This window comes from Lagopus leucura, unplaced genomic scaffold, assembly GCF_019238085.1.
Source record: "Lagopus leucura isolate 7727_CA_CO unplaced genomic scaffold, USGS_WTPT01 Super-Scaffold_797, whole genome shotgun sequence".
Taxonomy (NCBI): domain Eukaryota; kingdom Metazoa; phylum Chordata; class Aves; order Galliformes; family Phasianidae; genus Lagopus; species Lagopus leucura.
The window spans coordinates 4856979-4908807 of NW_024962259.1; the positions used below are offsets into that span (position 1 = coordinate 4856979).

General features: G+C 42.5%; 1 protein-coding gene across 6 annotated transcripts; it reads left to right on the forward strand.

Annotated features, from left to right (window-relative positions):
* The first annotated feature begins 4760 nt into the window (after window positions 1–4760).
* Window positions 4761–49882, forward strand: TMEM94 (transmembrane protein 94). Of its 6 annotated transcripts, none has more exons than XM_042865304.1 (32): window positions 4852–4955; window positions 11547–11673; window positions 21051–21170; window positions 21850–21977; window positions 22558–22694; window positions 23354–23550; window positions 24573–24724; window positions 25363–25465; window positions 25759–25845; window positions 26384–26500; window positions 30244–30300; window positions 32117–32221; window positions 32759–32923; window positions 33220–33429; window positions 33592–33907; window positions 34645–34818; window positions 37334–37436; window positions 38469–38686; window positions 39891–40072; window positions 40260–40398; window positions 41032–41147; window positions 42011–42110; window positions 43777–43885; window positions 44438–44627; window positions 45130–45207; window positions 45613–45698; window positions 46257–46338; window positions 46644–46798; window positions 47125–47219; window positions 48078–48171; window positions 48429–48599; window positions 49367–49882. In XM_042865304.1, exons 2-32 carry the CDS (start codon window positions 11650–11652, stop codon window positions 49437–49439), a joined length of 4083 nt encoding a protein of 1360 aa, XP_042721238.1. In that variant the 5' UTR covers window positions 4852–4955; window positions 11547–11649; the 3' UTR covers window positions 49440–49882. The 6 variants fall into 6 exon arrangements, with proteins under 6 accessions (XP_042721235.1, XP_042721238.1, XP_042721239.1 ...); XM_042865305.1 differs by having other exon boundaries at window positions 48524–48599; XM_042865301.1 differs by lacking the exons at window positions 4852–4955; window positions 49367–49882 and adding an exon at window positions 4761–4802 and having other exon boundaries at window positions 48429–49356.
* The last annotated feature ends 1947 nt before the right edge of the window (window positions 49883–51829 follow it).

Below are 51829 nucleotides of genomic sequence, written 5' to 3' on the forward strand. Positions count from 1 at the left end.
ACAAAGAGGACTCCACTGTTAGAGCTCTCCAAAGAGCATCAATGTCCTTTCTGCAGTCTTGAAATTTGTTCCCAGCCTCATTCTCCTCATAGAGAGCTGCTATCAAGAGCTACAGTATAGTAAACAATGGCCAATAACTATGAATGTTAGTAACTGTCTTCAGTATTTTTTTTTTTGGTTAAAAACTGCTTCGGGCACAGAAAATTAAACACATTGCTAATATGTACCTTTCTTCCTCCAACACATTTCCTGACTTCAAAAAACTGCAGTGTTTTGTTAGTTTTTGAAAGCAATACTCTGGCTAGCTCAGCTCACCTTCAGATGGCTAAAGCTTCATATCACAATTCTGCATTATATCACTGCAGTTCACATAGCATGCTTTGTATGACTGTAGTTGTATAAAAACAACCTGATGTATGAACCCAGACAGAAGGCTTTCTCCTATTGAAAACAATCCAAGTAATTTGCTAACTAGAATGCAGAATAGCCTTACACAACTCAAGAAGGCCCTGATCAGTTTTCCAGCAAGCTGAAAACATAATACCAAAATACTGTTCTGGCAACTGTGGGAGAATTGATTTCCTATACATCTCAGAGGAACAGGGTGCAGCTAATAGAGGAATGCTAGGAATGTAAGTACAGCAAGGAGAGAATGCTGGGAGGGGGATCTGTTGCAAGAGCAACACCACCTCACACCAATCCATGGTGGCCTCAGTTATGAAAAATCAAGCCTGGGAAAATGACCACAAAATCCTCAACTACTCCATTTACTAGATGATAAGGTGTCCCAGAGCTGAAGTTGCTTAAACAAGTGTGCCTCACATGATAAAACAAATGACCTACTCTAGAAAGACCAAATACATTGAAAGAGCCTAGCATCTAGGCTATAGTCTGAAATCTGTACACAAAATAGATTTGCAGATACTACTTACAGATAGAAGTATTAAAATGATTACCAAACAAGCTTGGTCCATTGGTGGATCTACCGCATTTAACTAGTATTACCACAGTTCCTTAAAAACCTTAGGAACTAGGTTTCTGGTCTACTCCCCCCTTCCCCCCCTCCCCCCCCTCCACTCCCCCACACACACACCTGTATCTGCAACACTGAGAGGCAGTGCTAACAAGAGAATCTGATCACAAAAGAATTTGATCTGTCCAAGTGTTTTTTCTGCGACTTTTTCTTGAGAGCAGATAAGTGAATGGAGTGGACAACTAACTAGTTTGCTACATACAAAAGACTTAGTTTCATTGCAGTTGGCAGCTGTTAGCTGTAGATGCAACAAATATAAATATCCATCTTCTACAGATAAGTTCACTAGAAATCATACCACAAACTGATGCCACACTGTTCAACAGCACTGGGAACAGAATTGATGGCTCTTGACTTGTGAGCCTTCTTGTAACTATCAACTACTCCTCCCTGTTTAGAAACCATCCTAATGTTCTGCTCTGACTTTCTCACATACACTGACATTACTGCAACTGTTTCTGTGAATCTAAGTGCAATAGATAAGTGTCACTACTGGAGATGCAGACAGGACAGCTGGTCTGCCTGAACGCTTCACAGTTTTACTCATTACAGATCTGAAGAGTACTTGTGAAGCAGCTTAATCCCCAACAAGACAAACATGGACTGCTTGAACTTTAACTGAACAGAAAGAAAAATTAGCTTAGGCTCAGAACTAGCTAAAATAGAACTGGGCCAAAACAATTGCTCATGAGTCTTACAATAAAGCTCAGAGAACAAGGAAAAATATAATAAAAGCAGATTTTCTTCTACACCATGCATCACTACAGTCACATACAGAAGACAGAGCAAGACTTATAAAAATTACTATGGAGGAAACGCCACTATACCTGAGAACAGTGATAGCCACTGCAGGCATTAAGAAATTCAAGTTGGCTGGGATCACCTGGAGCTGCTTAAGCTCTGACAGAAGTCTGTAAAAGGGAAAAAAACAGATCCAGCTACAGTGTGCTATCTCCCTCAGCAAAAAAAAAAAAAAAAAAAAAAAAGCTTCTGCTTTCTTCCTGCTCCCAATTTAGTCACCTATCATTTTCAAGACAACTGACAATTCCAAGCTAATTACTTTTCAGTCAGAAGAAAAACAAAGATGTTCATTAATAAAAGGGTGAATCCTGTTCTTTAGAGGAATAACCCACTTTTTTGTTAAAAAACATTGAGTACATTGAGTACATTGTACAGCTTCCCTACATATTAAACACAAGCTGGAAAGCAACATCATTTGGCTAAAATGAAATACTGTCTTCCCTTGAGCTTTTGAAGAGGTGTTGGTCAACTACTGCTTTTAAATATTTAAGACTCAAACAGGTTTTGTATCAATTTCCTCTTTTTAATTCCTTATAGCTATACAAGTACTAGAAATACAGTTAAATCCTAGCATCTGGCACCAAAGGTGCTGCGGGGAGGGACAGGGAAAAGGAAGTCATACAGCAATTGCTTCTTCTAAACAATACCAAGAAATTCACTGATTTAATTTTTATTTTGCACAACCATTCAGAAATGCTGCTCATCACATTGTTTAAAGTTATATGCAACTTCAACACCTTTTAAAGAGCTTAATTTAGAGAAAGCATAGAGTTTTTTCCCCTCCACATACAGTACCTGTTTCGAAGTGCTCCTACTCAAATTCTCACATCTGCTCTACACAAAACAGCACACTGATGAGGACTGACTGAAAGGCAAATACAGGGAGGCTAAGTAGCTCCCTTGGATTTGCCAGAGGCTGCAATTCATTCAGAAGCACAAGATTACTGCATGAGACGTCTCTGTCCATATGTTGTGGCCCCAAGAGGAGACATCATATCCCTGCGCTGAAGACACAAGGATTTGCAGAGCGCACACAAGGGTTTGCATTAACTATTTCATTTCTTTAAATTCAATTCCTACCGAAACAATATTGAGGCCTTTGCATAGTGAAACAGTTCCACAATTGCAAGAGGCACAAGGATGTGGAACAAAGCACCCAAAGAATAGTTTTAATATTCATTTTGAAGCAAGTGTGGAAAATAATCCTAATTTGCAGGCAAAACTGACCCATCTGAACTTTCCATCCTGGAATACTACAATACCATAAAGATCCAGAAATAATCTTGGATACCTTTAGAACATTCATTCACAATTCTGTAACACAAAATGAGAGGATGATTACTTAATGTAAGATGAACAGAGCATTCTCCTACAGAAAAAAAGTCTTTAAGCCAAATATCTCAGATTTGAAAAAAATAGTATCAGGTTATTTTATCTTAAGTATTCAACAGCATTTTGCTGTTCAGTTTTCCCTTTACTATCAAGTACTAGAAATCATGAGAGCTTGTTCAATGGATCACCTTTTCTATTTCTGCATCTCCTAGCAACACTGTCTAATTCAAGGGTATTTCTACTCCTCCAAGCATCCTTGTAATACTGTGTTTTGATAATGTTTTTCACTTAAATTCAACATGCTCTACAAAGACGAGGTTTTTAAATCACTCTGAGATGAACAGTTAGATCAAGTTTACCAAGGAGCAAATAAAACACAGATTAAGTATCCCATCTATTAGCATCCACAACTGCAGGGGAAGTTCTATTCAGAACACAACAGTGAGAAAAAGCAGCATTTATTAGTGGCCTGCTTGAGACCTGCAGGGAACCTGTGTCTAGAACCAAGTAATCCAGAATCTGTTCAAGATTCTTTACTCTAACCTTTTCTTTAAAGCATTTTACTAATTAAGTACATTTTATTGTGGTGGTGGAGAAACAACTTGAAGAGGAACAAGATGCTCACACAGCACTAAGCCCAACTCATGATCTCATGTTACTACAACTCCAGTAAATCACTTATCCCCTTCCCCATACTGTGTCTAAACTACAGTAGAAAATCCCCTAGACCTGCCACTATTCCCTTTTAAGGAACTGTAAAGGCTTACAGTGTCACTCATGTGTACTGGAGTTCCATTTTTCTTTTCTGGTTCTAGGAGACTGTTCTGAGTAACCAGAAGCTCAGGAAAGCCCAGAGTTCCACAGTCATCTTCTTACTAAGCCTTATAAGGTATTTAAAAGAGCTGCAAACAATACTGTATAACTCCTAAAATCAAATGTACATTCAGTTCAGATTATGTCAAAGGTGCAGAGAGCACACTCTTAAATCCCACTTTCTCACCCAAAACGTAATTGCAGGCAAAACAGCGCAGAGCTCTTTGTTTGTGCTTTTACACAGTAACGTACACAATTCCACTAGAGTGCGGCATCTGCACTTCAGCACGCCAATGAACATCACTTCTGTAGAGAAATCTCATATGGGAGCGGCACATCACAACCTGGATATACGAGCGCCGAATTACAGGAAGGGAATAAAGACAGAACATAAACCTTTCCAGTTTAGCTGCTCCACCATGCATTCAGAAGACAGAACCCAAACTCCGCAGGCAAAGGCAGAGTGAGCCGTCTCTGCCTCACACCAGATTTCCTTTCCGGATTGAGCAACGGTTCAGATTTCTCCTCAGATTACCGGCTCCACGCGCCCGTGCGCTCGCTGCCTCACAGCTCCTTCCTCACTTCCATTCGGTCGGTCGCCCTACGACAAAAGCAGCTTCCGCAGTGGGAGATCAGCACCCTCCCTCCGACACTCACGGGGCAGACGGGCTGTTGTCCCGCTGAGGGAGCCCGGCGCTCGGGGCTCAGCCGCCGCGCCTCAGGGTGACCCGCCGCCAGAGCGTCCTCTTGGCTTCGCGCGCCACTCTGATCTCACCAATCAACGAACGGCGTACGGCCGACCGCGCGGGATCCCACCAATCAGGTACCCGCTTCTTGAGGCAGCCTCGAAACGCCACCGCGGGTCCCCAGCGCCGTGGCGGCCCGCTTTGCCAGTGACCCTGATGGCGGCCCCGGCGGCGCTGGGGGAGGCGAGGAGGGCGAGCGGCTTCCCCGCTGAGGCGGCCCGGTGCGGCTGGTGAGTACAGGCCGAGAGGCGGCGGCTGGGCTCCGTCCCGCCGTGGAGCGAGTTCGGGAGGGCCCGCGCTCCCGCAGCTGGGATTCCCCCTTAGCCCCGGCCCTGTCGGGAGGCCTGAGGAAAGCTCTCCCCAAAGCTCGGGCCGGAGGCTCCCGCGCAGCGCCGTTCCCCTCAGAGGAGCGTTACCTAGCGGCTTATGAAGGAGATGGGAGAGAAAGAAACAAATCGCAGAAAGCTCCGACACGCGGTAGTTCTAAGGCATACCCGGCTGTGCGCTCCTCTCGCAGGTGGGGCTGCAGCCGGGCCCACCCGCACGGAAGGAAGCGCTTCAGTGCCCACCCTCACCTCGGGGCGGCCAGCCGCTGCTCTGCGTCGGGGCTCACGTCTGATAATCGGCTCGTACTTGATAACTAACTGAGTCTTATCAGCACCTAAAGTTACCAGACCGGCAGTGCACGGACCCAGCATTATCCATCTATTCTCCTGAAGCAGCTCCAAGTAGTACAGCTTCCCACACACATACTTTCAAAAAAAGATGAAGCCCATGGCAAAATTGCTTGAAATCCTATTATTTCTTACAGTAATTGTAGAAATGAAGTTCAGAGTGGACAGCACAGTATGCACAAGAAGATGCAATAACATTTACGTTCCAGGTTCCTTAAAAACAAGTTACAGTGTAAACAAACTATTAGCAGCTACTGTACTATGTTAAAGTATACATCTTGTTCAAATGGAGCAGAATTTAAATAACCTGGAAAGCATAGGAGTCACATTTTAAGAAATCTGTATAATACAGACGTACATGCTGCTGGCTTTATACAGGCATCTTGTGCTCTTTCGGTTAGTACTTTTCCTCTGTCATCTTCTATTCAAGCACATCAACACATATTTTTAACTCGAAAACTTTGAATAAGTGTATTGCCAGCACTTTATCTGATGAGAAGATTAAAATATTAGCAGCTTTAGCCTAGGTCCCAGGAACAAATATTGGCAACACAAGCAGAACCTAGAAAACTAAACTTTTCCATTTAGTCTTCATATTACATCTTTATCTGTTGAAATTTGTATTTCTTGGATGTCACCCCTGTTTCAGATACATTCTTGTCAGACTAGCTGCTAGAAGACACAGCAAACACTGCTAAGATCAAACTGCTCAAACAAGAGCCACCCTAGAAGTGAGCGCTTATATACCCCCGTGACTGGGGGAAGCTTGCCGTGAGCCATGGGGGATTGGCCAGAAGACAAGTCCTTTGGTAGGGTTGTCCAAAAACAGAGGCCTGCCTAGGGTGTGAGCATCACCGTCCTACCTGTAGAACAGAGTTTGGTTTGTCACATTTGGATTTTTAACACCTGTAATTATATATGGGACCACTTGTACCTCATGGAGCACTTGGGATCTCTGTCCAGAATACTCGTAAGTGAACAGTGGAAAAAAATTTGCTAGTGAGCCACACACAACTTTTCTGTTCTCTAGTCACAGTAGAACAAGTTAGCTTACTACCATGATTCTAGACACAGTTATTCATCATAAGATTTTAGTGGAACTCATGAAAATAGTAAAATACAAAAGTCTATTGAACTGAACAGTGCATTTTCCACTTAAGAGTAGTATTTTGTTTGAATGAACGTATGCAAGTGATCACCCTAACAGCCTTCAGATGCTGTGCTTATTTTGGGGGAATTCTCAGAAAACATTCTTACCACTATGCTGTTTGTTAATGTTCTACTTTCAAAGAAACAGCATTTCTTCCAACAGCTTTTTAGCAACACCAGATAAAGTATTCACAGGTAGGCCAATAGTCATATACAGAAAGAAGAATGGAACTCACCCAGCTGGTGAATGAGCTCTCTAGCTATGCAGCATTCCTTCCCAGAAAATAGACTGGTCTAAAAGATACCTTCCCTTCAGTGGCTGGCCCCTGGGTCCAACCCTTCTGGTCACATGGGAAGCACAGGTACACATTGCCTGCACTCCCTAGGCCAGCTACACGCCTTCACCAGGTGCTCAATCTCCAGTTCAGTTTGTGACTTGTAACAATTTGCCTACAGTTAAATGTCTCCAAATGACAAACACTGGTGTAAGAACTTTTTTTACTTAGATTTACTGTGAGCAGTTATACAGTCTTATTTATAAAGTGAAATTAAGAGAAAAAGCTATGCTTTTCTCTGTGAGTCAGTGTACATCAGCAAAAAGTTTGCTTAAAGAGCCTATAGATACAACATGGTCTTTTTAATTTTATTTTGGGCTGCTGTGTCTTTGCAGTTTTCAGTCGTTTAAGTGTTTGTTTGATTGAGGTTGTTATAAAATACTGCTTACTGTAATAACCATTGTCACGATGAATGACAGCTATCAGTTTTGCAGTGAATTCTTCATATGTTTGCTGTAAAATGTTTTAGTTGCCATTTAAGATACCATACCACAAAGCAGGTGACATCATCACTCTGCAGAAGCTGGAGAGGCCCTCACAACTTTTTTTTTGGTTGCATTTTTCAATTTCAGTCCTTTAATTGTAAATACTCTTTGTATAATCAATGAATATACAGATGTTAATTATGAAATAAACAAGAGAGTTTGGCTAAGCAGGTTACTATTCCAAGAAGAGAACAGATAGAGAGCTTACCCTTATCCTGGGCTCACTGTAAAACTCCAAAGGAGAGATCTACAGGAAGAGATCCTTTCCTACCGGCAGTCAGCTCTTAAATGAGTGTAGGAGAGTGCAGCCAGGCTCCACCCTTTCCAGCAGCACAGGTGAATTGCCTTCACCTGTGCTCCCATGGCTGACTTAGTGCTTGCCTCAGGCAGTCAGTCAGAGGTTCAGGCCGTGATTCAGCAGTTCCCATACGCTCTTCTTTAAAATCTATTCTTCCCAAGAAAGAAAAACGAAGATAATTAAACTCTTTCAGATATATTGTTCCTCAGCTTGGGGTGGCATCAACTACTGTGGGTAGAGCAAGGTAGACTAAACTACTTTGATCGTTCTTTTGATCAGATCTGTTAATTGCTTATCAAGTCACCAGAGAAAAAAGGAAAAAAGGTGTTCTTTCAGTTGTGTAGCATTTTGTTTTACCCATCTTATCTTTCAAGTAAATTGGTACTCTCACTGAGGATATTTACTTGAGATAAAGACTGGTGTGCCAAAGCTATGCCTTCCTTCCCTACTCCTTCCTTGTAGCTCAGCTCTTGCTTTAAGACACCAACGTTCTTTGGAACAAGTCTAATGCACAGGTTCTTTGCTGAAGAAATAGGAAAGGAGTCTGAGATCTTTTTTCCTTTTGAAAGTTCTCAGCAAGTACTATCTCTCCAAAAGCATACTTTCAGTTGGAAGACAAATTTTAAAGTGAATTTCAAGTTTAACCTTGCTCCTGAGTCAAGGTAGAATAGATCTCTCTCTACTTCCTGTCACCTAGCAAGGGGAGTGAAGCCTGTGTGAAATGCACTTCTGATTCTTCACAGCCATGTACAAATGAGACGTTTGGCCACTACTGAGTTGATAATACTTAGCACATATACAACACCAATTTAGAGGATTCACCTTACAAATACTCATACGCTTACTTCACAGTTTCTCTCTGATGCAGATATGTATATCCGTATCAGTAATATGAGGTTATTGAGGCAAAGATTGTTTAGCTGGTCCAAATTTTTACAAGTTTTTTTTTTTTTTGCAAGCCAATACTGAAGCTAAGAAGTGTTGCTGCCAGCTCCCTTCTGTGTTCTCAGTGGGTCTCACATCAGTTGACACTATCACTTTATGCATCTCTGAGAACCCATATGCCAGCAAATGTGCCAGTGTTGCAAATTAGCAGACAGACATCAGCTCCTCATGAGTAGGAAGTCCGTATGTTTCTGCTGATAGCAAAACAATGGGCTCTATCTAAGCCATGTTTTCCTAAGGCAGCTGCTTTTTTGATTATTATAGGTTCCCTCTTGTTTCTGTTCTTGATGATGGATTGGAATTCTGTTATTGAGGAATTCATTTTTGATAGTTTCACTGAATATGAAGATGTATTCAGTTTCCCCACCATATTTTATAGTCTGTTCTAGAGAATCAGTGATTGAATGCTGTGGGGAAAATTAAGTCGATTTGCTTTTCTCCCTAAAGACTCCTCGAATGTGCTTTTTTTTCCAAGTGTCTGTAGGGGAGAGTTAGAGTGAATGAATGCACATCTCTGCACAGCTGTACACTGTACATTGCCTGCAGAATGCATAAACTGCTTCAGCTCCTTATTGTGTGAAGCCATTTTCTGGGTGTTTGCAAGACCTCTGTGATGCGTATGAGGTTTTAGTTGCTATGGCATTTGCAAACAACCTTGGAGAATATTTATTCTGGTCAAGTACGTTTTTGAAAGAAAGCTTGCAAGTCACAGTTTACATGGCTTCAATACCAATTCTAGTGTAGAAATTTAGGAAGGATATTTCTCACTATGGTTTGTCTTCTCCTTTAGCATCACTTGACCTGAAGCTAATTTTGGAGAAGCCCTGAGCACATGTGATGATGAAGCATGCATTGCTCGGATTGCTTTTACAAGCTCTTAGTATATCGCTCATTTTAACAGGTTTTGATTTTATCTAGATAAGAATTATCTTTCTAACTAGTCTGTCCTTTTTAGCACTTGTGCTTTGTATGCTGCTTCCTAGCACTGAAGGACTTCAGGGTGGTATTCGTAAGCATGCAAATGATATGCCTTGAACTTTAAGGAATGGCGTGCTTTGCATTCAAGATCACGTTTCAGTTTAGTGCTTAAATCAGAATGTCATTTGCTGTAGTGCAGCAAATCCTGCCTCCTGCCCAACTGTCTCCCTGCATGGCCCCTACTGCTGCTAGCGATACAGCACCAAGAACAAACAGCTGAAGATGGTTTTACTTGCTCTGCTGTTGTGCCTGTGGCTTCCCAGTTGCCTGGTCATGTCACTGATAATTATGATTCTGAAGTGCAGATCCAGAGAGAAAGACAGGCATGTAATTTTTTGTTTGAATGTGTAAGGACAAGGCACACAAACCCCTTGGTAGATCTAATGAATCTTCTGTTGGGGATGGGGTAAAAAAAAAGAATCCTGGATTTATTTCTTAGCCCTCTCATTGTTAGTGGCCATCTTCTCCATCTTAAAATCATCTCATCTTGCCTTGCCTTATATAGAAATGATGCTCAAGTTAAAAATGGGATACTGATGCTCTAAGCTGCTGCGTACAAACATGCAGAGTTGCGTTTTCCTCCTTCCAACTCCCAGCACTCTTTGTCAGCTTTGCTCCTGTAACTTTATCTGATCCTCTCTTTGCAGTTGCTGATTGGCCTGACTGGGATACAGTGTGCCTGAAAATAGCTCTGTTCCCTTGATGTGTGCATATTGACAAGAGTCACAGAACAGAGTAGAGCAGAGTCCAGACTTGTGGCAGATGGCAGATAGAAAACTGCACTTGCAGACATTAGTTTCTGTACTGTAAGCAGTTCTTTGATAAGCAGAATACTAAATACTTGCTGCTTCTCAGAATGCAGGGGCAGTACTTGCCTGCAAGAGAGGATATTTATATCTAACTTCAGCATGGCAGTAGTGGCCTTCTGAGTAAGCTTTGGATGCCTTTTATTTTCCTTGAAATTATGTAGCACCACGGTATTCAGAAAGTATTGTAGAATCATATCATAGAATCATAGGATGGATGGGTTGAAGGGACCCTTAAGATCATCTAGTTCCAATCCCTTTTGCTATGGGAGCAGGGGCACCTCGTGCTAGATGAGGTTGCTCAAAGCCCCATCCAGCCTGGAAGATTTTTTGAACGCTTCCAGGCAGGGAGCATCCACAACATCTCTGGGCAATCTCTGGTGAGACATTCTGTTCCAGTGTCTCACCACCATCACAGTAAAGTTTCTTTCTAATATGTGGTCTAAATCTATACTCTTCCAGTTCAAAACTATTTCCAATTTTCGTGTTGTACGTGCCATTACAAAAAGTCCCTCCTGAGATTTTCTGTAGGCCCCCTTCAGGTACTGGAATGCTGCTATAAATTCTCCCCATGGAGAGGCGTGCTATGGGAGATCAAGGAGCATATTGTCTAGAAAAAGTTGGGAGCTCCAGAGCTGCTTCCTTCAGCTAGAGTCAATTCTGCTTTAATTCTGCTGGAGTTCCCGTGTGCTACAATAAAAATGGTCTAGTTACTAGCAGCATAACTCTATCAAAGATTGGGAATGCTTTTCTGCAAATAGAAGAATCATTACTGCAGGCTTCATTAGAGCTTAGCTGGATAAAGCTCCCAGTTGATAAGAAAAGCAAGACAAATAGCTATGGGTAGCAGCTTGCTCCAACACCTGGCAGAATCCAGAGTCTGGTCAGCTTTTTCTGGGGACTTGCCTGACAGTCTGTCAGGGTTTCAGCAATGCTCTCACCCTGAGGCACAGAGAACTTAATTCATCTCCTGTTTCCAGTTAAATGGGATCAATTCTGAGTAAAGAGGGAGATGCTGTACTGTCAAAAGCACTTTTCCAATCCCCAGTTCTCCTTTTAAAAAATCATTTGAATTATGTGACTTCCATTACTTTCTTGTCCTAAAGGCAGTGATATTGGGAAATTAACTGCTTCCCCTTCTATTTCCACAGATGGTGATGTGGTAAATATAACCAAGCTCATCTCTACCTAGGAGACATTCTTCCCTGAAAAGCAATCCTCTCTTACTGGACATGCTTACAGAATTGCGTAGCCATGGACCTCAAAGAGAAGTGTCAGGTAGGTGTCCTGATAAGAATCATGCCTAACCTAAACGTTGAGTCTTTCATTATTTTCAGCCAAGACTGACCACTTGGTGTTGTTGTGTGACAATATAATCCATGGTTAATACAAAAATTGAGACTTCTGTCACCTTGACACTCATCGAGATGTACTCACTTGCCTCAGTAGGAAAGGTCTGCTGCGAGGTTGTCCAGCAATGGCAGAGTGCTGTTCCGTAAGAATCACCTCCATTGTTATATCCCATTGATCAACATTCAGTGTGGTGAGATCTAGGTATCTTCAAGTGGTGAACAGATCTGTGAGTAGGGCTTTCAAGATACAGTGTTGTGATTTTTTCATGCACTCACAAGTCAGCTGTGGATTTTAATGGCTTTTCAGTTTTGTTTTAGGAAATGTCAGTTAACCCAGGTAATGCATTTGGGAAATTCAGTTCTGTTTGATGGATTTACACATGGCTTGGCCTGGCAGAGGCCAGAAATTGTTTCCCCACAGAACTACTTAAATATGTTGAGTTGCTAGGGTGCGAATACTCACTTTTCAATCAGTACCCTTTACAGAGAGTCTCAGTGAAGGTGAGAGACTGAATAGCTTACAGAAACAACTCTAATGCCTAGAACAAGTCCTCTTTAGGCTGAGACTGAAGCACCATGGTGGAACAACATAGATGAAGTATATCATAGAATCGGGAAATCATAGAATGGCTTGGGTTGGGAAGGACCTCAAGGATCATCCAGTTCCAAACCCCCTGCCAGAGGCGGGGTTGCCAGCTGCTGGATCAAGCAGTAGATCAGGTTGCCTAGGCCCCATCCAGCCCGGCCTTGAGCACCTCCAGGGATGGGGCACCCACAATATCTCTGGGCAACCTGTTCCAGCACCTCACCACCTTCTCAGTGAAAAACTTTCTCCTCTAAATCTCCCCTCCTTTATTTGAAAACCATTTCCACTTGCCCTATCGCTACACATGTGAAAAGTTGATATCACTCCTGTTTATAATCTCCCTTTAGATATTGGAAGGCCATAAAGATGTCTTTCTGCACCCTTCTCTTCTCCAGACTGAACAAGCCCAGCTTGCTCAGCCTGTCTTCACAGGAGAGGTGCTCCAGCGCTCTGATCATACTCATGGCTCTCCACTGGACCCTTTCTAAAAGCTCCACATCTTTCCTGTGTTGGGGGTCCCAGATCTGGACCCAGTACTCCAGATGGTGCCTCACAGGGGCAGAGAGTAAGGGGGACGATCACCTCCCTTGTCCTGGCCACTGCTCTTCTGATGCAGACCAGGATACAGCTACTCTCAAGTTCTTCTCCCTATCTGTATGTGTATCTGGGGTTGTCCTGACTTGAGTGCAACACCTTCACTTGGCTTTGTTGAACCTCATTAAGTTTACACAGCCCCACCTTTTGAGTTTGGATGGCATCCCTTCCTCCTGTTATATCAACTGCAAAACTCAACTTGGTGTTGTCCACAGACTTGCCAGGAGTGTACTTGATCCCATCACCTGTGTCATTGATAAACATGTTAGAGAGTACCAGACCCAAGACAGACCCCTCAGGGTCACCACTCATCAGCACCCTTTGCCTGGACATGAAGTCATTTACCACAATCCTCTGTCTTTGACCACCCAGCCAATTCCTTTTCCACCAAATAGTTCTGCCTTTAAGTCCATACCTCTCCAATTTAGAGATAAGGATGTGGTATGGGACCATGTCAGAGGCCTTGCTCTGTTACTGACAAGTTGCTTTATTCACATTCATTTAAGTCTCCAGAAGATGCAGAGCCACAAGAAGCACTAAGTTGGAAAGGGGCTGATACATGTATGGTATGTGAGGATTTGCCCAGTATTGTAGTTAGTGTTCCTTTTTTTCTCCCTTACTTTTTTTAGTTTGTGACAAACTGAGTAGGTGAATATAGTGAAAAGAGTATGTAAGAAAAAAATGTACCATTAGGACATTTTGTTCTTTTCTGCAATTAAAAATTGTTGTCTAGGAAACAAAGTACTCCACAGAACTATGAAGAATATCTTTTTCCTTTTTTCTCCTCCTGCTCTGTAGTGAATTGACATTAAATATGGTGGCTGCTTCCTTTCAAGATTTGAGAGCTTTGTGAGATGACATACCAAAGTATAACTCAGTGCCAACATGAAGATGATAACTCATTCTTTCAGGAATTGTCTTAGATCAACGTTGCATCTATTATCAATATGGAGACCTACAATCACTGTATTTCTGGCTTTAAGCAAAGAATATAAAGTGTGTCTATTTAGGCATCTGATTCTCAAGTGAGGAGAGGAAGTAAAGATTTTGGCTAGGACTGGTAGGCAAGTCCTGACACCTGCATGTGGTGTTCAGAGCTGCACAATATGCTGAGACTGGAAGTCTTTGCAGTAAATGCCTGTTCCATTTTATACAGATTGGCTATAATCCTTGGCAAGCTATTGACATGGTTCCAGTTCTTCACCCTTTTCTATGTGGAAGGAAATCATTGATGTAATGATTGCCTTGCAAAACTGGGTAGCTTGGAGAGAATCAGGACAGTACTGAAGCAGGAGCTATATAAAAACCCACTTAGAAAGATGTTTACTTCCAACAACAAAAAGGAAGCAATTCCTGCAAAATATGAGAATGAGAGAAAGTTCATTCCTTCCTTGCCTCCAAAGGCCTTTTCATTACCTGTCATTGCACTCAGCCCTTCCCTGTCTGCACTATTTCTTCACCTCTCTGTGGCACTGAACAGCTGGCAGTAAGCGGTGAGCCCCAGACATGATTATGGCTATGAAGAATCTCTGTGCACCTTTTGGTTTAGATAGGGTGGTGCAGGATGTGTGAATGCTATTGGGGCATTTGCTGTTTTCTCTATGTCTTAGTTTCAGTTGGGACTCTGGAGAATACAATTCCATCCTGGCTGAAACTAAGACACACTATCAACAGGAAAAGAGGGCAGGAACACCTCAGACTGGACCTGTAGCCATCCTATTTATTTTTAAGTTGAGCTTGAATTCAAAGCTATGGAGTCCCCTGGATGATTCTCCTAGAGTTACATAGGGAAATCAGCATTCCTGGGGCTCTCTGTCTCTTACCTGTTTTTTGTCCCTTGGCTGCTTAGGTGTTCCTTCTTCTATAGTATATTTTACAGCACTTTCTCCCATCTGATTTGCCATCTGTTTTTCTAGAGAGCCCTGTCTGTCGGCATCAGCCCTTACTATGCGTGCATATGCATCTCTACAGACAGGGAATTCTAGGGATCTGAGGGATTCTAGCTGAATCAACTCTGATGAAGGACCATTCTTTCAGATGTCTGGGGCTATGGGCAAACTTCCTTCTGTCTCTGTCTTTTTCCCTTTCTCTCCTCCATCCCCCACCCCCATCCACCGCCTCCTTGCTTGATCTGCAGCGTGACTGAAACAGGCTGAATTAATCAGCAGACTGGTGCTTCACTCTGCTGCTTCTGTCTCATTCTCTGCAGTGCTGGGCTGCGCACAGTCTTTCTCTCTCTCCTTCTCTGCTCTCATTTTTGGAGAGCAGCAGCAGTGCAAGTTGCTGTATAAGTGGCTCAGGAGTGTAGGCCAGATGCTCTTTAAGCAGGCTGATTTCTGGATCACCCACCAAGGCAAATGCTGCAAAGTAAGTTTCTCTCAATGTTTAAATTCAAAATGGCTTTCCCTCTCTCCTTCCCTAGCCTGCATCTTGCCTGATGTGAAAAGCTGATGTGAATAAGCTCTGCATGAAATGCTTGGAGGTTTTGAGGAAAGACGTTATAGCAGGACATGAAGCAGTGAAGATTTTTAGCAAGGGAATGGCTTTGTTGTTGGAGGGGTTGGTAAGAGAAGCCTTGTTTTAAATCACAGGTTTAATTGTAGGACCAATGGGAGGGGGCAGAGATGAATTTAGCACCTGCTTTGCTACTCCTCTACCTTTTGACTTAAATTTGTCTGTTTCTTCTGTGTGCTTTGATCTGTGGCTGTTGAACATCAGTATTCCTTTTAAACATGTTTTGTGGTGCATCTGCCAGGCTATATAGTACTTTTAGTCCTCAGAGTCTTCAGATAAAAAGTGGTGGTGGGAAAGAAACTAATGGGAAGACGAAATAATTGCTGAAGTTCTGTGAATTTCTGAACATTTGAATTTCTGAACTTGTCTGAGAGAGGAGATTAACATCCTCTGGAATAAGCTCTGCATTGGCGTAAAGCACCATAGTGTGCATCAAAAACAGAATAAATAAATACGGAGCCGTAACTGATCTCTGAGCTTCAAGGCACTGCATAAACTCTGCCTCATCCTGACAGCAGCCTGGTGGAGCAAGGAACTGTGGCTGGGAATGTGCTGCTGCAAACAGGACCAAAGGAACGGACAAGCAAAGGTGCAATTCAAAACAGTTGTACTGCTAAGCTGCTACTATCTGAGGGAGAAAGAAAGCACTGAGCTTTGCATTACCCATGTAGAAAGGTTGATTGTGCCTGTTGGCATCTTACTCTGTGCTTCACAGAGGGCATAAAATTTGAATGTCATTGTGTGCTATGAAATGGACTCTGTTCCAAGCAAAATGTAGCCAATTAGTGCTGCACTGGCCACATATCAGAGATTGTTGCTTCTGCTGCTCTGTTTCTTTGCAGTGTAAGTCTACAGGTGATGAGCAGCAGAGAGCTTTTAAAGCAGCTTCCCCAGGGAAGCCCCCCAGGCACTCAGTTACCATGCTGTGGGGCCTCATTTGTCCTGGGGTGGGGGGTTCTGGGCTGCCTTTCATACTGATGCTGCAGATAGAGGAAGGAGACAGTTGTTGACTGTTCTCTGTCCATTAATCTGGGCACTGCTTTGCAGAAGACTTAGCTTTTTTCATTTTATTTGAGACCACCAACAGTTAAGCTGTGGCTGCCAGGTTCTTATCAGGTGACAAGTTTTAATAGCTGTGTTCATTTGTGCCTTCTGGTACCTTTCCCTGTATGTCCAGTCCTAAAGACAGTAGTTCCCATAGAGCTACGATGTGCTTAGTGGAGCTGCCTGAATTATGCAAATATCAACATGCATTTCTTCTTTTCTGTGCTTTCCAGTAGTGTTCAATAGAGTTGGTGAATATTATAGTTTCACGTACATACGGCTGGTAGGGAGTTAATAGTCCCATTGTAGAGACAAGAAACTAAAGCACAGAAGAGCTTTAGATTTTCCTCGTCATGCAGAAATCTATGGCAGAAGCAGAATCCAGCTGTTGCTGACAGCCCAGATTCTCAGTGAAGAGATTGTCCTTCATTATTACGTCTGGAGTGGAAATAGGTAAGGGTAGAAGCTTTATATGTTTTGGGTCACTTGGCAAGCGCGCTTGTGGAATCAGGATAGATCTCTTTTTAAAAGTAACTGGGTGAACACCAACAAAGACAAAACACGTAACTGAGACCAAGGATGTAGGTAACAACGGGGAAACCTTTGCCTAGAGTGGCTATCTCCTAGCTTTGCTGGTACATCTGTCATGCTACAGATATCTATATCTGCATATATATATAATAACCATTATTATAGATATTATTATAGATAGCCTGAGCACTAACTCAGCAGCCGCACTTAGACAGAGCTGTAGCACACTGAAGTATGACTTACTTTAGAACAAAAATAAATCACTCTCTAGCACTATCTTGCTGTAAGAAATGTTGCCTGAAGAAATGGTGTGCTTTTGTGTATATGGTCTGCCATCCCCTTTGATTGGACAAAAAAAAGTGCACCGTGGGTGTACGGGAACTGCTGAGTCATGGCCTGAACCTCTGATTGTTCACCTGAGGCGAGCCACGAATCAGCCACAGAAGCACAGGTGAAGGCAATTCACCTGTGCTGCCGGAAGAGGTGGAGCCTGGCTGCACCCCTCCTAGACCTATTGAAGAGCTGGCTACTAGTGGGGAAGGATCTCTTCCGGAGATTGCCTCTTCTGGTGTTTTGTGGGTGAGCTCAGCATAAGGGTAAGCCTTCCATTTATTCTCTCTTGTTATCTTAATCTACTTCGTCTCTTTTGTTTATTTTGTGATTGTAACATCTTAATATCCATTGATTATACACTGCATTGTATTGTGCCTTGTTATAAGCAAGAATCTGACTTTATGTTATGCAAATGTATCTGGTGAAGTTGTTTCTTTTCATGTGTTTTTGAAGCTGTGAATAACACTTGTATTTCATGAGGTGTAATCAATGAATTAGATTAATAGCGTGAAAAATATAACTGTTAAATTAAAAAATGTGTTCTTGTTTCTGCTAGAGCAATGCAAAATAGCTCTCAGAAAAAGGAAGAAGATTCTCTTGCACAGTTTCCTGCCTCCAACTGTTGAAATCTGAGAAGCAGTTGAGTCAAAGTGTTGAAAAAGGGGACTTAGTGTATGCATCCTGGAGAGAGGGAAAGAATCTGACAGCTTCCTAGTAGGAGCTTTCCATACCACTCTGAATCAGAGAGGTGGAATTGCAATCTATGAAAACTGAACCCTCTAGCAAATCTTCTGATTCCTATTCACTTATTTTTTTTTAACAGCCTTTTTAAAGGCAATTATGTTGAAATGCACTGTAATCTTGTTGAGAAGCTTTATTCTGCAAGAACCAAATCCACAGAGGACAAAATGTATCTACCGCTGTGTAAGGTTGAATAAGTGTACATGCCTATAGAGGTAGTGGAAAGAGTGAGTTTTATAATGCAGAACGTATATTTGTGCTCCAGTATTTTTTAACAAATGTTTGGCACATATTCAACATCACATATTATATAAATACTGATACAGTTAATAAATATGCTACTGTGGATGTGTGATGGCTGCATGAAAATAAGAGGAATTCAGGATACTAATGCAGGAAGCAGACATGACTAGGTGGCGATGCTCAGGAATAACTTGTCATTGTAAGAGAAAATGCAGATAATAAACAGCATTTTCCTATACGCAACCTGAAAGCATGAGGAAGAGAAAGGAAACCTTTTTGCTCTGAGGCAGGCAAGGCTGTTGAAACAAACTCCTGGATTTGGTATTTGGCAACTGATATCCCTATGTCAAACTACGGAGGGAGAAAGCAACACTAAGTCTATTGATACTGCTCCACTTCTAGTTCTGAGCTGCTTCTGGTTTCTTCCCTGGAGAGCCAAACCTACGGTTTTCTGAGTTAGCACAGGCAGCTCACTAACAATATTACAGTGTTTGTTTACCTGGCTCTATTTGCTTACTTTATCATAAACTCCATGTTTTAAGTGTCAAGATGGGTGTTTAAAAATCTTTATTCTTCCTCCTCATCATCCCTTCCAGACTTTGTTCTTTCTTACCTACTGCATCTTCTTTCCTTGACCGATCCTACGGCAAAACCATAACACCTGTGTTAAGACTGGAGCAGGTGTGCAAATGTTTCAGGAAACTTCTTGGTTCCCTCTGAATTTGCTCCCTTCTCTTAATTGCTCCCTACTATGATGTGACGCTTTCTAGGAGTACATCCCTGTATTAAATGTTGTCATTAAGCACAGGTTTCCTCACATTTCTTCTGTACTGGTTGGGATCAACTCAGTGGTGTTTAAGCAGCTCTTGCTTTTTGGTTAAAGTCCCCCTATTGCTGCATTTCAGTTTCCACCTTATTTATCTGACTTCTTTCTCACTGTTGGAAAGAAAGGGTAAATGTTTTTCTGAGTGCTTTGCTGTGCCCCAGTCAGCTAGCAGTCAGGAGAGAGAGAACGTGGTTGATGCTTACTCTGTGTTGCTCTCAGGCACTCCTGCTTGCAGCACCCCCATGGTGCCATGGTGTGCCTGTTGCCAGTTTGCTGCCTGCCATCTTCTCCCTCGGGAGTCTTTAGGCGAATTCTATGTTTAGTCCTGTGCTGCTGATACCTGAGCTGCTTCCAAGAACAATACAGAACTGCTTCCTCAATTCCTAAAAGTGACACGGAGAATGAAAACTAAGCAGGTTTATTTTTATTTCTAAAAAATTGCAGCTAAAGCAGCACTACTAGACTGCGTGGCCAGAATTTGCTGTTTCAAATTGTACCTGATAAGTTGGGGGGGGGAAGGGAGAGGTGAATGGCTGGATATTATTTTAAAGAGCAGCTATCAGCCATTTCTTGACACTGCTGTTACAGTTTTTGATTGAGTCATCAGAGCAAATGGATTCAAAGTGCAAGGTTAATTTCTAGTAGAAGTTCATCAACAAAAACACTTATTCATGGAACACGAAGAAAAGTGCAAACCAGAGTTGAGATGCATTTGCAGAACTGGATGTCTGTGCATATAGCTGAACAGCAGAGAGCTGGGAAGAGCTTGTGACTGCAGTAGCGGGAAAAGCCGCAGATCCCACCTGAACTGTATTTGCTAGAATATGTGTCACGCTAGTGGGAGCTGAGGGAAGCTTCCTGCCTGCTTTGTGTTTAGTAGGTCTGTACTCTGTAAACAGCATGATACACCTGAGCACTGCTAATGTGGAGGATATTCTGTTCACTGTCACGTTAAGGGTATTTCTATTAAAGCATGAAATGCAAACGAGAAATTCTATTGTGCGGTACCATGGTATTCGCAGCAGCCATCTGCCTGCTTTTCCTTGATTAACTTTCAGTGATCTGGTAGTCCCAGTACCTCTCAGCAGTCTCGGATTTGAAAGGAAGGTAAATGCTTGTGTTCTTATCCTGGAAACTCAAGCATTTGCCCTACTTTCGTGATAATCAGAAACTTATGGCAGTGCTGCCCAAATAGCTCTCCCTTGGGTTGCGTCCTTTCAGGCTCTTGCCTCTTTACTGAATAATGAAGGAGTAGTAGTTTGGACTGCATATGCTCCCTTCAAGCCAGAATGCCTCACCTGTATGTTCTCACAATTCAGCACTAAAGACTCCAGTGCTTTCTCTTGTAAAAGGATTTGTTGATGCTGGAATAATCTCTTCCTGAACCTTTGAGTGGCCTAGCACTTAAATCTGGGAGATTTTGTAGCCACTGAAGCAGAGTACAGAACTAAAATTTGTAATTAGCAGTTGTAGAAACTGGACCCCTCTTTTTTAGCACTGCAGGTATTCTACTGCTTAGTTGTTAGTTATGTTAGCAAAATCTATCCCATATCAATAAAATTTCAGTGTAACCATCTGCGTTCTGTTGTCTCTATAAGCTGATACTAGTTCAGGTGTCTGTAACCTCAGAACTGAGCAGTCTTTCTTAGTATTGTCCCCAGTCACTGCTAAGAAGAACATTGTTTTGCAGAAATGGCTTGGTGTATGACTATATAGGTACTATAATTTCAGCCAGCAGTCACTAGAAGAGAGATGATTTCAGAGAAATGAATAATCAAACTGGTTGTGATGAGTGTGAGGCATTCACAGTAGGGTGCTCAGTTAGCCACCAGAAACAAGCTGAAAAGGAAAATAGGAAAGTACTAAACAGTTTGTTTTTCTGGCACTTCAGGATGAGATGACCTCAGGTTTGGGCCTTACCACAAAGAAAGCTCTTATGATCTTGAGAGACCAGTTGACAACACTGCTGGAGGGACATCAGAAGGAACGGAAAAAAGTGACTTCATGGAAGGTAAGACACCAAGCAGCATTAGGTTTTGCTCATTTTCCCCTTTTCAAAGCAAAGTGGAGGATTAACTGAAAGTTGGCTGCATTTCCTCTTTGCAGCAGCAGCAGTCAAAGTTTCCAGGTTTAGAGCTGCCAAAGTCTTTGGGAACAAAGCGAGGAATTACCTAGGGGTACATTTCTCAGCACTTCTCTTGTGGCTGCTGGTGTTCTTCAGGAGCTTAGCTTCAACTACTAAGGATCTAACATCTTCTAGAGCCACTAATGGCAGTGTGTGCGGGAGAGCCATATTAAGTGGAGAGAAAGAGAAGTGGAACTCAACGGTCTTCCCTTGTCCTCCGTGTTTATCTGGTACATGCATTGAATACAAAGTCCTAGTGTTTATTCATGCTACTTAAAGATATTTCTTTCTAGATAGTGACAGTGGAGTAGCCTGGCACAGAAGTCTCTTCATTCTTCGGAGCAGGACTAAAGATAGCAATGCACACCCAGACTCCCCAGCTGAACAATCTTTAGTGCTGTAGCATTTGCATAGCTGATCTAGGATGCTCTGTTTAATTCTAAAGGGATTTACAAAGTTGTGTTCACCTTGGAGTGTCTGTTAATGCTGCCTTTATCTTTCCTCTACTTTTTTTAATATCTAGCTTTGTATTTTATAAATGCTTTCTGCTGCTTTCCTTTTGTAGGAGGCATGGAGAAGCAGTTTTTTGTACCATGGTAACCGTTGCTCCTGTTTCCACTGGCCTGGTGCATCTCTGATGCTTCTGGCAGTGGTGTTGCTGCTCTGTTGCTCTGGGAGCCAGCCACAGGGAAAGTAAGCAAAAAATCATTTACTGGTTGACTGAAGCAAACGATAATTTTGCATCCTCTTGATTCTGTGTATGGCTGACGTATCATCATTGTCCCTCATTCTGTGTAATCGTGAACATGTTCTGGTAATCCTGTCCCTCTCCCTTCCACAAAACTTCAACTAACTTAATTCTACTTCTAATCTACCCATAGAGCATCTTGTGGAGAGAATGAGATTTTCTTTCTACAGTTTTCCTAGAACTTAAAAAATCCTGAGATGTTAGAATTGTTCAGGAGAATTTTGAAACTAGAGAAGTTAGTGACTCATAAAAGAAACTACTTTATGGTTACAAGAACCGTAACATGCTTGACTGTATTTGTAAGGGTGTTTTTTAATTGAGACAGGTCTTTTCAAACTTCCCTGGTTCTTGAAGCGGTGTGGTTGTGGCTTCTCTGCTTTTCTTTTTTAAACATGAGTCTTTGGGATGTAGGAATAAACAATTGAACAGATGTGCATTTATCTCTGTGGGTGGCTGGCAGCATATTCTGCTCACTTACTCAAAACTCAACTGCCTTCTGCTTTCTTCTGTTTTTGCTGTGCGAAGCCAAGGTGCTGAAATAGTTAATGCATTGGCACTCTTCCTCCTTCTCCTCTTGGATCTCTTCATGATTGGACGTCAGGAGAGGCTGAAGTGTAAAGAGGTGGAGAGAAGACTTCAGATGATCATTGATAAGATAAATGGTGAGGCCTCAATCATCTGTCTGTCATTTGGATTTGTATTTCCACCACATTGGATTTTTCTCCAAAACTTGATCATGTATTATTAATTGAGCTTACTAGCCTTGCCCTATGTTACACAGAAACAGGAGTGATAGCTGTGTCCTGTGTCATGCCTGTCCTGTGGAATCATTATTTTGAGCTGTGTTGTGGCCATGCACTTCCATCTGGTATGTTACCAGATAGGTGTGTGTTGTGTCTGTGCTTTGGAGTAATTCAAATCCCAAATTTCTTACAAAAGTATCTGCCTTGCTGCAGATGATGAAAGAAGAAAATGTGAGATTGTGCTACAACATAGAACAGAAGGAAATAAATTGCTGTACATAAGCGTCTTCTCAGTGGGGACTTTTGAACTCAAGGTGGCAGTTCATTTCAGTGTGACACCTTTAAGACATTCCCTAGCTTTTTCACTGTATGAGTATGTATTTAATGTTACCATGTGACAGTGTTTAATTGATTATAGAGGGTGGAGGGGGGGAAGGGAAAGCTAACAAGGTTAAAGTTCATGGGCATGGACCAATCTTCGCACTGGAGGGCCTATAGCCACTATGAAATGTAAATTGATGTATGATTGGCCTCTTCCAAATTTTATCACGTAATTCCTTCACATCGTGTGCTTTCAGATACACTTAGCAAAGAGGTGAAATGGCCAGACTCCATGTACCCTGATCTCCACATGCCTTATGCCCCATCCTGGTCCCTTCATTGGGCATACAGGGATGGTCAACTTGTGAACCTGCCTGTAAGCCTGTTAGTAGAAGGAGATGTCATTGCTTTGAGGCCAGGACAGGAATCGTTTGCTTCTCTGAGAGGAATTAAGGTAACTTGCTTGTCTTAGTTCCCTGGCCTTTTCTTATTAATACTCGAAATCTCAAAGTATGAATTATGGGAATATTTGATTCTTCTGACCTTTGAAATACTTTGAAACTCCAGTTCAAAGAAAGTGCTTTGTTAGACAGCTCTATCTTCCTTAAAAACACCCAAACCCAACAGACTGGAGACACTAATGTGATACTGAAGCACCATATCTCCATTCATCCATTTTCCAGGTCAAGGGTTAAGTGTAATATGCTGCTGATTTAAGTATAATAAATCTCTCCAGTAGGATGATATGATATACAATCCCTCTACTTTGTCCTGTTTTTTATGTGGAGCAGTGAGTTTGTCTGTTTTGACCTTCTTGCTACTGATTTAGTATGAAAGAAAGTAACATAAACTACCTGGAATAGAAGTACATTAGCAAATCAATTGCAAAATCTATGCAGAGTTTGCTGCTTAAAGAAGCTTAGCAACAGTTTAAAGCTTGACGTTTACTTACCTTTGTTGTTAATTTTGACTTTTACTCCAAATGCTTTTAAACTAAGACAGCAAAGACTTGGGTTAGATATTAGGAGGAAGTTTTCACTCAGAGGGTGGTGATGCATTGGAACAGGTTGCCCAAGGAGGTTGTGGATGCCTCATCCCTGGAGGCATTCAAAGCCGTGCTAGATGTGGCTTTGGGCAGCCTGGTCCGATGGTTGGCAACCCTGCGCATAGCAGGAGGGTTCAAACTAGATGGTTTTTGAGGTCCCAGGCCACTCCATGATTTTATGAAATGCTAAAATTCATGAATAACCAGGTGTGTTTTGTTACTTCTGAAGGCCCACGAGCATTTAATTTTGCTTCAAGTTTGAAGCAGCAGTTTAACTAATGAATTTTTGAGAGCTGACAGAGAACTGTGACAAGTGTGTATTATCACTTGTGGTGGGAGAAATGCTGCTGGACTCAACCTCCAGTCCACGGAAACAGGATTCCACTGAGGCCCCAGATGAGCAGCCTTTGGCTCACTGACTTCTTTTCTAGGATGATGAGCACATAGTTCTGGAGCCAGGAGATCTATTTCCACCTTTCTCACCTCCACCCTCCCCAAGAGGAGAAGTGAAAAAGGGACCTCAGAACCCTCAGCTGTATCGTCTGTTCCGTGTCTTGAAGACTCCAATAATTGATAATGTCAGGTGAGTTAAATACTGTGCTCAACGGTTTCACAGCTTATCTTGATCCTTGCTGATGCCTTGTATCAGGAAAAAAGAGAAATTTTACCAGTCCAGCCCAGGAATTTCCTAATATGCTTTGCTGTGTCATCTGTATTACCTAGGAATGCCTTGCTGTAAGATTGTTACTGTTTGTCTTCACTTGTCCTTGTTAGCTGATAGACTGATATTTAAAAACATGCATGCTAACATATGCATTACTGCTCATTACTTTCAAAGTCAATTTCAACAATGCAGGGAGGTCATAGATTTCATGCATTTGATAGCAGAGATTTTTGACCCCGTTGAGATTATTTTAAATCTCAGAGATTGAGACTGAGGATGTAGATTAATTGATAAATCTCTGGCCAGTGGCATCTTCTGTAACTCAGAGGCCAGGATCTTGAGATAATTATAAAATCACTGCATCCATTCCTACTTGAAAGCAAGCCACATTTTGGGGGGAAAAAAAAAAAAGATTCTCCATCTTAAACCTGTCGAGTCTTGGTTTCTCTTTCAAAGGCTCTCCTTGTTAGCAAAGGCTGAACACAGTTTCTATCTGAGAAAAGTGCAGGGCTAGGATCTTGTTTCCTAAAATTGCAAGCTGTTTTCTGTTTTTTCAGGTGGTGTCTGGAAATGGCGTTGTCACGTCCTGTGACAGCCCTGGATAATGAGAGATTCACTGTACAGTCTGTGATGTTGAAATATGCTGTCCCTATTGTACTGGTAGGTCTCATTTCAAGCCTTTGGTATTGAATATAGCTGTGTTTTGTCAATAAAGGTGAAGAATTTGCAGCCGTCAACAGGAAATTGTGGCCCAGCTCTAACTCATGCAGCTGACGTGTATCTTCAGGAGTGCAGAGGAGCAGAACTACTGAGCTGCCCATCTATGAGAGTGAAGAACAGCAGACCAAGTGTATCCTCCAGATTTTTTTCTCAGGGCTGAGAATGTTATGAGGAAGCAAAAACTTCCTTACAAGTACCAGTAATTTGCTGATGGTGTCAACTCTGAATTGCAGGCTGGCTTCCTAATCACCAATGCTGTGCGCTTCATTTTCAAAGCTCCTGGAATTGCTTCTTGGCAGCATACTCTTCTTCAGCTACAGGTAAAGAATGTGCTGAGCTCCACTACCTCTTTCTACCCCAAAGCACCGCTGTGGCAATTCCCTCCATCAGCAACTTGCTTCATTCCATGACAACATCCTGTGTACGCACTGCCCTGTGCACATCAGACCCAAGAGCTCTCAATGGTGAAGAACAATAACACTACCCTGTCTGTTCCTTCTGTGTTGTTCTTTGTTTTCTCTTTCTTTCTCACCGTGTATCTATATCTGTAAATACACATATGTATGTTGTATGTTTTTCTTTTAAACTTTAAGAGCTTATGCCAAATTCAGCAAAAAGAAAAAACAGCTACAAGTTGATGCAATTTATTCATAGCCTTCTTCATTACAAACTCTTAAGGGTATGTGTGTCTCCCCTTCTGTGCCTCTCCCTATACTGTGTTGCTTTCAGTGCAAGCTGTCTGTGTACTTCCTGCTGTTGCCTTTTACCAGTCCACTCTGGTGGAAAAGAGGTTGTATAACAGGTTTAACTTCTTGTTGTCTCTGTGCTTACTTGTGATTGGAGGTTTTATTTTTTCAGGTGAATGGAGTCCTGCCCATCCTTCCATTGCTTTTTCCTGTCCTGTGGATTCTTGCTACAGCCTTTGGAGAAGCCAGAGTCTTGGCCCAGATGAGTAAGGCCTCATCCACCTCGCTGGTAGGTATCTGTCCACATCAAACCATTGAAGAGAAAGGAGCAGTAGATGAGAAGGGCTCTGTGAAGCAAGGACAGTGCATTTGGCACATAATCAAAAAAAACCTGTTGGATCTTTGAGTGTCCTGGCTAGATCATTTTCCTGCAGCACCATGTGACTTTTTCTTGCACAGATGTTTCAGTTTTTCAGCTGGCCTACAAATGCATTCTATATCCCAAGGGTGATAGGAAGATTCAGTGATACCCTAAATCTCTTCAAGGCATGCGCTTTCTATCAGCTAAATGTATACTGTCAGAGGAGTCAACATGGAGATAAATGCCACACAGTGTCCATAACTAGAGAAATTAAGCCATGGAGAAGGAATGTGATACATAAGATCCTTTGTTATAACCTGTGGGCTGAGCAGCCCTTTCTTGAGGCTCTGGGGCTTGGCTTGCAGACTTAGCCTTGCCAGTGGGTCAGAAAGTAAGGCAAATTTCTGGTGACTGTTCTGGTTTGGCAAATGGAAATTTGGTAGTCTGATGGATATGTGATTTTGAACTGGATATGCTGATGGGTGTCTCTTATTTTCTCCCAGTGGCAACATTGGTGAGGTGCACTGTGCTGTTTGTTGTCTCTGCTGATTTCTGCTAAGCCTGTGCTTGAACGAAGTTACTCTCTCCTTCATGTTCTTCCTTGGCCTCCGTGGTGCTGGTTCTGTTTTCTGTTCTCTGCCCTATAGGTTGTACACGACTAAACTGGGAGGATAAACTCATGCTTCCCCCTCCAATGGCACAATTGCACCTTTACCATCCCTTTTCAGTGTTTCCTCCTTTCTACATTTTCCATCCATTCTCAGCATCACTTTGTTACTATCCTTAGAACCATCTCTTGCCCTACGCATCAGAACTCCTTAGCTTCCATACTTCCTCATTCTCAACATATCCATTTGCCTTGTTACTCACATTTGCACCTGTGTTGAGTTCTTTTGTATCTTCTTGTACAGGCATTCTCATTCTGTCCAACCAGCTCTTTCTGTGACATCTCAAACTCAATCCTCCATCTTTGTTGCTGCAGAAAAACCATTGTAGTGTGCCTTAGTCATTCTCACTCGTCACTAGGGAAGTGTACTTTTGGCATCTCTATTTCACTCTTTCATTCTCTATATTCTGTTTAAAGTGTAAGACCTTCTTCAGTCATTTGGCGTGTGTGACGCTTCTCTCCATCTTCTGCACCCTCCCATTACATTCAAGCTCTTTGATTTCCTTTTTTTTTTTTTTTTTTTTTAAGGTCATAGGCAACTCTTATGACCAGTCAGTCGTAACTGCGTGGCAGATACCACTGGCTGCCCCAAAGGAGCCCCTGCCTCAAGTTTCATTACTATGGTTGCGTTATAGCAGCATTCCTTTTAGTAGGGGATTTGATGTTGGTTTGAAAATATTCCTGCTGCTTTTGACAGGTTGTTTCAGTAATGATTTAGTGTTAAAAATTGACATTCATATGTTAGCGTTTTTGTAGAATCTGATTTCCAGCACTTGAAACTTAACCTCCTTTGTCTCATAGATTTAAGAACAAATCAATAAAGTTTCTGTTCTGTGGTAACTGCTCACAATCTCTTTTACCATCTCTTTGATTAACACCATCTCTTTTTAAACACCTAAACTTCTTAAACACCTTGAGTCACTGCAAGCATATCTGACAATTCTCTAATATTTGTTTTGGCTTTCCTCTTAGCTTTTTCCAGTGCTTCAGGATCACTGTAGAATTATGAATCTCCACAACCCATAAATATTCCAGTAACAGTTTGTGCTTGAGCTAAACTTGAGAATAATTTGAGCTTTATGTTCCCTTGTTAGTACAACAAAAGATCACAGTAGATTTTTTTAGCCGTTGCCTTAAATGGCCAGCTGTTTTTCAACAAATAATTTGCAGAGTTACTGCTTTCTAAGCTGCAGTCTCTTTTTTTTTTTTTTTTTTTTTTTTAGCCCAAATTTCATATTTTCTGCTAGGAATGCAGATTTATTTTTGAAGTGTTGCTGTGCATATTTTTGCTCATTTTCTGAGCAGTCCATACTGTTTTGTAGAAACAATTTGATCTCTTTAATATCTGAGCCTTCCCCAGTCTTTGTATAGTGTACAATCTCTGTCAGTAATGACCTTGTGTTTTATTTCAGGGTGTTAACAGAACACCTAGAATTTGTCCCTGCTTGAGATAGTAACACATCCTACTGCGAACGATTGTTTGGTTATCAGAAAAATGAATTTCTAATCTATTTAGATATGGGCCTTCTTACTCTGGAATTACTCTACCTTTTGTTTGAAAACTAATAAAGCCTTTTTCATCAAGTCAAAGTTCCAAGTGTACTACATCAACAGCATTACTTTTATCAGTCCAGTTTGTTATTCTATCCAAAAATATCATATACTTGTGTTGTTTGGTGCTGATTGTATTATTCTACTTCCATTCTTTTAATATGTGGATTGTATTATTCTACTTCCATTCTTTTAATATGTGTTTTATATCAGTTGCTCCATTATGCTGTTTGAAATCACAGTCAGTCTGGGCTCTTGTGGTAACTTGATGTGTTCTCCTTATCCTCATTAGGCATTGTCACCACATTAGCTTTCATCCACTGCATTAGGTCTTAAATCCATGCTTCAAACCTAGAAAAGGTAAAAAGTCAGCAGTAGCAGTCACAAATTTGTCTATTTTAAAAACAAATTTAGTTTCAGTTGCTGGTGTTAAAATGGAAAATACTTCATAGTCATCATACGATATGAACATATCACTGAATAATGAGTAATGGTATTTAACATGTCTGGCTTGCTTGCAATGTCATCTGCAATTCCACTGTTTTCATCAAACGATGGATTAGTGAACTTGTTCTTAGGTTTTTTTTTTATTTCTGTTTTCACTCCTTCTCAAAACCAGACATTATTATTTTTACTGTGGGATTGTTGCTTGTTAAATTTAAATAAAATATTGCTAACTGTTCCTAGTTATCCTTCATAATTTTCAATTTAAATTATTTCTAACTGATCTGTGTTGGCTTTTTACAGATGTTTAAAGCTGATTTCTTCTTAAGTGACAGATACATGCATTATTATTTGGATTATTGTTTTTTTAATATATACAAATTTAATTGCCATGTTCATTTATGCTTATCAATCTACTTCAATTTAAACTTTTTTTTTTCAAAATTACATCTTCTGTTTAATTCCTTTAAGCTGGATGCACAATTTTTCAGTTAGTAAAATTTGCAGTGGAATTCCAAGAGCCTCATGGTAGCACTCTACAAAAAATAATTTCTTTTTGTTTCCTATCCAAAACCTATTCACATCATCTCATTCCGTCAGCAAGTACCTGCTTTTGCAGTCACTCTCATCTAGTTCCTTTCTTTTAACCGATCTGTGTAGTTAAGAAAAGGTCAGTCAATACTGACTTTGTCTTACAGTGACTGTCCAGGAAGATGTTCTGCTGGGTCTAATTGCTGTTATTTTCTCTGTAGACTTTTGGATAACAACTGTGTCTTCTGTGATATACCAGCGCCAAGCACTTTGTGCTTCACAAGTAGATAATGCCGCTGCCGTAGGCCATTAAAAACATAATTGCTTTGGAGAATTATTGATCTGTCTTGGTATAGGAGTCCTCGTAGGGCAGGACTTTTGCTTTCTTCTCTCTAAAGGCATAGTACTTAGGGATGCATCTTCTTCAGGACACATTTCTGAGCATAATTATAGTAACTGGTCTCTTCTCTTGCTGCAGCTTGCTAAGTTTTCAGAGGACACTCTCAGCAGCTACACAGAGATGGTATCTTCTCAGGTACTCTTATTATGAATTGTTTTCTTACATCTTTCATCTTCACGATATCCTTTCCCTTCCTTTCTGATCCCCTGCTTGTTCCCAGAGCCGTTTTTGCTTGTGCCTGTTGTCTGTTCTCACACTTTTGCTGCTTTAATTTGCTGTGCATGCAGGTTGCATGTCTTTCCCCTACACCTGCCCATGTAGACACTGCTCTACTGACCACAAATTGAGGCACCTTTCATACTGAGTACAGCTGTGCTTTTCTGAATATTGCAGATGATTTGAAATCAACTTTTTCTGTACTGGAGAAAGTGCCTCTTTAAAGATCTATTCTAGGAGTAGAATAACTTTTTATGGTGTGTGTCAGAAAGAAGTATTTTACTTATACCAGGAACACTTAGTTCTCCAAGCCAAAACTAAAGAACAGTGAGAACAGGGGTCAGCGTCAAGACCAAATGTGAAAAGGGGAGCGTAGGATGTTCATGCAAGAAGTCTGATCTTGTTTCAGAGGCTTGCTAATGAGCTTAAGCACATTACTAATCCTTCAAAATCTGGGGCAAATAAACATTTGAAAGAGATGTTTTCTGGGGGAGGAACTGCATCTGGTTACTCTGTAAATTGCATCACCCAGATTAAACAGGTAGGTGGAGGAAAGACACTTCACTATTCTAGCATTCAGATTCCCATTTCCATAAGGAAGCAGATGAACTCCAAAAGCAATTAAAAGTCCTGCATATCGTAAGAATCAATTTATGTCCCCTCGCTCCTAGCCGCATAGAGGAGTGCACATTGAGACACATGCTTTCTTTGTTGAATATTTTGTTGTCCTTCTCTGCCAGTTCATCATTTTAGCTGAGCTATTTTTCAGGTATTGAAACGGGATTGACTTGAGCTCACCTTCCCATTGTAAGAGACCTACTTCTTTTCTTTTGTACCCATGTAAAAACTTTGCCTGCAAGAAACTGGTTTAAATGAGTGTTTTGTTGTTGTTTTTTTTTTTTTTTTTTTTTCCCCTCGTGTTGGCTCTTGCATTCAGCCTCATGACTGTACTTACCCTTAGGATCTAAGGAACTGGATCTAAGGATCTCTGAAGGAAATGTTCTGCAGTGACAGCATTCCAGAGCAACAGCTAAAAAGCAAAAAAAAAAAAAAAAAAAAAAAAAAAATTGTAAGGCAAACCTGGTTTTGCTGGCTTTGGGTATACACAGAGAAAAGTCTAGTGTTTGAATTGATTCCTACCATCCAGGTCCTCTCTGAAATGTTTTTATGTGAAAGATACAGGGTGCCAAGTGCCACCATGACATTTGAATTTTGCAAATTCTCTCCGTCCTTCCGTTTATTACTGCGTTGATATGCTTCATTTATAATGATGCAGTCAGTAGTCAGCGCACCTCAACTTCATTTCCAACTTTGTCACTTTCCCAGTGACTTTACCCAGTTTGCAGTATGATTATCTTAAAGCGTAAGGCAGGGCCTCACATTCCTTACTCCAAGGGGATGAGAGGAAAAAAATACCAAGAGGTACCAGCTAAATTAGTCCAAAGAAATCCCTTTAGAATTTCTTCCTATGTTTTTGGATAAGCAAAGGTAGTTTCAGTGAATTCTCAATTCAGCAATCAAAATTTCTGTTGGTATCCTTTATGAGAAAGGAATGCCTTCCCTTGAGAACAACAGCATATTTCAGTTAACAGGTTCGCACGAAGACTGATGTTTATCTTGTAGTGTGTTACTGTGCTGAACCAGAAAGCAGGTAATGTCATAATTTTTCCTTCTCTCCCCTTGTCTTCTCTGACTGAGTCTTGAATTAGATGATGTTCTGTGCTTCCCTTGGCAGGAAATGATACGCTGTATCTGGAGCCACTTCTTATGTGTTTTAAAAGGCAAATCTCCAACACTGAGCTTCACCTCCAGCTTGCTCCATAGTCTGGGATCTGTCACTGTGAGTACTGTTGGGCTGTTAGGAGGGCTGTTAGGAGAGGCCTTCAGTAGATGCTTCATTTGCAACGATCGTGTAGTCCTTGCCTGAGCACAGACTATTAGTAGTCAGTTCACTGTGATGGGAATAGATACCCCTCAGGTATCTTGCAGAAGATCTTAAAGCTGTTGTGTCTAAGCATATTGACAGGCTAAAACAATAGTGAGAGATACTCTGTGCTATCTAATATGAATGATATCTGTATGTTCTACAATCTTCTGCCAACTCTTGAAACAGGTTCATTAATTGCTTCCTTATCATGGGCTTCATGCCTGATTTTGCAATCCCAAGATCAAATTGGTATTAAACAACCAATCAGTCCAGGTAGAATGGGGAAATATCAGATGCTGGAGATTCTTAAGATAGAAGGTTGATGAAGGAGGGACTTATCTGGCCTCCTACGTGTTTATTCAACTTGATGATATTTGCAACTATGTGTGAATGCTTAGATGTGTTTTCACTGAAATTTTGCATTCTTGGGGGTGTTGTGGGATGTTCTAGGTGCTCTGCTGTGTAGACAAGCAGGGGATTCTCTCCTGGCCAAATCCTAGCCCAGAGACTGTTCTGTTCTTCAGTGGGAAGGTGGAACCACATCATGATAGCCATGAAGATCTGACTGATGAGCTCTCTACACGGTCCTTCTGCCACCCTGAGATGGACGATGAGGTGAGGGATGTGTAATCCATAACGTAGCATGTTAGCTGTAAGCATACTATGACTCACATACACAGTTTGGTATTACAGAAGGGTCTCTTTGCTTGTGCAGAAGTCTTGTGACCGTAATTCTTTGCTTATAAGATTAAGAATCTATGAGGATGAGGTCCTCTTCTATAGGAGTCATAAAACAGTGTTTTTCCTTCCCTTTCTCTCTGTCACCACTTCAGCACATTTTGCATATTAATCAAAAGTTGTTCATGTTCAAGTGCTGAATCACCACTGTTCATTTTGTTGGTATTTTGCAGCCCCATGAAAGAGATGCTTTGCTCTCTGGCCCTTTGGCAGACACAGTCCATGTGACTAATGAACAAGAGAGGAACAACTGGTCTAGTGACCCTCCAAAGGCTCCTGATGCCCATGCCCACCGAAAGCCAAACAGCAGAAGCAAGCATCCCTCTGGGTGCAATGTGAGTTTTAGCAAGGACACAGAGGGTGGAGAAGAAGAACATAGTCAGGTAAGACATATAGAAGGGGCACACAATTAGTCTTCTGTGGATGTACAAGATAGACAACCCTGTAGAGTCTTCTGTTTGGGGAATTTGAGAGTTCCCTGAGGGATTCTGGGCTCAAGATGTAATCATTGAAGCTAACTAGAATTTTCCTATCTGTTGCATTAGGTTGCTGGTGACACTGAGGTGCTGGCTTGTGAGGCTGAAGATTTTGTGTGTGACTACCACCTTGAGATGCTTAGCCTGTCCCAAGACCAACAGAACCCCTCTTGCATCCAGTTTGATGACTCCAACTGGCAAATACACCTGAATTCCCTCAAGCCTCTGGGTCTGAATGTGCTGCTCAATCTTTGCAATGCCACTGTGACAGAACGCCTGTGCTGCTTCTCCGACCATCTCTGCAACATAGCTCTCCAGGAAACTCACAATGCTGTGCTGCCTGTCCACGTGCCTTGGGGCCTCTGTGAGCTTGCCAGGCTAATAGGTAAGAAGAACTTGAATGTGTGGATGCAGAGAAATCAGTGCTGCCACTTAATCCTTAGAAAGGATATGCAAAATACTTTCTCAGACCTGGTTTCTGAGAAGGTAGAATTACAGAGCTGACTGTCATTGTCAGGTTGCCAAAGTAATCTATTAAAGATGGTGCTTTGGAAAGTTCAGATACTGTAGACATTAGCAAAGGAAAAAATGTCATCAAGGATATTTCCAGCAAGCCCTAGGTCTAATACCAAGTCTAGGTTTGGTATTCTCCTGGCTCGAATCTGCAGTTTTTGTTCAGGGACAAAAAGAGCTGCTAATGGAAAGATAGATGCTCTGTCTTTACCACAGTGCTTTACCATGAGATTGGGTATAAATGATGTTGTGTACTTCTGTTAATATTATAGATGGGAAAACTGAAGCACACAGGAGGTAAGATGCAGCACTAGAATTATAATCTGAAAGCTTTCGAACTCAATTCTGTGCTTGTTCTTCACAGCTCCTTTCTTCAATGAATCAGAATCATGAAAGCTGTAATTACTAGTAAAATCTAGTCCTTCTGAATATTTTTCATCATAATCTTGGAACATCTTGGCGTAGATGCTCTTTGAGCACTAATTAACCTACCTATTGCTGGGGAAAGTCAAAATGAGAGCAGGCAAGATAGATGGCACAGAAGCAGGAGATAGGAATATTCTTTTGCTTTGGTTACTGTCTAATTTTTTCCTCATATTCATGTTTCAGGTTTCACACCAGGTGCCAAAGATCTTTTCAAGCAGGAGAATTATTTGGCCTTGTACCGCTTGCCAAGCGATGAGATGGTTAAGGAGACAATGCTGGGGAAGCTTTCATCAATCACCAAGAGAAGACCACCCTTGACTCACATGATTAACCTGTTTGTGAAGGACACCACAACCAGTAAGGCTGCCTCTTTCTTTGTGTGTCCACGTAGGTCAGGAGCATCTTTTTCCCAGAGAACCTAGAAAATATTCAGGAACAGCTTGGAGACTCCAACTGACTGGTGATAGCCTTGCTCTGCCTATGATCAGTACAGATAAGTTCAACAAACCTAAATGATCAGTGCTACGGAATACCGAAAGGGGGAATTCTTCTCAACCCTGGATCATTCAAGGATCATGAAATATTTTTTTAAAAATTGTCTTAGTATTTGACAAGTCTGTTTTCTGGGGCCAAATAGCAGTGTAGAACAAGGTGGGTTTTGAATAGTCTTCATTTGGTTGGTGAAACTGATACTGCACAGGTTTGAATATTTCTCAGGGTATTAGCTAGTGATGCTTATCCTTCTCATAACACAAATCATAAATTATTATTAGTAAGTTGTACAGTGTAGTAGTATATTATATATTCTATTTCCATATTACATTCTAATAAGAAATCACAGAAATCTTAGGCAAACCCATGATGATCATGAATGCAGCCCCTGAGGCCATGCTGGTTTCTCCACTCCTACTGCTCCCTATTCCAATAGGAAGGGGCTAGGATGGAAGGGATGTGCAGATGGATGCAGTGAGGTTCTAAAGCACCTTAGCAAGATTTAACAGTTTGCCCAGCAGAGGTCTTAGTCTCTTAATAATACCTTTAATTGACTGAACTCAGCTTTCTGGAGTTGGAGTTTGTTCAATATTGAATCTGAAATACAGCTACTGTATTGGCCCAAGATTTATCAAGTAAATGGGGCTTCTCTTACTTGTTTCTTCTTAAACTTGTATCTTAATTTATGTAAGAGCTTTTTTGTTTGTCCCAATAGCTGCTATCTTGCCTTTGTGAGCAAGAATTTTGCTGATACTTAGTGTAGATGAAAACCTTCAGTGTTGCCTCATTTCAACTCCTTATCCTCAATTTTAAACGGTTTAGTTCATAGGCTGGAGCTCAGACGAATACATGTGTGACCTGGATTATGCTGTCTAGAGTAAGTTTGAAGGGGAGTTTTGCGAGCAAGGTTATTTAACTATTGGGGCACTTCTCATGTGATAGTTTTGGTCCTTGAAACATTCTAAAATGTGTGCAAACAAATAATGGATTATGCACATATTATTGCATGAAATCAAATAATTGTGTTTTCACTGAGTCAGACCAGAATACTGTAACTAACCTCTTCTGATTCACTATTTGTGAATAAATCTTTGAATCCACCCACTCCCACATACATAAGGGATGAACATAAATTGACAACTGTAGCAGAAACAGAAGGTAATTTATCTGTATTTCCCTTAGTATTCCATTGAAATACGTGCCTTCCCTTTGTTAGTAACCACATGGAAATGAGGGGCTCACCTGAATTCTCAGCAAAGTAAAGTGGCACAATACTGCCCAATTTCCCTTGCTGTAGCTGCATTCTTAGCTTCTTTTTGCTCTCATTGGCTCAGCTCTAGAGGCCTAGTTCTCTCTAATGAGTACCAGCATTCATGAATGGGTAGCTGTCTTCCATGTCCTGTTCATCTTTTCTCTCCTTTGTGCCAGAGAAATTCCGTCCTTCATGTTCGTGACTTAGAGAAGAAAGAGGCTGAGCTAACATTGGACAGCTGACTGAGTGCCCTCCAGTTTATAGGACATGATGTCACTGTCATCTGTCCCTTAGAGGAACTGTTGTGTGGCATGCTGTTGACACTGAATGGAAATCATATGGGAAAAGATTGCAGTTGCTGTCAGATACAAATGTAGGTGTGTGCACATGTGTCATGTGCGCCTTCTTGCTCTCTGTCTGGGGCATAGACATTCCATGAAAGTCTTGTTCTCTTTTTCCCAGCAAGGACTATCCGACCATAGGACCTAGGTGGGAAGGATTAAGTGTTTATGCAATAAAATTAATGCCATACAAGTACTCCTTTATGTCCCTGAAACAGGCTCCTTCTTTCATGCACAGTTCCTATTCATCTTGGAGGATTGTTACTCTGATAAACTTGGTGCACAATGACTCTCTGTAGCAGAAAGCAGAGAGCTGCTATGCTTTGGAAAATTCCCCGGTGTTCCTGAAGGTCCCTGCCGGATTTGTGCAAGTGTATTTTCTTGGCTCTTGATTTCATTAGCTAGCATGAGCATTTCATCAATGCTTATATTCTCATGAGAAGATGCACACAAGAATATCTTTTCTTCTGTTCCATTGCATGCAGGAGCAAGATTTTTTTCCCAGCTTCTGTAGGAGTGGGATTGTTAATACAATATAATAGAATAGAAACCGATCATCTGCCTCACATTTTATCACAGCCTTGTTTGAACTTGCAGTTAGACAAGTAGCAGCTGAATACATTATTCAATCTTGAATAATTTCTTAAAGGGGAACTGAGGACTTTATGGAGGAAAGCATGAACCAGTGGATCAAAGAACCACTATTTTAACAAAGGAGCAGTTAGTATGATCTCTTGCCTGGGATCCTGTATGTGTGTTGCTGACTCATTGTTTACCTGTATTTCAGGTACTGAGCAGATGTTTTCACATGGGACAGCCGACATCATCCTTGAAGCCTGCACAGACTTCTGGGATGGTACTGATATTTACCCCCTCTCTGGCTCTGACAGGTGAGCATCTTGTCATTTGATGTATTTAGGGACTGCAATTAAATTGCAGGAACCTGGTCACTGTATTAAAAGCTTTTTAATAGAAGCTTGAAGTAGGTTATGAACATAAGTTGTCTCTGCTTATAATTAACTGTTATAATTATAGCAGTATAAAAGATGAGATGTCAAGAAATAACAATGTATGACTAAACCATTTCGTACTCTATCTGTTGACATAGTGTCCTCTTAGAAGTGGACTGTGACTGTACCATGTAGCAGAATGATGAATTCTAATCTGATCATGTGATGGTGGCAAAGAATTGTTGTTGTTGTTCAATAAATGGCTTATGTATTACAGGAAAGTGATCAATTCATCCTACTGTTGACACATTCAAACCAGTCCATCATAATGCATCACACCCTATTAGTCTTGTATCTGTTCAGTATCTGGCAATGTCTCTTGCATTTTATCCGTAAGACAAATTTCTGTTCCTTCTAGCAGAACAGACAGACTAGCAATGTTTAGTTTTATTGAATGGCAACCAATGGAAAAATACCATGTACATTCAAATTTGTTGCCTTTATGAGTTCAGCATAGGGAAGGAACTTTAAACTATTCTAGTGACTAAATATTGTCTAAATGTAGACTTGAAATACAGCTTCTGGGACCCACACTATGAAAGGGAATATCAAAAAAGTCTGTTACTGTAACTATCTGCTGTAAATATTACTGTCAGAGTTGTGAGTTGCTTCATGTTTATCTTATATAAATAAACTGATTAATTAGATTTCTACTGTCATACTTTAAAGTCATCTGTCAGTCACGTAAGGCATATCATTAAGTGTGTTCAAAGAGTGCTGTGTTCATATTCATCAATTTGTTTAATCAACATGCAGCAATGCTCACCACTGCCTCTGTTGGAACACAGCTCTGTTCCTCACAGAACATGTTTTTCCAGCTACCCAGTTGGTGATTTCTGTATCAAACTACTTGTATGTTGTCAGAAATGCAGCACATTTCTGCTAAATCTGTTTTTTGTCTCTTCCATACAGGAAGAAGGTGTTAGATTTCTACCAGCGAGCCTGCCTCTCAGGGTACTGTTCAGCTTTTGCATACAAGCCAATGCATTGTGCCTTGTCCTCCCAGCTCAATGGCAAGTGCATAGAACTGGTGCAGGTCCCTGGACAGAGTGCTATCTTCACATGCTGTGATCTGCCTGGGACAACCCCCCTCAAACAGAGTAGTCGGAGGAATAGCTGGAGCTCAGATGGTGTGTATGTGTTTCCTGTTCTGTCTATAAGAAATTATTCTACTAGCCAGGTGCTTTCTTTTGGATTGGTCTAGAGCTGTAAGAACATTGTTGCACTAATTAAGCAATACGAATGTCTGAAGTAGATGCATTTCCAGAAGAAGTAATGATGCAGCAGCTGCTTAGTATGATTCTAGTTTGGCTATCGAAGCTTGCACAGTTTTTTTTTTTTTGCCTTGGGAAGTCTGTTTCTTTATGCAGGCAATTGTGAGTCAAGACTCCTGGGTATTTTGATGCTTAGTATGCTGTCTGACTGACTTTACGGAAGTCACTTGTCTTTTCAAAGCAACTAAATGTTTGAAGGTGTATATGACTAATCTCCTGTGATGGATTTTGCTGCTGTGCTGAAGGATAAGGTTCCCAGTAGATGTAGAATTGTACCTATTCTCCAGAACAGCAACTGAGAAGTAAGCACATACCATTACATAAGGCGATACAGGAAATTCTTTTGTAAGACTAATTTTAATCTGTTTCTGCCTTGGTCTCCCATACTGTAAAATGTGAGTAATAGGGTTTTCAACATCTGTGAAGCAGTAGTGACTGCGTGTTTTCAAAACACTTTTCAGTCTCACCTGTGGCAAACTTTGTGACTGTGTGAAGTGTTTTGTTATTTTGTTCCTCATGCTGTATCCAGCTCCCATTTACACAGGTGGTGATGGTGAAGGAACACTCTCAAAGAGCCTTTGCAGGCTCTTTGGAAGCATCTGCAATGTCTCTTGGGGGAACATGACCCAGTTCCTCTACATCAGCCTCTTGTACTCTGAAGCCTCTTTGCCTCAGCCAGACTTACCATACTTATAAACACAGTATGATGTATTTAAAATGCATATGCGAACGTTATGCAGCACATATCTTCTACCTTTCTGCGCCAATTTCTCATGACTGATCCTTGTTTTCTGTTTTGTCTTTTTTCTTTACATGCTGTTTCATACTCTTATTCTCACGTGTGGGGATGTTCTGAAACTGCTTCTGTGGTTGGGTGTGCTGGAACAAATGGATGCCTCTTAACTTTCCTGTGTGTGTGTGTGTGTTGCATGTTTCTGTGTCTGGATACCATGTCCCTGCATATTACCTTAATGGCCTCTCCCACCTTGTGTATTGTTATCTGACGCGCATCTGGTCTCTTGTATCTCAATGTGATTGCACGCTGTTTGCATGCTTGAAGAAGGGATTGGGGAAGTGATGGAGAAGGAGGACTGTATCCAGGCTCTGAGTGGACAGATCTTCATGGGAATGGTCTCATCTCAGTATCAGGCCCGTCTTGACATTGTCCGCCTTATTGATGGATTGGTCAATGCCTGCATTCGTTTTGTCTACTTCTCCTTGGAAGATGAGCTCAAAAGCAAGGTAAGCTGTCTTTGCTGACCCCTGAACTTGTATGTCCTAGCTGTCGAACTGGAGGGTTTAGCTCCAAGGTTAACTTGATTCACTTCCCAACGGGGTCCAGAAGGTACTTATGCTCCAATATGGCATTGGTCTGCAGTTCTCTTCGTGTGGATAGCTACACTAAACTCTTTTGCCTGCTCTCCTCTAGGTGTTTGCTGAGAAGATGGGTCTTGAAACTGGCTGGAATTGTCACATATCTTTAACACCCAATGGAGATGTGCCTGGATCTGAGATCCCTCCTTCCAGTCCCAGCCATGCTGGCTCTCTGCATGATGACCTACATCAGGGTGAGAGAACTCCACCTAATCCGCTTTGAATGCCACATTTCCAGAATGGTTCCCTTAAACCCGTTCATAGGATTCTGTTTCCTCACCAGATATCTGATCCTTTAGATCTTTGAGCACAAAACAAGATGGGCCTGAGGTGTGTGCATGTGTGAGTGAGAGAGCCTTACATTTATATATACACTTATACATTCCTACCCAGGCAGTGCTCTAGCTGTTGGAAACAAGCATCCTTCTGTGCACAAATTGCCATGCTTTTACAAATGCTCATCAGTGATTTTGGTTCTTGCTAAAATGGTGGTTAAGCCACTGGAAATCAGTCTCTTACCTGTTAATTAGTATTCTCTTACTTTAAGCAGGCTTCCATCACACTCCTCTTCTTCTAAAAGAAAGAACAGAACAGATAAACTTTCATGTATCAAAAGAGCAGAGACTAGGCTCATATATCTACTTCTGCACACATTAGTCATCTAAAAAAACTGCATCTTAGATGATTGAGGGGGATCTAAGTGTTAACCTAGAAAATAAGGCTTCACATTTCCTTGCTTCTGCAATGCTGTGTGAATATATCATGTAGTTGGCACAAGAATGGCAGAGGTGGGTTTGGGCTTATTGTTTGTGCTGTCTCTGCTCCAGTTTCTCGAGATGATGTGGAGGGGCTCTTGCTAATGGAAGAGGAAGGGCATTCAGATCTCATCAGCTTTCAGCCAACAGACAGCGACATCCCAAGCTTCTTGGAAGACTGTAACAGGGTGAGGCTCCCTCTCCCTATACACTCTGTGGTATTGTCAGGGTCACTATAATCATAACAGCATATTGGAGAATTCATTTTTCAAGCCATTTGTTGATTGGTTCATATGGCTTGGAAACTAGGGGTTGGGATTAATGATAATCTCTTGGTTAATCACTTTTACTGAATGTATTTACATATATTTTCTTTGGATTTTAAAAGAGGAGATAATGACCTGCAGAGTGGTCTTGAGAGGCTCATCTCAGTCTGTCTGGATTCCCTTGCCATGTGCTGGGGAAGGAGTGGAAACATGCCCACACTGTTCACAGACGGAAGAAACTTCTAACCTCCATCCATGAGCAGTAGTAGCTGGTGCTGGCCAGCAGTCAGGGTGTGGGACATATTCTTCCTGCCAGAAACTGAGACATGCTCAGCACAGGTTACAGAAGTATCTAATAGATACAGATTTATAAAAGTAATCTTTTAAAAGTTTATAAAAAGTGGGCTGTGTTTAGGAAGCAAAATTCATTCCCTTGCTGTGTAATATGGCTGCAACTGCAGTAGCAGGTATATGTGCTGGCAGATGGCCCATATTCCCTAACCAAATTCTACACACAGATAAAAATTCCTTACAAATTATTGAGACAGATGTTGTTTTGGTTTTTTTTTTTTTTTTTTTTTTGTGGTCGTACAAACCCTAAAGGACTGCACAGACTGCCTGGTACAGCAGTGTAGAACTTCAGTAGGAAGACTTCTTCTAGTGGCCTTGGAAAGGCAGCTTCTGTCTGCACTTATCCTGGGAGTCATCATTATAATTTCAGCAATTCTTCGTTGTCTACCTCCCTCATACATACACTCCTGCTTAGTCTCCTCTGTCTTTTTCAGGCCAAACTTCCACGGGGGATCCACCAGGTCAGACCTCACCTGCAAAACATTGACAATGTGCCTTTGCTGGTGCCCCTCTTCACAGACTGCACCCCAGAGAGTAAGTGGCACAGAGCCTGGGTCTGTCCTAGAACTAGGTGTAATTACTTTTCCCCTGCATGTTCTCTGGCTCTTCTGGGTGTGGACCAGAATTATTAGTGAATGACACAGAACAGAACAGAAATCCAAAAGGGTATTTTAATATTAATGACCATCTATTGCTACCTGAGGGGAGGCAGACCTTTGTCTTAATACAACTTTCCTTAGTTACAGAAATGAGCTAAGAGTCACTTCACTTGTAATTAAAAAAAAAAAAAAGAGACAAGTAAACATCCACAATGCTACTGCTTTTCATGAAGGGTTATCAGTGTGCTAGGAACCTTTGCTTCCTTATGTAACTCAGAAATCACCTCCCAGAAGTACTTTTCTCTGGCAGTTACCATGGCACCACTAGCTGCTTTGCAGTTTTTGACTGCAGAGACCAAAAAGAACAACATTTCTTTTTCACAGAAACACTGTTTTATCTAAAGGGCCTGACTGCTCAGCTGGCAAATACCTGTCCTGAGAATTTCTTGCCCTGAAGAGATTACAAACTAAATACAGAGGCAATAACTATAAAAGGAAAAAATTACACACAGCAAGGAAGAAGAAAAGTCCCTGGAAAGGAGCGAGGGTGCACATTGCATTACCCAGAACTTTACCTCCAGAGCCACTGCTCCACTTTTCCCTTGATGGGATATCTCATAAGCCTCTATTTGCTGCTTCGTGAGTTGGGCTAGCTTCTCTGCGAGCTCCCGCCAGTATTTGCCAAGCTTCACAGCCAATGTCAAAATGATGGTGTAAGACGGGCCACTAATCCCTGGCAATCTATTTTCAGTATAAATTCCAAGCATCATGATGATTTGACATTTTCAGGTACTTCTGGGCACAGTTCAAAGGAGTGCCAATGAGAATCAGCTACAGACCAGTCTGCCTAGGTGCTCAGTATATTTAATCTTTCTCTGCACTTCCCCACTTCATCTAACCACTTGCTGTTCTGCAGACCCAGGTGCACCAAACATTTAGATTAGTTGTTTTATAGGCATCTGCAGAGAAGATGGGTGTTTTGTTTCCCTTGACCTTTTAGAAAACTCATATTCACAGAGTACTGTGCTACAGAAGGAAAGTCAGATCAAAAAGCAGTTTTGATTTAGAGTCCTCAAGAAGACGTTAATAAAAAGATTGAGGGCTTAGAGGTAGGGCTGGGATTGGAGTTACAGGGACTTGCTCTGAGCAAGGCTAAGCATGGTGTGCTTCGTTATATTCTTTTTGTTCCTTCAGACTTGGAAGAGCAGTGAGTTGATGCAGAATTTGAGATTGTGTATTTCAGGTTTGAATTAAAGTAAATTTAGTTTCTGCTGTTTTCTAGCAAGACCATCTGATGCTGATGTCATTTGTTTTACACAACCAGGGTATACCTAGAACTCTGGCCAGAAAGAGGCATGCTAGAGGTACAGATCTCTGTGTCACAGCATTGTGAATCACAGCTCAGTTCCTTCAGTAGGCAGATAAAAGGGCACATGAACTGCAATTAATTACCCATCTGTTTGTGTCCTTTGACTTTGAATCTGATTACACATGAGGGGTCATTTTAAAAGATCTGTCTGCTCAGTATTCAGACTAGAAAGGGTGTGTGAAACCTACATACTTAATAAGATAATGCACTTTCTCTTTCGGTCTCCTTGCAGCCATGTGTGAGATGATTAAGATCATGCAGGAGTATGGGGAGGTGACTTGCTGTCTGGGAAGCTCTGCCAACCTGCGGAATAGCTGCCTCTTCCTGCAAAGTGATATCAGGTAGGACAGGATCCAGAGTCCTCTTTTGCCTTGGGGTTATACAATGCCCAACCATGGGTCACAGCTGACCTGGGGACTGTCAGGAGGATTGCTTTGTCTATAATTGTTAGCTAATTGTGTCACTATAAGGGACATTTTGAATGGTGTTGGGTGGGATCCCATTATTTTTGAGTCAAGTGACTGCTTGGATTTGTTGATACAGATTTTTCTCTATCTTAGAAAGGAAGCTGTTACTCTTATATGCTGAAATACTGCTCGCCAACTGGAAATGCAAAAGCTTCCTGTTTGTGCAAAATAGTGGCAGTGCCCCTCTGGATCAACCAGTTTGTTGACCTTGAGCCATACATCAGAATGTATTCATTATTTCTCTGGGAATAACTGAAAGCCTGGGATGATTGATCCTGAATTCATATCTCAGATAAGGACTTAATTACCAGCAAGGCAGATAGGGGTGGCATGGCACAGCGTGAGTTTACAGGCTGGCCTGTAGTGGAGAACAGTTTCTCCTTTGGGATGAGGTATTTTCCTAATGCTCCTGTGTTGTCCACACAGTATAGCACTGGACCCTCTCTACCCATCCCGCTGCTCCTGGGAGACCTTTGGCTATGCCACCAGCACCACCATGACTCATGCCTCTGATGAGCTCACCCCACTGCAGCTCTCAGGACAGCTCAATAGCCTGCCTTGTTCCATGTCCTTCCGCCAAGAAGAGAGTACCAGCATTATAAGACTTATAGAGCAGGTGAGCCAGACATATTCCCTTTCTAGATTTCTCTATCTTTGGCCCGCCCCTTTCTGCCTGCAGCTCATGAGGAGCAAAGCCAAGAGCCTGTGTGAGCATTCTTGTTGAGTTGCCTCCAGTGAGCTGCCAACATTAGCTGTGCTTGGGTCTCCTATCATTTGTGCAGAAAGCACAAAAGATTCTTCCTGTCTGACCCTGCTGGTCCAAAGTATAGAGGATGACTTGGGAATGGTGTCCTGTGGCACCACGACAAGAAAGTAATTCAACTGAATGAAGTATAAACTTGTTGAGATTCCATAGCTGGGAAAAACACATGCTACAGTGAGGCATTACCCCAGAAAATCTAGGAGGTTTAAACAAACCTACCCTTTGGTTAAATTCTGTCCTTCCATCACAACCTCTGCATCTAGGCAGCATGCTTCTCCTCTCCTGCAGGCTACATGATCTGCCCCTGCCTGCTCCCATCACAGTGAGGGCTCTGAGGGTTTGTGCTTCCTTCCAGGCCCGGCATGCAACTTATGGGATCCGCAAGTGTTTCCTCTTCCTGCTGCAGTGCCAGTTGACGTTGGTCGTCATTCAGGTGAATCCTGGCCTGACTGGGGACAGCATTTAGGTCAGCAGACAGGGGTGCTAGCAAGGATACTGGGTGGCTGCAGCAGGGCAGCCTTGCAAGGTGGGAAGATAGCCTTCAGGCAGTTTAATACAGCATGTTTGGAAAAGTTACAATAAAGATTATAAGGTCATAGTCCACACTCCCCCTTCTCCTTGATACTCTTACAGAAGTTTCTCTCCTACTCATTTTTCCTTGGAGAAAAGCATCCCCTACAGCATCTGCCCTAACAGCCTAAAAAGTATGGAAGGGCTGTGCAGCAGCCCACTAGTTACCAGATTGCACTAGTGTTCTGTGGGAGGATGGTGGCACCTGGGGGTAACGGGGCTGTCCTAGCACTGCTCACACTCTTCACTCTGGACTGTTCCTGTCTAGTTCCTGTCCTGCCTGGTACAGCTGCCTCCCATCCTAAGTACCACAGATATTGTGTGGCTCTCTTGTTTCTGCTACCCACTGCTCAGGTGAGTCTGTCAGGCAGGGTGAAACATCCTGCTTTCAACCACCTACCACACAGATAAGTCCCCCAACCTACTGTGTCTATGAGGAAAGGAAGTCACATCACCCACAGCACGCTAAGGAGGCTTCTATATGCCTTCTATGACAAGATGCTGGAAAATACAGATAGGAGTATTTGTGTACTGCTGGGTAAGCTCTGCATGCTACCTGAGAGCTTTTTTTATCTTATGGTTTGAACTTTCACCCGAGAATAATTTCCTAATCCTGATTCTGCTGCACTGGCTGAGGTGTGATGGAGAGCATAGGGCATTAGGCAAAGGCCAAGGTGCCACTAGTCAATTTTCCCTATCACACAGTTACAAGTTGCCTCTCTCCGTTTGCTCCTGCCATGCCTGAGAACTTCAACAGTACGCACCTGAAAGAGTGGGATACGAGCATAGTTCAAGTACTCACCACTGAAGTGATCCAGTCAGAGAATGTTCTTCAGTTTCAAATGTTAGCCCACAAAGCAAAAGATTTGGTGCCTGAACTCATTAATGAGAAACTGACCTCCCTTTCTCCAGCATTTCACTCCTGGGCAAGCCTCCCCACAGCTCCATCATGACCATGGCAACAGGAAAAAACTTGACTTCTATTCCTAAGAAGGTAGGTGGCCTGTCATATAAGAATGTTTCCCCCTTCCTTCTCTTTGTCCACACAGTGACACATAGCTGAGAACCTGTGCTAATGTAGGTCTTCCGAAATAACTCAGTAAACTGATCTGTGGTGTAAGCAATCCTTATTAAAACTCTGGCATGGACACAAGGGGAATCTCCTGTTGCCCATATGCCTACAGAGCAGATTCACAGTGCAACATCCAGAAACTGTACTGCAGCCTCTGATAGTTCATGTTGGGGACCTTGGGCCAATGACATGCCTGTGTCACTCTACTGCCTCTCCCTTATCCACAGACTCAGCACTACTTCCTGTTCTGCTTCTTGCTGAAATTCAGCGTGACCATCTGTTCCTGCCTCATCTGCTTCGGTTTCACACTGCATGAGTCCTGCAAAGAGGTTAATACTACCAGCCTCAATCTCACAGCCTGCCCCTCCATTATGCTGCACAGGTGAGGAACCAAGTCTGGCACTGTACACCCTCTTGCTATTCCCAGGTAGAAGTGATCCCCCTCTAACAAGCTTCAGGCTCTTACATGAGCCGACTTTAATGTCTTCACAGTGTTCTTCCTAGCCTTGACAATAACATCTTTAAGGCAAAAGCTGGCCTTGTTCAGTATCATGTGGTATCTGGACGGCCAGTTCTTCTAGCGAGAGTCTGACTCCAATCTCACACCCAGTTCTCCCCACTATCAAAGCAAGACATGGCCCTAGAGGGAGCAGGTTAGACAGTAAGTTCCTACTGTTAACTTATTTCTTGTGTTCTCTCATTTACTAGCAATGTTCATGGTGCTCCTGACTGGTTTGGGACATTTTCCAATGTTCTTCTTGTAGCCCAGAAGCTCACAGCTGGCCTGATTGTTTTACACACAGGTGAGTCCTTACTCTCAGCACCCATCTCCCCAGCTCTAGGAAAAAACATGCATCTTGTGTTTCTTCTTGTGTCCCCACTATGCACAAACTCCATTAGAAGCAGAAACTCTTATGGCCTCCTGACAAAAACATGAAGTCTGTTATATTACTGTACATCACCCTAATAAATATAAGTCAGCACCTTCAGAGTTGATTCTGCCTTTTACCTGCTGGGGAAGCACTTATTCTGTTGCATCAGAAAGGTATCCTCTGTCTTTGTGTAAATTAACTAACAGGGTACTACTGCTCTTCATAAATATGACTCACCCTCTGTTCCCGTCAGCATCTTATAAAGAACCCCCCATTCCTTCTCCCAAACATCAGTGCAGGACTGTGACAGTCCTGCAGGCTGAGGGGAGCCAGGCCCTGGCTGACCCTTATCACCGGTGCATAGTTGCCTGTCAGAGTAGCTCCAGCTGCTCTCCTGTGATCTTAAAGAGCCTCTGCTCCCTTTTCACCACATTATGTTGCGCGTCAGTGCTTAATAGAACGTATCATGTTGAGATATGCAGCGTGTCCAGGTCAACAGAAATGTTCCTGATTTGAGAGACAGGTCAATTTTTGGTGTGCATTACATAAGCACACCAGGCTGAGAAACAGCTTTGGGATCCCTTTGGTGTGTAATGCTGTGCAGTATTATTACTGTGCCCCTCTTTTCTTATTTAGGGACTTGGATTTGCTGTGGGGAGACTGGCCTGTTAGGACCTTGAATGAAAGCCAGGTTTCAAGAACATAAAACTTGTTCCCCTTTGGAGTAAGAGCTGTTGATGGATATTGTAAAGCATTGTATATATAACATTGTTTTATCTATCTCTGTAGTTTTCATATCCATCACTCATGTCCATCGGACTAAGCCCTTGTGGAAGAAAAGCCCCCTCTCCAACTGGTGGTGGACGCTCACTGTGGCTATTGTGTGAGTATCCCCAGGCCCTGATAAGGGATTCCAGAGTGCTGACGGGAGAAGGGCTCTAGACCTTCTCCAGCACCAGATTGCTGACACAGGAAAATGGTAGCATGCAGCACTGGTTCTGCAGTGCTGAACTTCATGCAAGGCGAAGTATCCCTGTTGTGAATCTGGAGGTAGTTTATCTGGGCCTGAATCCTGATGTGCAGATCCTGGAAAGTGTGTTAGCTCTGCTGAGAACTTGCTGTGTCTGTTTATGATCTTAGATTAATGGGGCAAGTAGCACAGACCCTGCTGGACCTGAAGCTCTGGGAAAACCTCAGTTCTCCACTGACTTTTAAGTACATTTCCATCTCTCCAGTCTCGTGGCTCCTGGGTTTTCTTTCCTTGATCCTGGTGGTTATCATCAATGAGATTGTCAAGCTGCATGAAATAAGGTATGGGATCAGCTTAGTCTTGAGCTGCAGAGAAATAATACACAGAGAACAGGTGGGGAATAAAAAGGAAAATCTGATTGTGCTGTGTGAATCACCTGGTTATTGTGTGCATGCTCATGTTCCAACTCTCAGAAAGGAAGTACAGAGGAGGAAGGAGGGTCAGAAGAGGGCAGGGACACTGAGACCAAAATTCCTTATCTCCCCCTAGTGAAAGGGAGACAGCCAACATCTGTGAGATGCCAAGTGTGGCTTGGAGAGAGCTGTTCTCTATATCTTGTCCCAAGAGGGACAATGAAGTAATGAATCACAGTAGAGGAAATAATGTCTTCACACAGTGCCTGGATTGTGGGATCCATTTCCATGTAAAGTAGCTGAAACCAAGAATTGGCAGGCAAAGTTCTTCCTAGTACAGGGAGCAGGTAGAGCTGGGAGTTAATGCTAATGAACACTGATTCAAGAGAGTTGATGGGGAAAGGCAGTGGAGATTGCAGGGAATGTTGATTGGAGTGCAGCTTCCATTTCTCTTCATGGGAGGGGTTTCTGGACCTTTCTGCACTCTCTGGTGGCCTTGGAGACAGGACTTTGCTGGTGGGGGTAGGTGTGAGACCACTGGCTGCTCTCTAGATTTGACTCTCCTCTTAGTGTTGGAGGGCCCTGGCCAGAGGGCTCCCCTGCTTCTCAGGGCTGTGCAGCTCAGGAACTGTAGTGGGGCAGCTCTGCCTTTTGCCCTTCCATGTGCTGACTGCTATTTCTCCTGTCTCCTCTAGGGTCCGGGTCCGTTACCAAAAGAGGCAGAAGTTGCAGTTTGAAACAAAGCTGGGGATGAATTCTCCATTTTAAACGCTTTCAACTTGAATTCCCTGGGGGCAGGGTCACACAGCAACATCCTGCAAGGGGAGAGCAGCTGCTCACAGGCTCAGGAAGTTTCCTTTCACACATACAAACCAGACGGCCTCTGCAAAAATGCATCAGCACCTTCAGGGGAGGCTCAGGCAGGACTCTTCTAGTAGGATCCCCCAGTAGGTATGCAGTCCTTTTCTGGCCTGCCACGTTGCTCTCAAGGGAGCCTGCAAGCTCTGATGGCTGTTCAGGCTGCTTTTCCTTTATTTATTTATTAGTAGAGGTTTTTGTTAGTATATTGTGATGCTGAAATCAACTGACTCCTTCCTGCTGGGTTCCTTCTGGGTGAGCAAATGTTTGTTTGTTTTTTACCTGGTTGGATAATCTAGGGCCAGAAGGGGAGCTACAGGGCTGCTAAAGCAAAAGATTTCTATTGAAACCCATTTGTTTTTTTCCTCTGCCTGCTTTCCTGGATGATGCATGTGTGCATGCCTGCGCGTGCTCTCAGCTGCCTTCCTCAGCTATCTCTCCTGCTGCTCTTGAGAGTATTGTGGGAATGTGACCTCCAGCCCTCAGCTGGCACAAAGGGATACTGGGAAGGAGCTCTGGTGCCATGCTAGGAAAGTCTGTCTGTCATGGCCAGGACTGCTCTTTAGTGTTGTAGCTGCGTGCCAACTGTTAGTGCTTCAGGAGATGAATGGAAAGGCCTTTAAGAGAAGCTGTCTGAGTTTAACCCTACTTCTGTGGAGCACAGGGAGTTAGGAGGACAGCTCTGCCTGCTTGCACAGCCCAGCTTCCTCCAGCCTATTTGAACCAGCTCTTGTCTGCTTTAATTGCCCTCAAACAGGTAGGTTTACAACTGTCCTCATTTTTGTGATTTTAATTGCTGTTCAGCGAAATGGCTGCTTGAGAGAGCAACAGCAATATTTGCATCTAGAGATAAAACCTGAGACCTCCCTACCCCTTGCATGGAGCAAGGGAGGTGTATTTCCATCTATATCTTGCAGTTGTGACTCCTTTCCCAGCCTGGAACTGTGCTGCACCTGTGGAATAGGGATTCCCTTCTCCCAGTCATGTCTTTCTGTGGTAGTGCTTGGAAGTCTCTCCCCCCATGCTTTTCCCCACACAGCTATACCCATTTTTCTGGAGACATCTTTCTTTAGCTGGGGGAAACATTCCACTGCTGGCTACTGCAAACCATGATGTGCCCCTAGTGCTGCACATATACTCCTGAGCTCTGAACAGACCCCAGCTGCAGGGGAATAGTGGTGCTGTTGTGGGCTTATAGTTGGGGGCTATGCAGGAGCACATAGGCTTGCCAACCTATTTACAGCTCATGGAGACATTGACTGTCTTTCTAGTTCTAAAAACTGGTTAAACCTGACAAATCCTGGCAGTGTTTTTGCTTCCAATATTAACACTACAGTACACAGCTGCTGATTCCCTTTGGTGTCCTATGCTAACACAAGGCTGCTGGTCTTCCCTGGCAGGCAGGGCGCTAGCTGGGATATCCAGCCCTACCTGCTGCTCCACCTTGTCTTCCTTACATTTCAACAAAAACAGGGAGAATGCTTGTCATTAAGCAATACCCTTATTGCTGTGGGTCTAGCAGGGGAGCTGGAGTACAGCCAGTCTTTGAGCTCTGAGGACAGAGTGAGGCTGCTGGAGGCACAGTACAGGTGTCAGGGGGCCTGGAGCCTGTTCTGCAGCTGCAGAGGGGCTGCTCAGGCTCTGTGCTGCTGGCGGAGTTGTATGGAATAGGGAGCCAGTAGCTCAGTGGGGAAAGGCAAAGCTGCTCACCTGCAGTGCAGCAATACTAAGGTCAGCCTTTGCCAGGTGAGCTGACCTGAGCTGAGCTCTTCCTTCACTCCTTTTGAATCTGCAGGGCTGCCTGGCTCAGAGAGAATGAGCTGCTGCTTTCAGTCTCACTTAGCTTACTGAAAGCGAGCTCCAGAACACTGGCAACTGAGAAATCAGCTTCTCTTTCTGATGCTAGGGCTGGCTGACAAGTCGGGCACTATCTTCTCCATAGCCAAGTTGGGCTGCAGGTGGAGGCAGCACTGAGCTGCTCCCTGCTATGCCTGCAGAGCAGCCTGCCACCCAGACCTTAGCTCTTGCTCTGTGCTGCTGAACCTGTGGCAACAAAAGGCAGCAGCTAGGACTTCCTGCTAGCTGCACCTTCTGCGAGAGGCGGTGTCTCCAAGGTTTCTTTCTGTGGGTGATGACAAAAGTTATTGTTCTGCACCCTCCTTCCTGTGTTAGACTTAGGCAGAGCCACGGCCTATTAAACGGGCCTTTGAGATGCTCTGACATTGCCACCCCTCCTCTGCCATTGAGGCACCTGAGGACCGGAGTGAATGGCTTCAGGAAGAAGTTTCCTACATCAAGAT

What these genes read in the sequence shown, in the direction of transcription:
- TMEM94 (XM_042865301.1), top strand. Translation starts at nt 11,650, where the DNA reads ATGGACCTCAAAGAGAAGTGTCAG. An exon ending in CAGAGATGGTATCTTCTCAG is followed by an intron (nt 30,301 to 32,116) that starts GTACTCTTATTA and finishes TTCCCTTGGCAG; the next exon opens with GAAATGATACGCTGTATCTG. An exon ending in TGACGTTGGTCGTCATTCAG is followed by an intron (nt 45,208 to 45,612) that starts GTGAATCCTGGC and finishes GTTCCTGTCTAG; the next exon opens with TTCCTGTCCTGCCTGGTACA.